Source organism: Equus przewalskii, chromosome 26, assembly GCF_037783145.1.
Source record: "Equus przewalskii isolate Varuska chromosome 26, EquPr2, whole genome shotgun sequence".
Classification (NCBI taxonomy): Eukaryota; Metazoa; Chordata; class Mammalia; order Perissodactyla; family Equidae; genus Equus; species Equus przewalskii.
In genome coordinates, this window is record NC_091856.1 from 13,616,332 (window position 1) to 13,688,420 (window position 72,089).

The following is a 72,089-nucleotide window of genomic DNA, read 5'->3' on the forward strand; positions in this document are numbered from 1 at the left end:
GGTATTGTGATGGTCAATGAGGATGTGCATAAAACGTTTGGTACCATGGTTGGCATATAGTAGGAATTTAATAAATGTTATTTTCCTTCCCTAATTAAAGATTAAATTAACCTCAACACATCTTCTCAGGCTTGAATTAGACAAAAGATCTCTTTCCACACATGATCTTAGTACAAAAAGCACTGGGCAAGGAGTCTGAGAATCTGGGCCCTGGTCCCAGACAATAACCTCTGTGAGAATTTGGTCACCTCACTTCCTCTCTTTGAGTTTGTTTCCCCATCCGTAAAATACGACCTCGACAATTTCACTTATCCATCTGGTTTGGTCATTCTGGGCTCCTGAGAGTCTTCCCTAGTAAAGGGTGTTATTGTTGTAGATATTCTGGTGTTGTCCTGGCCCCAGGAGAATCCCTTAAAAGGAATATCTACTACAAGGAAGAATTAATATCCAAACATCTTTATCCCCTCACAATATTTTTCAGGAGACTATGATGAAAATGTGTAAGTCCTGGGAGCAGGACAGCAGAACCTAGAGAAGCTCAAGTCTGTGATCTACTCAGATTTGTTGTCCATCATTCATCTCTAGACCTGTTTCTGGCACACTCCTTCCACACCTTGGCTGTCTGGTAAATTGCTTTGGTGTTAAACTCCAAATTGCATCATAAGGAACAGAGACGTTGCTTCTTATTCCTCTCACGCTGTGTTTGATATTCCTTCCTCATCCCCACGCTCATGCCTGACCCTTAATAAGCTTTCACTGATGAATATTAAGTAGCATTGGGCAAGTGGTATAATCAAGTTTGCACATTAAAATGATCATTTTTGGGGCAGTGTTGAGTAGTACATGAGTAATAACTGTCTGCCCCGTATTCCACTAAGTCCTTGGGGTAACAGGATGACTAGCCAAAGTCTCTACTCTCAAGGAACTCATGGTCTCCCGGGAGAAAATGTATCCTCAGATAATGCAGGGGAAGGCACAGAAGAAGCGGAAATTTTGTAAATCACGATGCACTCCTTGTCCTCAGCAATGAAACTCATTTTCCAAGAAATTTCTTTCTAGATAATATGGTGTGCTGCAATGGTTTACAAAGTCTTTATTTAGCCTGAAACTATTTTTTTTCAACCAAAAGGATAGGTGAAAGCACTAACAAAATAATGAAGGAGAAGTAAAAGTCGAAGCAGTCTGACAGAAGTAGAATAGGGAGGCAGAAATCTATAAGGCAGTCCTGTTGAGTAGGATCTGGATGAATTTAGTTACAGACTATCACAACCTGCATCTGTGACGAGACTTGACATTTTTCACTCTTCCCATAGCAGCCCATGAACTGTCCACCTCTAAAGGCAAGTCACTTTTGCCACATTTCAGAGGGTCCCTGCCTCTAAGTTCTGGGAATATTTTATGCTGTCCTCTATATACTAACATCGCCACCTGGTTATATGTCCCTTCTTCTGGAAGACCTGTGGTCATTCCACAATTGGTGTAAATATCCTGTCTGGGTGCACTCCTTACTTCCTGAACCTTCCACCACCATAACATCCTGTATATTTTATTGTCATTTCATTTTTTTACCTTTGAGATAGATAAGGGATGAAGCCATGTCTTGAATATGTATTTCTTTATTCATAGTACTTTGTGCATTACCTAAAATGTTAAAGTCACTGAAATATTCTTTCTTATTTATTGAATGCTGACAGAATGAATAATGGATAAATGAAAAAGATAAAGAAAGTATTTAGGGTCATCTAAACGGCTTTAAAATTTCCAGACTAAGTTTGGAATTTAGAGGAAAGGAGCTGAACATTGCATGCCGTGTCTTATTGATTCTTGGCTGAAAGTTTGGGGGTAAATCTTTTCATTGCCATTTTACAGACGAGAAGACTGAGACCAAGCCCACACTGTGGGTCAGTGGAAGAGCTGACATTTCAACTTGCGTCTCTGGGGCTTGAGCCCGTGTTCCTTCTGCTCATGACATCGCATTGCCTCCCTGCTGGTGAGTGAAGGAGTAACAATACCCTGTCCATTTGTGTGTTCTTTAGAGCATCAAGGCACTTTCACAGCCAGACCCTCCTTTGTGCTGGCATGGCAGCTGTCACTTGGGGGACACTCTGAGCCCTCAGCTCTGTGACAGAGCCAGCTGCAGAAGGCACAGCCAAGAGCTTCCAATCAAAGGAAATCCTGAAAAAACAGCTTCAGGGATCTATTGCGGATTCTCCCGGTCACGGTCTTTGGCAATAAATAACACATGAGAAGAGATCCGCTTCTGCCAAGGTGGACTTCAGAGAGGGTGGGGTAGCAGTGTTGGAACCCTCCATTTGGCGTCTGTGTTGTCTGTCCTTCCCGAAGTTAATTCACAGAGAGTGGGATGAAGGGAATGCCTTTCTCCCCTGCAGCTGATCCGTGGGAACTCTGTGCCTGCATTAACAGGCGGGAAGAGCGGCTTGCTAGTCTTTAAAGAGCATTCTCCCAGCTCCAAGCCTTAGAGCTAGGCCTTGAACCACTGCTGTGACATGTGTTCTGAGCTCGTCCCAAACAAGCACAAACACAACAGCCTCCACTGATCAATGCAGCAGGGCTGAAGGCTGGAATCCAAAGCATGAGCCCTGAGAACAGAAAGTCCCGGCGCTCGCTCTGTGCAAGTTGCCATGAGCTCCAGCCTTGTGTCCTGCAGCCAAGGATGGGTGGCCCCTGAGCAGGAAACTCTTTGGCAGCCTCCGCTGCGTGCTTTGCCTGCTGACAAGAGCACACCCTGGCCTCGGTTATTGCCCTTATAAAACAGCTCAAGGAGGATGCAAGCCAAATGTTTTGAATGTGCCTGGAAGAAAAATGTTAACTATGAATCCATGCGGTAGAACAGTACAGTACAACTGCAACAACACGCAGCGCAGCGCAGCTCCGGAGGAGGGGCCACGGAGGAAAATGCAGCTTCTGCCAGGCTTCCAGGGGCTTCTCTTCCTTCTGTAGCAATCCTACAGAGGAGAGAGCTGCCTTGACATCCACTTTGCAAGAGAATCTGAGAAATGGGAGCTCTAGTGGCTGTGATTAGAGAGGCATGGAATTTTCAGAGTTTTCCCCACTAGGAGAGACCATACTATTTAGTTTGCATATAAATAGAGGAAGAAATTGAAGTCCACAGAGGTCATCAGCAAGTCTTGCCTTTCTTATGAAAACTCATTATGCAGGTTTCCAACCCACATTTTGCAGAACAAAACTTCAGTAGTGCCCCCTTATTTGAGGTTTCACTTTTTGCGGTTTTGGTAACCTGCTGTCAACTGTGGTCTGAAAATATGAAATGGAAAATTCCAGAAATAAACAATTCATAAGTTTTCAATTGTGTGCCGTTCTGAGTAACGTAATGAAATCTTGTGCTGTCCTGCTCTGTCCCTCTTGGGGCATGAATCATCCCTGTGTGCAGCATATCCACACTGTATACGCCACCTGCCTGTTAGTTGTTTGTTAGCCAACTCGGTTATCACATCGACTGTCGCAGTATCGCAGTGCTTGTGTTCAAGTAACCCTTATTTTACTTAATAATGGCCCCAAAGTGCAAGAGTAGTCATGGTGACAATTCGGATATGCCGAAGAGAAGCCATAAAGTGCTTCCTTTAAGTGAAAAACTGAAAGTTCCCAACTTAATAAGGAAAGAAAAAAATCGCATGTTGAGGATGCTGAGATCTACAGTAAGAACAAAACTTCTATCCGTGAAACTGCTAAGAAGGAAAAGAAATACTTTTGCTGTTGCACCTCAAATATATACGTACTGGAAAAAACACAGTATATATAGGGTTCAGTACTACCTGCAGTTTCAGGCGTCCACTGGGGGTCTTGGAACGTATCCCCCACAACAAGGGGGACTACTGTAATGCAGACGGGCTGTCTTCCATCTCCGGTGCCTGCTGTCTACCAGGCACTGTCTTAGGTATTTTTTCCATATCTTATTGAATCTCCAATACAGTCTTGGAAAGGAATGTTATGGCCTACATTTTAAAGAGAAAGAAATAAAAACGGTAGATATTTATGCACATTGTCTACCCAGTAGTGCTAGAACAAGCATTCCAAACCTGACAGCCCTTAACTCCAAATCATATGTTCTTTTCATTGCGCTAAAATGCCACTCAGTTTTGTAAAAAGTGTCTGTTATATCTCTGGACTACTAACATGCATTTTTTTTTTCTGATAATTCTAATGAATATATTCAGAAGGGGTGAAAAGAAAAATCTCTGAGTACCTCCTTGAGGAGAAAACCTACTTTGCCTTAATTCATGGTGAATTATCAGAAGAATTACATTCAATATAAACAACGGGACAAGGATACCCATTAGTTAGATTAATACTTATTATTTTTCTGGACATCTAAGCCAATACAATAAAGCAAGAATCAGCAAAATAAAGCAAGAATCCTGGGGGAAAGGATATAAAAAATTATTATGAGGAGGAGGATGATGATTCATTTTGTTGTGGTTAGGAAGATTGGCCCTGAGCTAACATCTATTGCCAATTCTCCTCTTTTTGTTTGAGAAATGTTGTCGCTCATCTAGCATCTGTGCCAATCCTCCTCCTTTCTGTATGTGGGACGTCGCCAAAGCATGGCTTGATGAACAGTGCCAGGTCCACTCCCGGAATCCAAACTCACAAATCTCTGGCCAAAGAAGCGGAGCATGCAAACTCAACCACTACGCCACCAGGCCATACAATTATTTTTTTTTAAATGATTGACTATATGGTGTAAAATTAAAGGAAGAAAAGCTGAAAAAAACTATTGGGACTAATAAGAGAGCTCAGTAAATTAGCCAAATAAGATTAAGAAAAAATCAATAACTTTTCTATCTAGTAGCAACATCCATTTAAAATACATAGTGGAAAAGAATTGATTATACTCATAAAAATATACTCGTAGGTAGCTTTAGTACAATTGTGTGATCTATGGAAATGAAACTTGAGAGTTTTATAGGGACTTAAAACAAAAGTTTACAAAACCAGGAGAGATTTTAAGTGCCCAGATGACATGAATGAACAAGGATGCCAGATCTTCCTAAATTAATATATAAGCATATCAAGATAATTAGGTGGGGGGCCAGCCCCATGGCCGAGTGGTTAAGTTCTCACGTTCTGCTCCATAGGCCTGGGGTTTACCTGTTTGGATCCTGGGCGCAGACCTACACACCACTGATCAAGCCATGCTGAGGTGTTGTCCCACTTAGAAGAACTAGAAGGACTTACAACTAGGATATGCAACTACGTCCTGGGGCTTTGGGGAGAAATAAAAGAAAGAGGAAGATTGGCAATAGATGTTAGCTCAGGAACAATCTTTCTCATCAAAAATAAATAAATAAATAAGTAAGTAAGTAACAGGTGGGGTTTTTATACTAGGAAAATGGTTGAAAGTTATTCAGAAGAGTATGAAAACATGAGTAAAAGAGCTAAGAACAAATTTAAAGAGAAAGGAGAGGGAGTTTGCCCACCCAAACATGTATAATACTATAATCATTAAAACAGGATCATATTGTCATAAGACTAGGTAGTTGTATCAATAGAACATAACAGAAAGTTCTAGAACAATCTTAAAATATTGTAGAACTTAATATATGGTAACTATGGAAGCAGCAAAATTCAATGCAGAAAAGGTATAATGTTCACCAAATGATATTGGGGAGTGTGGCTGAAAGTATGGGGAGAAATACACTTTTACTTGATCCTCATGTCACATATCCACCAATTCAAATTCCATACGTTTTATAGATCTATGTGAAAACCAGGAAAACAATTATTAAAAAGTGAAAATAACACTAAATATTTAAATTATCTTGAAAATGGGTCACAACTTCTAAATATAAAATAAATGAAGTAAATCACAAATAATAACACAAGGATCACAAAATATGAGATATTTTTACACAAAGTATATGCAAAAGTAGAAGAGAAATCAGAAATTGGAAAAGCATTTTCAACAAATATAAACAATGAAGCTTTAATATTCTTTAAAAAATATATAAAAACACATCTAACAAATCCTTTTTCTCTAAAACTTGCTAGTATAATCATTCTAGTAGCCGCACAACAGCCCATTCTCAACAAGTACAAGCATTCGTCTAGTTATTCTGCACCCATCATCTCATCTAAACCTCACACTGTGGAGTTGGGGTTATTATTTATGTGTTACAAAGTGAGAACACTGAGGCAAAGGGTTGTTACATTATTTGCATAAGGTCACACAGCTAAGCCAAAAAAAAAAAAAAATCAAAACCAGACACATCTGTCTAATGCTCTCAATTCTCAACGTGACCTGTATAGAAATGTCCAAAGGCAGTGAACACCTATTTCATAAAGGAAGAAATGCATTTGGCTAATAAACATACAATAAATGTTCATCCTGCTAGTAATCAAAAACTCAGAAGATACCATTTTTAGCTATCAAACTGATCAAAAAGTGAGAAATTGGAAGAACACTGAGTGCTGGTGAGGGTAGACTCCTTATGGCTCGTGGAGTCAAAAATGTACAAGGTCTTGGACCCTGCCCGGTGGCTGAGTGGTTAAAGTTCCGCAGGATCCACTTCAGCAGCCCAGGTTCACAGGTTCGGATCTCGGGCACAAACCTACTCCACTCACCAGCCATGCGGTGGAAGTGTCCTACCTACCCCCCCCCCCCAAAAAAATAGAGGAAGATTGGCACAGATGGTAGCTCAGGGCTAATCTTCCTCAAGCACAAAAAAACCCCAAATTTACAAAGTCTTTCTGGAAGGGAATTTGGCAAGATAAATAAAAAATGTTCTTACCCAATAATTCCACTTCTAGGAATTTACACTGAGGAAACCATCAGAGAAACTCATAAACATGTTTTCATTTCTAAGGAAACTCAATCCAGCGCTGTTTATAATATTTAGAATAAAGAATTGAAAGTAAAATTAGTTAAATTGTGAAATATCCAAAACATATAGTAGTTTGTAGGCTGTATAATGTTTTTTTCTGCCCCCCAGAAAACATCAAGGTCCTAATCTTGTGAATATGTTACCTTACATGGCAAATGGGAATTTGTAGATATGGTTAAGGATCTCCAGATGGAGAGATTGTCCTGGATTATCTGGGTGAGTACAATGTAATCACAAGGGTCATAACAGGGAGGCAAGAGGATCAGACTCAGAGCAGGCAGTGTGGCAATGGAAGCAGAGGGAGAGAAGCGATATGATGATAGAAACAGAGGTTGGAGCGATGTAGGGCCACAAGCCAAGGAACACAGGCAGCTGGAAAAGGCAAGGCAACAGAGTGTCCCCTAAAAGGTTTCAGAAGGAACACAGCCCTGCCAATGCTTTGATTCTAGCCCACTGAGACTGGTTTAGGACTTCTGACCTCAGAACTACAAGATAATAAATTTGTGTTGCTTTAAGTCATAAAGTTTGGGATAATTTGTAACAGCAGCAAATGAAACTAATTTTAGTACTAAAATACCATTAAAAGTCATATTTTCAAAAATAAAGAATGACATAGGATCATTATCAAGATAAATACTATTTGAAAACAAGGTTTATAAAAGCTTGTATAAATGCTAAATCATTAAGTTTCAGCTGTCACTATGATTCGACAGATATGACATTTCAAAGTGAGGTACCAGATCAAGATGCAAATTTCTAAAAGACATGGTTATGAAAAGGTTACATCTACCTCTAGAGAATGAAAAGGGCCAGTTTTGAAAGTTAAGAAAGAGGAATCAGGGAAGAATTTCTTTGAAGAGAACTATTGCTATGGTGTGAGTACCCACCATGTGTGTCCACAAAGTGTTTGTGTGTGCGTGTGTGTGTGTGCGTATGTTGGTGGGGGAGGGGAGTGTCTGAAACTCATCTCAAACCTTCTGAGAAGAGTTTCAACAGGACCACCCAAAACTGGATATATGTTTCTTGAATTTAGGAGTCACACAGTGGGAAATCTCGATGGAGAAAGCTAGCTTGGCCAGCTCTTCTGGTGGTGGGAGTGAAGAAGAGATGGTTGTGTTGGATGGCAAGCACTCCTGCGGGAGCAAAGGATGTGTGTTTCTCATGGAGCAACTATCGAGAGAGTGAGAGAACTAGTATGGGGTTTGAGTCCTACCCAGCAGGACCCCTGGAGGGTAGACAGTCCCCACTAGAGAGAAGCTGAAGGTAGTGCTGCATTACTAGGACCTGATGAAGGAGTAAACACGAGCTAGAGAAGGAGAGCACATCACCAACATCAGCAGAACTGCACATAAAAGTTCTTGGGGAGGTATGGTGTGCGGGCAAGCGTGGCTTGATGAACACATTGACGGTCAATGACAGCACTGACTTTAGCATCTGCTCAGTCCAGGGAGTGGGAAGGCCGCCTTGGACAGTGCCAGTCACTAAGAAGCTTCTAGCTCTTCCCCTGGAGGGGTCTGGAATGGACAAAAGTGGAGGTGGAGAGCAAAAACAGAGTGAAAGCCAGCCACATCCCCTTTGCCTTCTTCAGGTTTTCCTGCGGCAGCCAGCCTGGCCGGGGAAGTGGAAAAGACAATTTTAAATCAAAGTTTGGATTACTATAAGGAACTGGGATTTGCAATTTCTCAGTTGAGGTTGTTGAAAAGGGACCATCGGTTCTCTTATCACTTAGGTGTGATCAGAAGAGTCAGGAGACTGCTCAGTCTTTCCTTTTAGGGCAGAGGAAGGACTGTGCCTTCTAATTAAAGAGACAATGGAGGAGATCAAATAATTTTGTTTTGCGATTGTATCTCAAGAGTTGTTTTGTCCTAGACACCGGTTATATAACGTTTTAAAAAATGTGTCGAAAGAAAAGAAGAAAAAACAAACAACAACAAAAAGGAAATACACCAAAATGTTCGTAGAGTTATTTTGAGTTGGTTAGGTTATGCATAAGTTTTATTTTCTATCATAGCTTCTTTCCAATATTTTTACACCTTTATAATCAGACAAATAATTTTTACAGGCATCTACTTTCTCATGCAAAAGATCCCACTGTTGTTGGCTTCACAGCACATGACTTCGTTAAAGGAGAGTTCCAAAAATGACAAAATCTTGGCCATAAGGGACAGGAGGAGCTTCTTCACTCTGAAACTTCATATCAACATATTTATGGGACCTTTCTGTTCTGTTGTAGAATCCTAAATATTAGACTGATGCTTCCTTATAGAAAGAACTCACACAGAGCGGGCAGGAAACAGTTGAACAATAAAATACTGGCGGTCAAAAAAAGGAGCTGGCAATTTTTAGCTTCAGTTCGTAAAACCAGGGTGGTATTTGTTAATGGGAAAGAGAGAGACAACAACATCCGGATAAGAGAGAGAGAGCCTTCTAAGTAACCCAGAGTGTTTAAGTAACATTTTTTTTATTCAGTGCACTGCAACTACAGCATCTACCCTGGAGCACAGATGTGTGGAGGTGCGAGCAGGAAAAGAAAAAGAATTTGGGAAATCCCTACTTGCAAAAGGATTCTTGGGATAGTAAAGTGGATAATGTATCTCCAATCCAGTACTTATCTCATTGTATTTTGTGCTTCAAAAAGTTCATTCTCTTCTCTTCTCAAGGCCCCTCCTCCTCTCCAGCCCCCTTCATAAACATATGGGCACCTCACTGGGGTGGTTTGGCACCAGATGTCGCCTCATCTCTGCTGTCTTTATTCCATTTCAGACTCTTGGGTGAATTGTCATGCCTGATATGGTTGATTTCAAAGCCAAGTTTAGATGATGTGAATAATTAAAATCATGAAACTTAAACTCTTAAGTGAAACATTTCTGAGTCCTGCACACAGAGGAAACTTGAACGTTGAATTGGAAAGGAGAAGCCAGACCTCAGCCAAACGAAAAAGGCTACAAATCCAGCATTTTAGGTACCACAGAAAATTAAGCACAGCAGGCAGAAAGGCAGCAAAGTTTATCTTGAGTCTGGGCCAAGAGTTAGCCAGGAGGAAAACAAACAGACAACAAAAACTCTCCAGCGAAATGTGTTATTCAACTAAGGTTCTGTGGATGCTGGTTCAACCTTTGAGTGGATCCTGGCTAGGTGATGGTCCGTCTTCCAAGCCACTGAGAGGATGAGCATTTGCAGATACAACTATGCAAGGCCATGCATTGTCTTTAAATACAATAGTAAATTAAAGGTCTTTGGGGAGACCCAGAATAGTTCATGGACGGTTCTGTGGTTACCGTGGTGCCTACCCTCTTTAATTCTGCAAATGCATGTGCTAAAAAATGTAACAAAGATCCCTCTCGATAGGCATGTGGCTCTTGTGGGATCTAAGAGCTCCTTCCATCAGACCAACACATCCACAAGGAAAATACACCCCCGCTCATCTGCACACATACACACATGCACACAGACCCACAAGTTTACTCCAGCCAGGCAGGGGCGCACAGACACACATGCACGCTGTGACATACTGACATTCATATACATATGGCGCACCCTGGCATATTACAGGAAATTCAAAAAGGGAGTATGAAAATTCAATGTTAAAAATAAAAACGAAGAATTTCCTAGTGAGGTAAAAAAAATAGAAAACATGATTTGAGGAGAAATCTGATTGTAGTTTAAAGTGTTTTTCTCCCCTTTAGTTCCACCCATTTTTCAATGGGCATTGCAATATCTAGCATAATAACCTCTGTTGGTCCTGAAAAAATTCAAACACTTATGCTCCAAAACTACATTTGCAGAAATACAACTCAAGAATGTGTATAGGAGTAGATGCAGAGGTATTAGCAAGGTTTCCCATCTATTAAGGTAAATCCACCAAAAAAATTAGAAAATCAAATTAACTTCCTGCACAAAGTTCATTATTACCAGTGGCTAACGAAAAAGGAAAAAAGAGGGAAGATCTTAGCACAGTTACCAATAATCTTGCTTCTTTCAGACAGCCAATGTCTATCGTCCAGGTCACTAGATTACAGAGTCTATACAACAACATTTGGAGTAAATTATTCTTTGTGGACTCACTCATTCAACATCCTGAGTGTCTACTCTTTCTCAGTCACCATTGTAGAAGCTGCAGGGTCTTCCCTCCAGGAGCTCACTATCCATATGGCTCCACACTCTCCATCTCATTCAAAATATTTCTTCTTACAACATTTACCAAGGATGAGAAACAGGGATGGCTATTTCCCCTACTTGGCAAAAGAGGAAATGGAAGTGAATCACTCCGGAAGTAAGAGGATTCAAAGGCATGTTGGAACTGGCCTAAAAACTCTGTTGGAACAAACTGTCCTTGAGCTGGGCTGAGCTCTCTGCACCACGTGCAGTAGAGAAATATTCACTTACCAGCTGGAAAACAGCCTGGAAAGTACATGAGCTGCCTTGTTAGGCTTAACCCTGATGGTTACAGCAAAGCTGCACTTCTCTAGGACTGGCATCATTTTAGAACTGTAACCAACATTTAGTTTTTCCTCCTCTTAATCAACCAATATGAGATGTTCTGTGGTTGGGCTGGCAAAATTGCATATTAAAGCTGGAAGGGGCACTTCTGATTTTAGCCTGGGGCCTCTTATGAGGATCTGGAGCAGCGTCGGTCACTCTGAAACAAATGAATGATGTTAGCTAGAGGATTCTGCCTGGGCCTTGTGTTCAGGGGGCCCCCTGCCCCACATTCTGGAAGAGGAAGCTGATGTGCCCCCACATCCTGTCCTTCTCATGCGCTTGAAATCAAGATGAAATCAAACTCTGCTTACTCACCTCCTAAGCTAGACCTCAGTGAGTACTGTACTCACCAACAGCATCTTCATTTTAGATACTTAGCCACCATGTTGTTTCAACATGGCTGCTAAAGCCACAACTTCACCACAAACTACTAAATCTGTGTGTTCAGCCATAATTTCACACCAGACTTCCAGGCTCGTATCTACAACTTCTTGCTGAATATCTTCAATGGAATGTTCTATAGGCACCACAAACTCAGCATATTAATAAATGGAAGCTATCTACCCCAATATCTCTCCACACCCCCAAAAAAATTGTATTCTGTACAGCAAAATTCAGCCAACATTCCTTTTTAAATGTTAGTCAATAGTCAATTTTCAAGCAGTCAATAATTTTTTGTCTTTGTAGGCCATATGGTCTTTGTCACAACTACTCAACTCTGCCATTATAGTGTGAAAGCAGCCACAGACAAGATGCAAATGAAAGTGTGTGGCTGAATTCCAATAAAACTTTATTTACAAAAGCAAAGAATGGACTGTTTTTGAATAGTCCATGAACCACCTACTCCCAGTCACTCAAACCAAAAACTCTTAAGTTATTCTAGACTCTTCTCTTTCCCTAATCTTTTGTACCTTCCAATCATTCACTAAATCTAACCAGTCTGTACCTCTTAGATCTCAAATCTCTTTTCCTTCACTCTACTACCATTGCCTTTAGATAAATTACAGTAATCTGTGCTATTATTTTACTATATTTACTGATCATGACCAACTGCTATGGGAAAAATGAACCATAATATATGGCCACTCCCCTATGGTCACCATTGCTATTTCTTTTTTAACTCAGCAAATATTTTTCGAGTTCCTACTATGTACCACAAATTATACCAACCACTGAGGGGTTGGTGATGAATGAGAAAGACATAGGCCTTCCCCCCAAAGCTTACAGAGCTTCTGTAAAGTAAATTATTTCAAAGATTGTGAAACATCCCAAGCAATTTCTGAAAGTGGCTTGATTTCGTCTACATACCAAAAGCTCCCCCAAATCAAAAGCTAATTTATAAAGAGAATTTGTCAAACATTTACTGAAGAGAAATAAACTGTATATAGTCTATACTTGAATAGCAACCAGTTGTTTAAAGTAAATAATAAGTATGAAAGCAAAACCATCTTACTTATCAAAAGAGTAAGGTATTCTTTCTCCTGTAACAATTTCTGAAAGATGTATTGAAGGATCTGCAGATATTCTTATCTTGCCTCTCAGCATTTCCGAGTATTCTAAATACCAAACTTGGTTTATATTAATGGAAATTGCTAAATAAATTTAATTCATCATAGAAAAGATCACGATAGCTTATTAAATGTAAAATATATTCCTATTTGGGAGTTATAACTCCAGTAGTATAAATAAAAGGGGGGGAAAGAGTAACATTATACAAACCCCATTTTTCATTAAAAATAGACCAGAGTACCTTCAATACTGGCAATTGGGATGCTTTGAGAAGCAAAATCATATCATATTAGGAAGAAGTTGGGTCTTTTGAGGCTAGACAAGATAAGAACTGGCTGTCACAATCCCTGCATTAAAATAAAAAGCTGAGAGAGAGAGATACATATTTATGTATATAGAGAGAGATTATTTTATATATATGACATAATACATATAAATATATATAAACATATAATGTATAAACATTATATAAACAAAATATAATATATAAAAGATATATATGCTTATATATCTCATATATGTGTATATACATATATATACATACATATGTATAATGACATTTAGGTCAACAACAGACAACATATAAGACAGTGGTCCCATAAGATTAGTATCATATAGCCTAGGTGTGTAGAAAGGTTGTGTAAGTACATTTTATAATGTTTGCACAACCACAAATTACCTAATGACGCATTTCTCAGAACGTATCCTCGTTGTTAAGTGACTCATGACTGTATACATAGTGCTTGTGTGCATACATTTATATACTTTAAAGGATTACATTTATCTTAAAATGTAGCCCCAAGAATGAAAGCTTTGGAAGGGAGATTCAACTAAGGTAGCCCCTTCCAACAGTCAGAGCTGTCCACAAACGGAACAACCTTCCTGGGGTGGGAGGTGTTAGAGGTGCACTGAGAGGCTGTGTGGCCTCCCGGCAGGATTCCATATCAAGGACAGCAGCATTGGCAGGGAGGTGGCCTGCCATCCTCTGAGGCCCTGACCACCTAGATTATCAATAGGTTTTTAAAAAAGTTTTGTGTTTAAGAGCATTAAGTGGCTGTAGAGATCTCCTTCACCCAGAAAGAAATGGCATGCAAACTAGTAATGTGCTAGTGCTCCAGTAGAGGAGGGATTCAGTGAATGTTGTGAAATAGTTGGCCTAAAAAGTATGAGTGCATGCTTAACACTACCAATCGCATTTTCACGGAAGCTAAAGACTAGCTTCTAAAGTTTAACCCGGGTTCCAAGGACGTGTCCCAGCATCTGGTCATTGAGAGAGTAAAGCAGATAATTGTGTTGGCTCTGGTATCACACTGAGTTCAAATCTTGCCTCCAAAATTTACTCGATGTGGCCCTTGAGTAAGTTACTGTCAATGGTGGATTATACTTGTTTAATATATTCACTGGACCTTCCCTGCTGGAGTATCTTACTATCTGCCTCATTACGTCAGGTTTGGCTATGTTATTTGCTTTGGTCAATGAAGCTGAGAGGAAGTAGCACGTGCCCCTTCTCAAGCTTGAAGAGCCCTTGCGAGTTTTAGTTTCACAATGTTCCATCCGCCAGGACACAGTTTCTGATAAGGGCTACTCTTTCAGAGTGGGTCCCAGAGAAAAGAACTGCCGTTAACCTATCATTTACATGCAACATGAGAGGGAAATAAAGCTCTACTGTTGTAAGTCCGTGAGATCTGGGTTTGTTTGTTACTGAAGCTTAACTTGGCATATACTGTTTAATATACCATCTAAGAAACCACTTTCAGTTTAGCTCTCTGTAAAATGAAGATGATGAAAGAATGTATTTTTAAAAACTGTTGGAGTAAGTGAATTAGATCATAAAAAGTACTTGGAACACAGTCTGGTACAGAGTGAGCACTAAATAGATGTTACTTATTGTTGTAACTGAACTACAAAACAATCCTGACATTAATGCCTATAATTTCTCAGTAGCATGTTTTGCAATTATTGTCTGATATACCAGGATCAATCAGCAATAACGAGGAATATCCCAGTAATAAATTAATTTAACAAGACAGCCTTGGACAGCTTTTATAAAAGACATTTCATCACTAAAATAATATGTGAAGGCAATGGGTACCACCACCACCCTGGGAATGAGCAAACCTAGGCATTAGAAGCCCCCACTCACTGGGCTTCAGTTTCCTCCTCTTTAAATAAAGGGGTTGGACTAGGTGATTTCGAATACCCTGGCGATTTGTACGTCCAATGACATTCTAACAGAATACATTTCAACATTACAAACAATACATTCAGAGAAGGAAATAGTAGAAGATGGCCCTGGGGTACATTTGTTTATTCCAGTTCAGCAGTGGGGGAAATTTGAATTCCAGGTGTCCAAGCAAAGTTCTGGAACCCAGAAGGCTCTGTAGCATACCCAGGAGATGCCCTTCCTTTCATGGGCTCCCAAGATTTGCAGGAGATGGCAGGCGAAAAGCCAGGCCTTTGTATTCCAGCTTTGTCAACATTTTGTGGCCAAGTCTTACGGGAACTCAGACTGACATATTTGACAAATATATTCCACTCATTTTTGTTCCCAAGCACTGGCCTGGGGGTAACAATCCAACACCTGCCACAGAGGGACAGATCAAACTAAAAAGGCCTCTGACATCTCCAATTTTTATTGCTACGATTTCACAGTCTCTACGAGTTAACACAATAGCCAAATGGCGAGTTTTTAGCCACACTTCAACCTCAAGAAAGCTTCCTTTAAGAACTTCAATTTAAAATACATAAAATGCCCTATGCTGTTAAGTTTGTAGTGAAAAATGGCTTATGAAAACGCTGCTGGTGGCAGTGTAAATTGATAAAAACTTTTTTGGAAAGCAATTTTATAATATCTACCAAGAACAGCAAAATAGCTCATTTCATTAGACAGAGTGACTCAACTCCAGGAAATTTATTTTAAGGAACTAGTTCCCTAAAAGGGTAGGAGTGGAGGAAACTAAATGCAAAACTAAATTTATGGCAGTGTCTTCCATAATTGTGAAAAATTAGAAACAACTTTAAAATCCCCAAATAAGAAACTGGTTAAATAAATTGTGCCATATCCCTTCAACTGAATTTGATGCAACAAATAAAATTGTAATTTAAAATACTATATATTCACAGGAAATGTCTATGACACAGGGTTAAGGGAAAAAAGATAAACCACGACTTCATGTGAAAAAGGAATAATTAATGCGCTTGATTTACTGAAATGGCAAAATAATTAGTGATTTTTTTCTTTTATTAATTTATGGATTTCTGGCATGGTTATGCTATTGGATATTGAAGAAATAAATCTTCATAGGTTAAAAACATCTGAGAAAAGTCACATCATTTTAATCTTATATTCAGTTTGTTCCTTTTCCATCTTATTCAAAGCTTCTACTTATATATTTTCTCTGGGGGGGAAAGGTTTTAGTACCATATGTGAAGTGTTATAGATCTATGGCATTTTTATGCATTTGGTGTTTTGGAAGAGAATGCATTTTGATTTTCATGAATTTATTTGTGCTTCCAGTTTAATTGCAACACAGTTTGAGCATTTTTTTTAATCCAACGCCAAGGCAAAATGTTCATGATTTACAAAATGTGTAACAAATTTTTCTTTTTCACTTATAAGGCCAGTGCTTGTATAAAAAGAAGCCTGGGAAACATCACATAGGCAGAAGGAACCATCAAATAAAGGCAAATTGTGTTGCGTTATCCTGGGGTAACATTACTTTCCACCTTCCGTGAAGAAGACAACTTTGGCCAAAAGCAATTTCACTGGCCAGGACATCCTCGCAGGGCACTGCTTTTCCAGACAGTCTTGTTCAGCCAGTGCTTGACTTTTGCAATTCAAGACCCTCTTCTTCCCTTTTCTCCCAATCCCCACTTCCTGAAGCAAATCTGCAGTTTCAGTCTGCAGTGGAGATTCCCATTCTCTCCGCCAAGAAACGTGTGAGAGCGATGCTTTTATCTCTGAAGGAATGTGCCTGTGCAGGAAGCCAACGCCCATCAGAGTAACAGTGACTCAGATCTACTCAACTGTGCTAATACTCAGAGGAGGCGTAGCACGGTAGAAGGACTTTCTGGGTTACACAGACAGGGTATTAAGATCTCAGTTCTGCTCATTGCCTGGTTTTACAACCTTCATCAAAAATCGCTTACATTCTCTCAGCCTTAGTTTCTTCTTTGGAAAATGGTAATAATAATTTCAACCAAGTTGCCATGATGATTGAACAAGATAATATATGCAAAGCATCTGACTCAGCAACACTCAATAAATACTATCTTTTATTATTATCTCAGGTATTTTATTTAGCAAGCATAACTAGCGCAATCTGTCTGTTAGTATATGAGCCAACCCACGTCATTAAAAAATGTAAATGGAATCATTGCTCCACTTTGACATTTTTTTTCCCCTAGTGACTTTTATTGACCAGTACCTACCTCTTTATATAATGTACTTATGTTGGAAATTGCAAGGGCAAATAGGGAGAGAAGAAGAAGAAATAATATGAGGGGAGGTATGGGCTAGGCAGTTTATAATTTATCAGTACAAGAAGACACGCAACTTGATTTTTATTTTTTAAAAAATGATCATAAAACTAAATAAATTCCACTTTCTTTGTGACTTAAAAAATGTTTTTGTTTATTTTGTGGCACTTAGTACTTTTAGATGTCCATTTAATTTTGGCATTTGGATGTTAAATCTCCTCAAGAGACATAATTGATGTATTCATTAGTTTTATATGTGAATATATTTAGGCTGCCCATCATTCAACTCTCCTTCTGTTGAGGGGTAGGAGGTGGAGAATATTTCCCATTGCGTGTTTTCTTTTCTTTTTTAAAAATTTTCTTTGTATTTTTAAATTTTTTTTGCTGAGGAAGATTGGCCCTGAGCTAACATCTGTGCCCATCTTCCTCTATTTTGTATGTGAGATGCCACCACAGCATGGTTTGATGAACTGTGCATATGTCCACACCCAGGATCTGAACCTGCAAACCCTGGGCTGCTGAAATGGAGCACATGAACTTAACCACTATGCCACTGGGCTGGCCCCTCTTTTTTTATGGAGGAAGACTCGCCCTCAGCTAACATCCATTGCCAATCTTCCTTTTTTTTTTTTTGCTTCTTTTTTATGTGAGCCACTGCCACAGCATGGCTGCTAACAGATGAGCAGTGTAGGTCTGCACCTGGGAAATGAACCTGTGCCTCTGAAGCAGAGTGCACTGAAATTAACCACTAGGCCACCAGGGCTGACCCTCTTTGCATATTTTCTTGATGGTAAATGAAGGAAAATCTACCATCTCCCCTTGGCAGTCAGGGCACAGGCACATAACCTAGGCTGAGCCAAAGATACATTCCAACTAGGAAATTAGAATTGGAAGCAAGAGATGCCAAAAGGAAGCAAGTTGGAACTGTTTGTGGTTCGTGCAGCAGCTGTGGTGTCCAAGGTCAGTATCCAGTAGTGGCAGTGATGACCTACAGTGCAAAGCAATGTCTAACAGCAGTGGAAGCCACATGCCACAGCTGCAGTAATGCCCTGCAGTGGTGATGTGTAGTCCTGGTCAGGTTGCTATTGCTGCCTGGCTTCCAGATGCTCTTTGAAGCTTGTCTGTTTGCCAAATCTACTTCTTCAAGCTTCTGTGAATTACAAAAATTCTCTTTTATCCCAAGGGAGTGGATACTGTTGCTTGCAACCAAGGAGTCTGGCTGGCACACCGTTTTTCTCTCTGTGAACCATCTCTAACACCTATGTCTTCCTTCTCTGTAGATACTGCCTCACCCAGATTCTTTACATATCATCCTCAGCCTGGTCTCAGATTTCAGTCTCTCTCCTTGAAAACTGTTGGCTTTAAGCACTTCACTTAGGGGGATGCTCAACACGACGATTAATTTTATACTTTGATCTTTAAATGTGTGTGTGCTTTTTCTAGTCCTAGTAGGTTATGTGGCCCTGTGTCTCTTCAGTTGCATTGCTGTGTTTTGTCTCTGCCCATCTGTTTACTGTTCCTAATTTCTTCTTATACACATCATGTTTGGTGTGTACCAGGGCTTAATTGTGTAAACTAAAGCCAAATTCTTTGGGGGTGTTTAATGTACAACTTTGTTATATATTTGTAAACACAGTCCTCAGAAATTTTGGTTTAGCTTTATTTCATTTTTGTGGAATTCAACTATCATGCAAGACACACCAAGTATTTTTACCCTGCCAGAAATGAGCTTAGGGCTCGTCCCAGTCAATAAACATAAAAACCAGTTCAAAATGTCTGATTGACACGAAGGTCCAAGTGGGATCTTTCAAGAATACAACCAGGTTTAATGTAGTGAAAAATGACTCTTAGGGACACTTTCTGAATTTTCTACACTGTTCTCTAAACTGGGACCTACTGTTGCTGTTAGTGCTATCTAGTCAATTCTGACTCCTAGCAACGCTGTGTACAGCACAGCAGAACCCTGCTAGGTCTTTTTGCACCATCTTCTCATCTTCTGGTGCTATATCAGACAACGCTTAGCCGCCATTCACACGGTTTTCATGGTCAATTTTTTCAGAAGTGGATGGCCAGTTCGTTCTTCCTAGTCTGTCTTGGTCTAGAAGCTCCATTGAAACCCGTCCACCATAGGTGACCCTGCTGGTATTTTAATACCAGTGGCATAACTGTCAGCATCACAGAAACATCCAGCCTTCAAAGTGTGACAACTGACAAACAGGTGGTGTGATTCCCTCACCAGAAAATGAACTGGGGCCATTCACTGCCAAATCTTAACCACTAGACCACCAGGGCTGGCTCTGGGACCTACTATCTATTCATAAATATTAAGAAGTAGTTCCTCTACCCTTAATTTACACCTCTGGCCCCATCCCCAGCCCCGGAGAGTAGGAAAGACTTCTCTGAGAAGTCTCAGGTTCTTTTTCTTTTTTGGTGTCTGTGTGTGTTGTGCTTTGCATCCGCTTCCAAGGGGAAGTACACCTGGATCAGAGCCCAGAGGCAGCTCTGGAGACCTAAATCTCCAGTTCTTACTTTGAGGTCTTTCAAGTGTGTGATGGCCATGTTTCCTTGAGGCTAAGCTGGCTGGTGAAGTAATCCCGTTTACAGAGCTAAGGCAGATCATTCCAAGCCTAGATTTGAGGCCAAGGAGAAGGAAGCCTGCTCAAGCCACGGGCTCTGACCCAGCACTACTAGCAAAAGAACAGTTCTTTTGAGCGCCATCTCCCTGACTTCTCTATCAATTGGTTTCAAACACAATGTGTATGCATGTGTATGTACACGTGTCCTGTGAGGTTGGAACAGGACTTTCTGTGTGTTAAACTCCAACCGTGAATAAAACTGTGTAGAAGTCATTACAAACTAAGAAAATATAAATGTAAAGCTTAATTTGCTCTCTCTTTCTCTGTAATACCAAATATTTTATTCTACTCCCCTGAATCATTTGGGCTGCAAAATGACTTCCTTCAAATGACAAGTGTTACATCACTTCTTTGCCTTTATTTAACACACATCTGCACCAGGCACTAAGGTGGACACTAAAGATGGATGCAAGTGACCAGGGACGGGGTTGAGAGGGAGGCATGGGCCGCATTATGAAGGACCTTAAGTAAGAGCTAAGGGATGTTGGCATGACCCAGAAGTTACTAGCTCTTGACAACTCAGCCACCTACTTATCAAAGCAAGTCTGTGACCTGTCACATGGATCCAAGCTGATCCTCAGAGCCCTGGGAATTCACAGATGTCACTTAAGGGCAAAGCAGTATGAGACAGAGGCCAAGCAGAAGGGCTCTGGGTCCCACTGACTCCCATCAGGACACCTCCACTTTCACCTGAATTGTATATTGATGTTGCATACGAATTCTTCTAAAGAAAGGGCAGTTCAGCTAAAACAAGATTAAAACTGAACTTTCACTGTTTAAGGTTAAAACTACCAATTTACCACACCCCATTGGCAACCCTGCTGCAAGTAGCTACCTTTAAAGACCCAACTTATATGTGAAAGTGTGAATTTCAATTTGTATCTCCAGTTGTACAAGAAATATCACACTTCTGTCTTCTCTTTAAATCAAATTAAATATGACTCTAGCTGTCACTCTGCCAGGGGGGCAAGAAGCCAATCTCAGGTATGAAGGGTAGCCCCCTTTTTCCATAAGCCCACATCAAAATCTGGGAGACTTCTTTGGTGTCCCAAAAAGAGAAAGGTTCTCTAATTTCCAGTCCGTCGTGGTCATCATGAATATCTTCAGCCCCTTGAAGTCTGGCTGCTTTCATGCCATAAGTGTGGGACTCTGTCACTTCAGTGCCTAGAATCCTACCTTCTACACACACCAAGTAGCCACCCACTCTCAGGTCTGCTCATTTACCTAGAGAACAGAACAGGGCAGGGCACGAACCTTCTCCATCTCTGAGACACCTACCCACTCTGCTCACATTTTCCACCTCTTCTCTCCATCAAGGACAATTAACACAATACTTTCAGTTAAGGCTTTAGCAAAAGGCTATTTTCTACATTGGGAAATTTCACGAAATGTGAAATGAATTAAAACCTGCTACCTGCTTCAAATAGAGGTTGAAGAAACATAAAGAACATCATCACATGTTGACAATTCAATAATATGAAATGCAGGGTTTTGTTTTCAGATCACTATACAAAATGTTGATTTTGTCTTTCTAGTCGCTGACTCTTCTTCTTGGAAAATAACAATTCTGAATAACCGAAGAAACTGCTTTGCTCAGTGTTTAATCAACCCAGGGACTTGTGACTTTTTCTTTTCCGTTTCAAATAGGGACAAAAGTCATCTGCCCAAGATGTTTCACAGAAGTTTCCTAGAGAGGGCAGAGTGTAGCATGTGAGGCCAGACTTTGCAGTTTGGGAAGCAGTTTCCCTCTGCTTTGATCCAGGGCTCTGACAAGCACTGCATGAGGCCAGGTGACTCTGCAAGTTTCTAGTGTTAGTCCAGCTCCTCACAGTGTCCGTGGGAACTCAGCCAGCTCAGCCACGGATCTCTTCTAGACCGGCGTGAGGGGCTGGAATTCTTGGCTGTGAAAAGGGGTGGACTGGGAATCTGCTAAAGTGTAAACTAAGAACTATTCAAAAGCCCCATTAAAAGCTTAAACCAAAGCACCAACACAAGCCAGGCAGTCAGGAGGAAACCAGGAACAAGAAAGAGCCAAAGTGACACCACCAGGACAGAATGAGCAGCTTCAGAATGCTCCTTGCCTTTCCATTTGGTTCACAAGGGCATGGGTTAGCTGCCAACGCTGCAGTAACAGGATCCTGATAGCAGTTGGGGGTCCAGAAGGCCGACAACTCCCAAGACAGCTACAGCCAGGCTGTAGTCATGGCTCAGGTGTCATGGGTTGTGTCGTCTTGGATGTGGGCCACGATGAACACTCTTGGCCCCATGCCCTACCCCTCACTCAACTAAATGGATGTGGGGCGAGTTTCCTTGCTGGCAGGCCACAGCCACTGATCTCAATTAAAAAGCTAATTCTCTCAAATATCTTAAAACTGTCAGATTAGGTGTCTTTCTTTTTCCATCTCCACATGGACCAGTGGGAAGGAGGCCCATGACCAGACAAATGCTCTGCCCTCCTTAAAGATGTAGGCTACGAGAGCAACAAGACAGAAGAGTAGAGAATGAATCACCAGGGGGTCCCAAGGATTGATAAAAGTGCCAAGATCATCAATAAGTGGTAGCTGCAATATTGTCACTTCACATATGACTCTTCCAGTCATTTTCAAGGAGGGACTCCAAAGGCAGCATTAGTACAAAGAACACATGATTTCCAAAGAAGCATAGGAAGTTCACATTTATTGACTATCTTCTATGTGCCAGGATGTTTATCTTCACGTCGCCTCTTTTGAACCTTAAAACATCCCTGCAAAGTAAGCGTTATCTCCATTTTTACAAGGGAGGAGATGGATGATTTACCTAATGTCATCCTTGGGTAATGGTTGAGCTGTATACTGATACCCAGTCCTTCTGACTCCCAATCAAGTGCTCTTTCCAGTTCACTATTCTCCAGAAGGAGACCATCTCAAGGGTTGTGAACATCATTATCATATCTACATTCAGGTGTGCTGGTTAGAAGAAATCAGCCCTATTGACTCATAGTTACTCTTTATAAAAATGTTCTAATTACAGCCAAGAGCCTGGAAACACAGGGACCAAGCTACTCATCAGCAAATCAAAACAGGAGCTTATTATGTCTCCGCCAAAGAGGGAGAGAAAGTGATTATATGGCTGCCTATTTATGCCTCAACCCCCATTTTGAGAGTTGTCTTTGAAATTGGTGCAGAGTACTTTTAGAAAAACCCCAAATTGCTCCAGCCTTACTCTGAGGTTGGCGACAGGACACAGACAGGCAGCAAGCAGGTTTGGGTGCTCAGCCTTCCACCTGGCTGTGGCCCACTAAGAGAATGGTGACTCATGATGTCAATGCTTTATGTCAACCTCTAGAACCAGAGGAACACGTGAGTTCAGTACAGAAGAGACCGTATGACCATGAGAGAGAGTTCTTCTCCAGAGACCTGCATAGAACTCGCTGACTTACATAAAATTATAGGCAGCAGAGAAGCCCAGAGAAGGGTGTCAGCATTTTCCCAAGGGGCTCAGAGGACTCACATTTTCATGTCATATCCAACCAAATCTGTGGTGGGAACTTGAAGAGCCTAGGGGAAGTGATTCATTTTACTCATTCATTCATTTTTCCTATACTTCCAGAGCACTTGTGTGTGCTAGCTTCTGGAAATACCGAGATTGCAAAGAACAGTTACACGAGCAATATGTAGTCCCTGCCCTGAGTGCCTGGCATGTAGTAGGTACTTAATAAATATTTACTAAATGAAAGAATGCTCTTGAAAGACACATTTAAAAGAGAACATAAGTACATGCTATTTTACAGCTATCATAGGATTATATTCAAAATACTACAGAGTTTCAGAGAAAGCTACTGAAAGAAAAGATCATTTGGTCTGGATTTTGAAGGACGAATAGGAGTCTGACATGCATGTAAGAGGGGAAAAGAAATCCAGATAGAGAGAATGATATGTACACAGACATGGAGGTGGAAAAGAGCATGGTGTGCTCGGGTACCCACCAACAACCCCGTGATGCAGGACTGTGCATGCATGGGTGGATGAGGTGTGCAGGAGTGAAGAAATCAGCAGGGGCATACCCGGCTATGCCAAACAACCTGGACTTACCCTGCAGACAGAGGGGCAGGGAGGCATCCTGACCAACATCATGTTCAGGAATGCAGCTTCAGAGCAAACAGAGATGACTCAGCACAATCTATTAGCGTTCCCAGAAGGCATGCTCAGCCCTCTCCTTGTGCTAGTGGGTGGGCACAGTGTCTCTGGGCAGGAAAGACCACCCGCCTGGTGTCACCACACACACATCTGACTTCCATGGGGATTTTTCTAAGCCCCAAAGCTTATTCAGAAATCTGGAAGGCAAAATTCTCCCAAGCTTTTACTTACACTTTTGTTCTTTTTTTTCCCATTTGGTTCACATTCTTTTGTTATTACAGTCACAGAATTACTTCTCTCTGCCACTTGTTTAGTTCTCCAACAGCGAAACGGTTCCCTTGAGCATCTCTTTCTGTGATTGGCTGATAATTCTACCCACACTTCAAAGCACAGTCAAATGTGCGTTTTGTTCAACAAAGATTTAATGGCTGCTTACCTGACACCTTTTGACCCAAGCCCTGCAGCAGAGATGGGCCATTTTCATCTGACCCTCATGTTGGACTCTCCCACCAGCCACTCTATACCCACCCTCACTCCAGATTTGTGCATGGATTAATCTCCTCCCCAAACCTCCTGGACACCACCCACACCCCATATTCGCCTTGCCATGCTGTGCATTGACTCAAACCTTGATTAAAGGTAGCAAAACATGAGTGGTAAGAAACAGAAAGAATACAATAGAATAATAAGTGCAAAGAGTAGCAATCATTTTTTCTGTGCTAACTCTGAGCCAGCCACTGCTCTAAGGATTTTCATATTTATTAACTCATAATGGGATAGACAGCAACATAAAGGCTCCAGTCAGAGGGGCTGAGCAGGAGAGGATACAAGAAAGAGGAAGTTTGCTGCCAAGAGAAATATCAGCTCTCCCCACTTCCTCTCACCATCACACAGCCTACTCAAGGGTCTGCCCAGTACCAGTCTCCCCTTGTCTTCCACCCACCAAGGATTTTGTTTCCAGTGCCTCTATTCACATTCTCACTCCTCTTCCTTAACAGAATCCGAACCCTTCAAGAAGGTTTATTCTGTTGGAAGGGCATCAAATACTCCTAACTACTGTGTAAGAAGACTTAAATAGACCCCATCTCCTTAAAATAAAAGGCAAGAGGAAGCCACTGAAGGTGTTTGAACAGGGAATGACATAATCCAGCTGGTGTTTTAGGATTTGTGGCAGAGGGTTTTGGTTTTCTCTGAACTTCTGGCTTCATGTGCTGGCAGAACATTCTAATGGAGAGCTTGAAATGATAACAAAATAAATACAGCCTGCTCAGGAGGAGAGCACTGTTTGTAGAGTCATAGAGTTGGCATCATACCTGTTCTCCAGTGAGAGTTTGACTCCAAACGCCTTGAACCAAACGAGTCTGCTTCTTCCCCTCCCCACCCAAACTTTCACCAGGCTTGTAGTCAACCAGAGGGAATTAGCAATTTGCCAGCTCACTGAGTGCTTGACATGGAATTGTAACAACTTCTCTTGTGTCCTCTCCAACCCACCTTGAACTCTCTCGTCTTCATATCCTGCAGCCATGCTACCGGTTTATGTGTCCCCAGTTGTACTGACCCAACCAATGGCCTCCTTCAACCCCAGGATCATTGACCATCCCTTCCTTTGCTCCCATTCTGACTGCCCCTCCTCTCCTAGCCACTCCCTCCTCCTTCTTTCAGGCATTTACTCAACGAATGATTATTTAGCACCACTATGTTCTGAGCACTCTGCTAAAGGGTGGGGATACAACTGTGAAAGTGGCCTCCAGAGCTTCTGCCTTCATGGAGTTCAAGAAGAAGAGAAAAGTAAACAGACGTGTGGACGGGGCTGCGATGGGGAAGAATTAAGAAGAATGGAAGCAGAAAGCTATTCTAGCACGTCATCGACTTCCAGGAGCAAAAGGAACACAGAAATCACAAAGTTTAGATAAAAGATCAGCAGGTGCCATGAGTGTGGGGAGGAATTTCATAGCCATTTGACTCAAAGAGAGGCGAAGCTATAACTTTAGTTTAATGAAATTTAATTAAAACCGTGGCAAATTTAATATCTTCATGTACACTTGGCCAATCCAAGGTAAAATCTTGGTCAACTCAAAGTGTTTTCCTCCTTTCTTTTTTTTCTCCCTCTCCCAGCATCATCTAAGTTGGGGTAAAAGTGGAGAAGTGTTGGGGAATTGCCCAGCACTGATGTGGAGCCATGTCTGAACCACAGCCATGTCTCTGTTCCTCCCCTGCCTCTCCCATGGCACACCTGCTGCCATGTTGCTGGGTCCACTCCTACCACACCTGAGTACCTCCTCCTGAGTATTCTCTTCACTCTGTTTCTTAGAGCCCCAGATTCTATGTTCCTGGATTTTCTACCTCCAAAGGATGTAAAAAGCAGTTAACAATCAACCTCTCTTCCTAATGAGGACCCTTTTTACTTTATATGCAGAGCAATTTTCTGCCCTTTGGCTTAAGATCTCCCATCCATTCTAGGTCCAAGGTTTTATATTTAAATTACCAATAAAATCTAGCCTCATCAAAATGATTTTATAACAAAATATTATTCCTCCAAAGATGAACTCTGCTAAAATATATAAATAGGTATAGTTCTTTAAAAATGAACTTTTTTTCTTCTGTTCTGCTACACGTAAAAAGGTTAAGTCCAAAAGTCTATTCTCTTCCCCATGAAACGTGCAGCCCTCCAAGCACAAAGCCCACTTTTCTACAGAAGGATTTTATTTTTGGTTGGTTGTTCAGTTGCTCCAGGTTCCATGCTGATAAAAAAAAAAATTGCATGAATTATGGGACTAAATTTGCCTAAAGATGCTTAACAACAGTTATGAAAGCCCTTCATCCCCCATAGACTATTTTGCACCTTTCCAGTGGTACGTGTTCTACCAGTTGTGCTATTATCATAATAAATTCAAAATATAAATCAAAGACTTGGGGGCTATATGCCTTTCTGGGTTACCCATGGGTACCCTTAAGCACAGAAAATGAAAAGTTAGCTCTCTCCTCACTAATTTAAGAGAGCATGTCTTCAGGGATTCATTTCCTTAAAAAGCTAAAGGTCAGTCAACAACATAAATAGAAGAGAACTCAAGATGCATCTATGGTTAGTCCTATGGTTAATTTAAAAACAGAAGGGACTGTTCCTTTCCATATATATCCTCTCACAACCACACTCAGGCTTCTGAATATACCCGTTGATTGAATTTCAAGAGAGGTGCTCTACCTCCAATCCCACCAGCTCAACAGGTGTTCCAGATGAACAAATTACACTAGGCATGGGTAAATCAAGGTGGAGAGCTTCTTGTAAGAACAACTCTGGCATGGAAAGAATTCTAAAGCCAAGGTCAAAGTACGGATGTTGCACCAGACAGGCATTTGGGCCAGATTGTCAAGGTTTTCACCAAGAAACCAAAAGCTCTTTGAGCAACAAGACAGCGACAGAGCAGCAAAGCATGCAGTGAAATCATGGATATGTGCAAGGTGTGAATTGCTGATGACGATGGGGCCAGGGTAAAGACACCTTGCTGATCTCCAGGAGCACTGGTCTAACGCTGGTACTTGTGAACGCATCCTGCTCGGGTGTCTACCCTCTAGGAGCCAGGTTGATACATGGCCTCTCCTGGAGGCATACTGAAAGGCCAATCCAACTCTCCATGAAGAAGTAGGGAAAGACTCCTACACGTGGTGAGCATGAAGTCAGTTGCATTCCTGGAGCCATGTGGTCCCCATCACTCCTCGTCCCTTTTTTCCAGGCCTGTGCTGAACTATAAATTTTTTAAAGAAAGATTCCAGATAAACAGAGGCTCCTTGTTATTGGTCTAAGTTCAGAGCCTCTTTAAAGAATGATGAACAAATTATTTCCTTGTTTAGCACACAAAACTCAGTGGCTGTGCTCACATTTCAGGACTGTAAACTCTGAGGTGTGCCGGCAGTCAAACTAGGCTTTGATGTACGCCCTCTAAACAGTAAAAGTTTATTCCACCCACCCAAAGGGAACCTTGGTATTCTGGATGGTAAGCAGAACAGCCCTAGACTCTACGTCCCTTGAGCCATGGGCCCCAAAACGTTTGGTTGTGCCTAAAACTCATTTGCCCTTTCCGCTCAGGGGGAGGGAATGGAGAGGCGAAGGGGACTGTGTAATAGTTTCACATTCATAATCCCACTGTTTATTTCAAAACAGGAATTGTAGCATTATAATGATAATTATCAACCCATTTTATGTATGATTCTTCCAAGATCACATAGCTGGCATTCTGGATATAGAATTTACCCCAGATCCCCAAACCAAAGATCTATCATGCATTATGTCCAAAAAAGTCTTGCCAAAAGGAAAGGGTGGAGGATGGGAAATGTGATTTATTTGCCAAAGTCTTAGAATACCAGGATTTCACAGATTTTCAAAGATGGTGCCACATCTTTGATAGACTATTTGGTTCTTTTGAAGTAAAGCCAAGATAATGGGATACACTGCATTTGCTTTGTTAGGACCCCTTGTTTGGCTCTTCCAAAGTCCAGCTTTTTTAAATAAAATGGCATATTAGCAGCATTTTCAGTTTGCAGAGTCTGAATGGTCCCAATGTGGCAGCAGCGCAGAGCATGCTGGGAAGAGGCAGAGAGCTCCAGGGCACGTCCAGTGGCCCTGCATCACCTCTCTCCTGACCAAGACCTGCTGCTGCTGAGGCTAAAGATGAGTCAGTCTCCCTGCAAACCAAACAGTAATTAAGAGAGGATGCATTTTTAGACTGCTGTGGTCTGGTACTCTGCTGGCAGCTTTTGAAAGCTGTCAGACCTTGGCCAAGGGAAAAGGGAAGGGAGTACCATTCATTGCTTGAGTGACTATGACAGACTGGGCACTGTGCTAAGTGATCTACATCCTTAATGGCATTCCATCTCAACAGCATCCCTGTAAGATAGGACTTTCTAGTCTCATTTTTAAGAACGATGATAATAAGGTTAAGAGAGAAGAACTGACTTGCTCAAGATCACCAAGCTGGGACACACAGCTTCTAGAATTTAACCCCAGATCTGCCTGACTCCAAGTCTATTTTTATTTTAATATACCAATACTTGGCAGCCAAATTTTAATGCCCTTGGAATCTGCCACGTGCTCTAGGTTCTAGTTTCTCAAGAAAAGAGATGGAAACAATGGAGGCTCAGGCATTCCATATTAACAATGCCCAACTCACATTTGTCCTTCAAAATTCAACATGTCTCTTTTTTGGAATCATGCTCCTCCTGTGGTATGTGATTTGTGAACAGTGTTGTCTGTGCCCTCTTACTGATCCACGGTGAGATAAGTACAGAAATTGAAAGTACTGTACTTTACAGCTATAAACGTTTATAGCTATTTGACAGAGTAATTTTTTTTTTAATTTTTTTTTTAAAGATTTTATTTTTTCCTTTTTCTCCCCAAAGCCCCCCGGTACATAGTTGTGTATTCTTCGTTGTGGGTTCTTCTAGTTGTGGCATGTGGGACACCGCCTCAGCGTGGTCCGATGAGCAGTGCCATGTCCGCACCCAGGATTCGAACCAACGAAACACTGGGCCGCCTGCAGCGGAGCGCGCGAACTTAACCACTCGGCCACGGGGCCAGCCCCTTGACAGAGTAATTTTTTGCAGTGAATCAAATAAGGTATTTGGGCTTGTATTATACACATATATATATATATATCTTTTTCTCATTTTATTTTTCTAGTAACTCATTTTCAATGTGGTTTACAAAATTATCAGTATGGAATGGAATGGAAACTAAAGAAATAAAACTAGTTCTTCACCTCAAGTTTGAGAAGCACTTATCAAAGTTTGAGAGATCTTTGAAAGCAGGGACCATCTCTTGTGTCCATTAAATGAATATTTTGATGAAGGTCTGGATAACAGCAGAATCTCCCACTTAAGGTCCTGCTTCTTGCCGAAAACCATTTCAAGTATTTCTGATCTGAAGGGAGGCAAACCAAAGAGGCAATTAAAAACATGAACAGTAGAGTAAGAGGGCACTGGATTTGAATCCTGTGTCTGCAAATTAGCAGCTATGTGATCTTGAGCTAAGTTAGTTTGCTGTGACTTAGTCTCCTTCTCTATGAAAAAGAGACATACGTTAGGGAAATGCATAGCAAAACCAAACTGAGATACCAGATCACACCCATTAGGATAAAAAATGGAAAATAATAAACGTTGGTCAAGGTGTGGAGAAATTGGGACCCCTGTGCACTGCTGGTAGAAATGTAAAATGGTGCAGCAGCTGTGGAAAACCGTTGGGCGGTTCCTTAAAAAGGTAAACACAGAATTACCATACGATCCAGCAATTCCACTCCTAGGTTATACCCCAAACAATTGAAAACAGGGCCTCAGACAGATACTTGTACTCATGTTCATACTCTTGTTCATAGCAGCGTTATTCACAATATTCTAAAAGGGCAAAAAAACCTTAATGTCTATTGATGAATGGATAAACAAAATGTGGTATATATGTACAATGGAATATTATTCACCCTTATTAAAAGATAAACCACAGCATATTAAAAATTTTAAGAGTTTAGTTGAGGAAAAGTTCATTCGGATTGGACAGAGCCAAACCAGAAGTGGTTAGGAGCCCACCACTGACAGCGGGCAGGGAAAAGACGTTTATAGAGAAAGTGTGGGAGCAAAGCAAGGTAATTATTTGATAGGCTATAGCTTAAGTGGTTGCCTTATTTGAGAAAGCCTCACTGGCTATTCGTGATTTGCTGTCCTTAGTTTTTTGATTTCGTAAACTTGAGGCAATTACAGACTTGAGTTTTGGTTTGCTGACATAGGCTGCCTAGGCATTAGAGTCCCCTCAGTCTAAGGACCTCCTTCTTGAATTAATTTAACCCCCTTAAAAAGGGAAAAAATTCTAATACATGCTACAACATAGATGAACTTCAAAAATGTTATGCTAAGTGAAATAAGCCAGACACAAGAGGACAAATACTGTATGAGTCCACGCACTTGAGGCATCCAGAATAGGCAGATTCATAGAGATGGAAAGTAGATGGTGGTTACCAGGGGCTGGAAGAGAGGGGAATGGAGAGTTATTGGTTAATGTGTACTGAGCTTCAGATTGGGATGAAGAAAAAGCTCTGGAAATTGATAATGGTGATGGTTGAACAACATTGTGAACATACTTAATGCCACTAAACTGTATACTTGAAAATAGTTAGAATGGTAAATTTTGTGTTAAGTACGCTTTGCAACAACAAAAAGAGAGAAATAGATGGTATTTTCCCTCCTATCCTGCTTATTCCTAACTGCTGTCAGTGTATGAGTCGTATTGAGCAGAGACTAGAAGGAAATGTGCCAAAGCAATTTTCTATATTTTCCAAATGTTCTCTAGTAAGTCAGTATTCCTTTCATGATTGGGAAATAAAAAATACGTAAAAACAAATTTTGTTTGAGAAGTAGGATTTAAAAACCAATGCTCTGCCCATCAGAACTTCGAGGACATGTCTTTACTGTAGGATCAGGCTCTTTTGTCTAGAGGCATCACCACAAGCAGCTACAGCCAGCCACGTTTCGTGTGTGTGTTCAATGTCTTGGGCTATTTTTAAGATGTTTAGATGATTGGTGAAACCCCAACAGCACTTGTCTGGAAGATGTTGGCTCTCCATTTCTAAGGTAAATTTAAGGCACGTGTATTATCATTTCCCTTCAGTTATCTGCCTTTGGAGTGGGCGTGCCACTGAGTTTTAAGTTCAAGTTTCCGCTAATGCTGCCTTGGTCTCCCTAAATTACTTACTGCAGTTAGGGGCAGAATTGCAGGCAGCATTTGGAGGGCGCAACGAGATGTACTCACTCAGCAAATTCTAATAGAGCAGCTCCTAGGGCCCGGGCACCAGGGGTGCAGGGAGCACTCGGTGGGGTTTCTGCTAATGTGGAGCTCACAGTCGACAGGGGGAGACAGATGAGTAAACAAATGAATAAATGGAACGTGACAGCTTAATTACGAAGCTAGCCATGTCTAGTGGGACCACAGTCAGGAATTGTACAATTCAGGAAACTTTCCTATGGCCCCTCCATCTGAAGTGGAAATGCCCAGTGACCCTCCCTAATCTTTCTCTTCCACCCATATCTGTCCCTCTGTCACCTCACTTGTATAATTTCCTTTGTCATCAAGAGCTCACACCATCTTGTTTACTTGTGACTTACACGGTAATGAAAACTCCAGGAATGGGGATGCCATGTGTCTCTCCGTCACCACTGTACGTCCAGCATCTAGAACAGCGCCCAGCTCTGGGCAGTGGCACCTGCAGAATTTCCATGTGGGGGCTGTTTAGGGACAGCAGCCTGTGTGGAATGAGAGTTGGACTAAAGTTCCATTTTCATGCAAGCCCTATGTTACTTGTTCCAGCGATCACAAGTTCATTTGGCACAACTTTGGTGGGGACACTGCCAGAGATTTGGGAAAAGCAGTTCCAGACATCTCCCCCCTAGCTGCCCCCTTGTGACACCACTGCCCCATAACCTCTTAGAACTCCAAAGGACCCATGGTTGTTTATTCTAAACTTCTAATATAATTTAAAATGAAGCAATGCCAGAAAGAGATGACAAAAATTATGCTGTGTTTTCAATGTTTGTATGTACCAAATGAATGTTTTAAAAAATAGAATGCCACATTATTCTTTTAGTCACAGAATAATTCAAGTATTTTTTAGAAACTGAATTATAGTACACCTTGGACAATATGTTCCTGTAATGGGACACAAATTTAAAATTGCATGATAAATGACTTCTCTTAATCCCGTAGGTAACCTCATTTGGAAAAAATGCCTCAAACCTCAATCTATTCATATGAAGCCCATGCTAAGCAGTCCTCAGCTTCCACCCCCATGTCACTATGCTTTGTATTGGCCCTTCCTGGCACATGGTAACTGCTCGCCAAATGGCTTATAAATAAATGCTAAGGGAATACACATATGAAGGCATGAATGAATGAAGTCAAGAAAGAAGGGTGTCTGGATTGAGTTTACAAAGATGAGCAGCATCCCCAGAAGCTGGGTGGTAGGAAGATAAGCAGCTTTCTAGGTTGAGGGGATAGGTGTACAAAAGTATGGCATTGACAAATAGAACCACTTGTTCTGGGAATTGCAAACAAGACAGAGCCACAAATAATGCAGGGGCTGTAGTGCAATCTCCAGTGTGAGAGCTGGCAAGGGGCCAGATCCACCGGGCTCTGGGAAGAGCTTGGAGCTGATGGGGAGGCACTGAAGGCCTTTAAGCAAGACAGAGAACATGATGTGACTTGACTTTTAAAAAGATCACTTTGATCCCAGTGTAGAGCAGGGGCCAGCCAACTATGGCCTGTGGGACGAATCTCACCCTCCACCTGTCTTTGTAAATAAAGTTTTGTTGGATCACAGCCACATTCATTCTTTTGCATATTGTCTGTGCTGCTTTCGCACTGCAAAGGCAGGGTTGAGTAGTCGTGATGGAGACCATTGGGCCCACAAAGCCAGAAATGTTCACCATCTGGCCCTTGACAGAAAAAAATTGCTGACCCCTTTTCTGGAGGAAGAGGGAGGAGAAAGTGAGTTCAGAGGCAAGGAGAGCAGTTAGGAGCCTGCCAGGAGCCAGTAGACTGAGGATGGAGAGGAGGGGCAGATACAGGGGGATGTCAAGGGAATAGAATTGTCAGGACTCAGTGTTTGGTGGGGGATGGAGGGAGGGTGCTCAGATGACTCTCTGCTTCTCTCTTGGGTGACCAGGTAGAGGTTGCATCATTCACTGAGAAAGGAAAACGGATCTGGGGACAGGGAAGAAAGATACTGACTACAGTCTTCAACATGTTGAGTTTGAGGCTCCTCTGGGATATCTAGGTAGAGATGTCCTCCAGGCAATAGGAAGACCAAGCCTGGAGCAGCCTGGAGACACAAATCTAGGAGTCTTCAGCATCGTATAGGAGGTGGTTAAAGCAGTCTGGGAGAGTTTACAAAGAGAAGAGCTGTGGACTGAGGATGGAGATCTGGGAGCCGTCCTAGAGCTCAGTTAGGGGCAGACAGACGCATGAGGAGCCCAGAGCCCTGGGGAAGGCTACCTCCTACTCAGGAGCCCAGGGTCCTGCCTCCTCCACCTTCTCCCACCAAGACAGAGTGGGGCTCGAGGCTGGGGGGAAATTTCCCCTGCCTCCCAGCTCTATGGACACCATCATTTGTCCGTAGAATGGCCCCATCCTGGTGAAGCCTGAAGGAGTCAAATCCTTTTCTATTTATCACTCCAAGCACTGCTCTCAGGCCATGTCAAAGTGATGCCAAATGCCAGCATGAAAAATAGACTGCCCTGTGAGATGCTTGGAAACTGGCAGTGATGGACCAGATTTCTCTCTTTTCATCCAGGCAAAGTTTTATTGGTGGGCATTTGTTCTATCAATGTCCAGTTAAAGAGTTGTCTATATATTTTCTTCCAGAGACATTTCAGTCAGGCCCCTGTCCCCAAGATCATGACCTTAGCTCTGGACTTAGAAGGATCATATATACATATAGATATATGTATGAACATATGATATATATCATATGTAAATGTATACTATACATATCAAATATATAGGATACACACACATACACACACAAACTTTTTTTTTGGTCCACTGACAGACTAATGCCCAAAAGGAGAAGGAGCTTGCAAGAAAGTTAACAAGTTTATGGCAAAGCTAAAAATATCCCACGTCTTCTGACTCTAACCCGGGTATTCTGTCTCACCTGGTTCCTCCTCAGTGTCCCACAGGCCTTCACCATCTCGATGTGGGTTTGAAGGCTGTTCCTCTCCCCTTCCCACTTCTTCCACTCGAGCCCTCTCTCACCTAGGATGGTGTCCCATAGACACATGCAGTCAAAGTGTAAGGTTTCAAGGAGTGGAAAGCATATTCTCCACACCTCTGACCTTCCTTGGGCACTCTGGTCTCCTGCCCAGCCCTGACTCCTCCCTCCAGAGGGGCAGTGAGTCCTCTGGTTGGTGGCAACAGCACTTGCTCCATGGCTCTCTATGGGCATCTTCATCAAAAATCCTGAGCCTGGGGATTCACTCAACTTCTCCCCTGCCACTCCAAACCAGAGCAAGTAGTGACTATGGTTTAGCAGGTCTGTTCTGCAGACTCCAACTTCCTTACGGTCTAACTATTCCACGGTCAGGCGCGTGTGGCTCTCACACTAAATCATGCATCCAAACAAGGTTTTATCATATTGAAAGTCATCTTTTGATATCCACTATGCTGACTTTTGCATCTGCCTCTCAATTTGTTCCAACTGTAGGTAGAAATTAGGGAGGTTATCAACTTTTCAGAACAGTCAAGCAGGAATTTTCAAAATAAAAACTCCAGTGTGTCTGCATAAGGTATGGAGGAGGGGAAGGTTGCTCTGATGTTTTGTCTTCACGGTAATTTACGTGAGACTCACATGCTATACTCCTCTGAGAAAGAGGAAGCCCAAAGCTGAGAATATTATATTTCGCTTGGCAACGAGGCCAGTCACAATCTGGCCCCAGCCTGCCTATCCAGCCTCATTCACCATAGCTGTCTGCTCTGCAGCCAAATTCATTTTTCCCTCAAACATAATCCAGATCTTCCAGCCACTAGCCCTTTGCTCATACAGCTCTTCCCACATCTCTACTTTCAGCTCTAGTTTGAGCCTCTGTGCGGCAGGGCTGAAGGAGACATGAAAAAGAATGAGCTACCTTAAGGCATGAGCCCTCTGGCCTATAGTACTTTCCTAGGGCTGCCAGAACAAAGTACAACAAACTGGGTGGCTTCAAACAACAGAAATTTATTCTCTCCCAGTTCTGCAGGCCAGAAGTTTGAAATCAAGGCGTCAGGAGGGCCTGCCTTCTCTACAAGGTAGACTCCTTTCTTGTTTCTTCCTCGCTTCCGGTGGGGGCCAGCAATCCTTGGTGTTCTTTGGCTTGCAGCTGCATCATTCCAATCTCTGCCTCTGTTGTCACACGGCATTCTTCCTTACATATCTATGTGTCTCTGTGCCTTCATATGGCATTGTCCTCTCTGTAAGGACTCCAGTCGTATTGGATTAAGGGCCCACCCTAATGACCTCATCTTAAATTGATCACAGCTGCAAAGACCCTGTTTCCAAATAAGGTCACATTCACAGGTGCCTGGGGTTAAGACTTCAGCATATCTTTTTGGCAGACACAACTCAACCCACCACAGGACCTATTCATTTTTGAAGGCTCAGTCTAATATCCTTGGTGACTGTGCCCTATGGGGCCCTTCCTTCCTCCACTCTATCAGGAATCAGTCTCCTTCTTTTGGTACTTGTCTTATACTGCCTCATAGATGTGGTAATTTGGAGAAAATGAACAAGAGAAATGAATTGTGCACGGAGATGAGAATGTTAACTTGGGCCCAAGATCCTACTTTATGTATGCATAGTCTCTCACAACTATAGAGTTTCTGCATTCATTCTTTGGCCCTACCTGAAATCTACATAGTGATCTGGCGCAAGGAAGCTTCTCACAGAATGCAAGATTGAATGGAGGCACTGGCACAAACTAACCACAGCTGGCCAGGAAAGCCCTGGCTAACGGACGTCCCATGGGTCCCTCTGAGGTGTGTGCCTCAGCCTGCCTGCCAGGCAAGCAGCATCCTCCCACTGATTTTTCTGGATATTGCCGAATCCCGAAAGTGGTCTCTTCCAGAGCAAGAGCAGTATGTGGTTTGGCTGAGTCAGGGCCACTTCCTTCCCCCACCCCGGTATTCGCAGCTCCCTGTAGCAGCACAACCAGCAGGCCCAGGCTGCTTCTCCACCTACATTCCTAAGCCACCCCACTTGGCCAAAATGAATACCTGCAATCTTGCCACCAGCACTTGAGGGATACTGGCTGCCCCTTGAGAGGCCAGCAACTGCTGACCTGGGCTGAATTCTAGATACCTACAAACCTCCGAGTTGCAGCCATTATTTAGCCCAGGCCACAGGGCAGGAGGACTTTGTAATATAGAAATCATTAGAACGAGATCCCCCTGCATTCCCAATCCCAGCTCTGTCTTTAGGCAAAGCTCTGACCTTGGACAAACTGATGTAATTCTATGCGATGGATGGGTCTCATGTCGAAAAGGGTTTAATGATAATTTCCTTGAAGCATTATTGCGAGGCAGCTTAGTGGTTACGAATATGGGTTCCGGAGTTAGGAGTCCAAATTCAAACACAGACCGTCAACTTGGAGCAAATCACTTACCCCATCAAGCTGTAGTCTCCTTGCTGAACTGTTATTAGTCAAGACAACTGTATTAGTTTCCTATGCTGCTCGAACAAATTATCACCAACTTGGTGGCTTCACAAGACAAATTTATATGCTTACAGTTCCAGAGGCCAGAAGTCTGAAGTCAGTTGCACTGGGCCACAAGCAAGGTGTCAGCAGGGCTGTGCTCCCTCCAGAGGCTCCAGGAAAGAAGCCCTGTTCTGCTCCTTTTCAGCTTTGAGAGCTGCATTCCTTGGACTGTGGCTACTCTGTCCAACTTCAAAGCCAGTAGCACAGCATCTTCAAGTCTCCCTCTGCTTCCATCATCACGTCACCTTCAGCCTTCTGTGTCAGATCTCCCCTTGTCACCCGCTTATAAGGACACTTCTGACTGCATTTAGGGCCCACCGAGACAATCCAGGGAAATCTCCCCATCTCATCCTTAGCTTAATCACATCTGCAAAGTCTCTTTTGACACATAAGGTAATTGACAGATCCCAGGGAATAGGACCTAGATATCTTTGGGAGCCGTTATTCAGTCTACCACGACCACATTAAAAATGTGGGTCAACCAGTGTAGCATAGCACCAGATCCCTCAGAACAGTCCCCTGCTTTCCTGCCTCATGGGAGAGGCAGAGGCATCCAGAAGCAGCAGCAATTTACTACCTGGATTTGAATTATTTCAATATTTTAACACCCAGCTACATCAGCTACTATGAGCCCTGCTATTAGTAAATAGCTCAGAGACCAATCATCATGATTAGATTCCACAATCCATGTTAAGTACTCAGTACAATGCCTGACATACAGTAAATGCCGAATAAATGTTAGTTATTAATGTTGTTATTCATAGTGACATGGTACCTGCCAGGGGCCTGAACTCTGTTCTGAGTGGACCAATTCCACCAAAAGACCAGAGCTCTCCCACCTGCAGGCTGCCTCTCTGCTGTTGCTTCAAGCAGCACAGATAGCCCAGCATACCTAGGCGCTGACCCTCTTGGATGCCAGTTCTCCCCATCTTTCTCAATTTCCTCCACCCTTCTCCCTGGACTGGCTCTCACTCTCAGCTCCCCCAGATTCAGGACTTCATTTATCTTCTGCAGTTGGCACTCCAATCAGAAAGTTCAGTCAACATACCCATTCATCAGCCCTAGTTTGCCCAAAGAATAAATTATGCTTCCCACTTCCTCATCTACATATTATGTGCTGTGGCCAAGAATGTACTGGATGCTTCCAACTGCCTGGGAAGTGGCCAGATATCCTGAGCCTGGAGTTTGTGCACTGGAGCCAGGCCCTGACAGTTGCAAGAAATCTCCTGCTCAAAGATCCATTACTCTGAACCGATTGGCTGAGCCTGGATGAGGGCCCCAGGCCCTACCCATCCCTGTGAGCTGACTGTGAGCCTGCTCAGGGGCTCTAAGGCAACTACCTTCTCATGAAGCCCAGTATATGTGGCCCTACTGGAATCCTTCCACAAGAAGGAAGTTTCCAGGCATCCCTCGGTGCTAATGGCCAGTTAATCTTTAAGTTTAGCTCTCCAATTACCCCTTCATTTTTTTTTACATCTAATACTTAGAGTGCCAATCCTGGGTCAGAACCCTTGCCAGGCTCTGGAAATCCAAACTCAGTGATAATAGCTACTGCTTATTAAGTGATTGTTATGTGCTAGGAACTTACATCAACCCTCCAATTGTAATAAGATGCAGGAACTGAGGCTTATGTAGGTTAAGTAACTTGTAAATGGTGTTGCCAGGTCTTCAACTCAGAATGTCAAAATCTTGTTGTTTTGGTTTTTCCCTACAATATATCATACTGCCTGTGAATAGAAAACAATTCTTGCACTTAGAAGTTTGTACTTAGTGGGAGCATGTGCCATAATTAACTAACCGTCCCCTTTTATCATCTGAGCAAGGTGGTAGGAGCATGGAAAATACAGGACTACTCTCCTATGCCAGTAATCTCCTCAGAGACCACCCAATTTAACCTCCCACTGTGCAGATGGGGACACTGAGTCACTGAGAGGGATAAAGACTCCACCAAGGCCTCACAGTGAGTATATAGAAGAGTTAGGACCAGAGCAGCCTCCTATAGCCCAGCCCAAACAACCTCTCCCCACACACAGCTCCTTCCCAATACCTGGGTCCCCAGGAAATGGAAGAGTTGGGATTAGGGTTGCCAGATTTAGCAAAAACCAAAACATGGTGCCCAGTTCAGCTTGAATTTCAGATAAACAAGCAAATTTTTGTATATGTATATCCCAAGCAATACTTGGGAGATATTTATACCACAAAAAAAATTATTCACTGTGTATATGAAACTCAAATTTAACTGCATCTCCTGTATTTTATTTGGCAACTCTGGTTGGGATGGATCCCAGGACAGCCATGGCTTTGGGAAGGGGCAGCTTGAAGGAGAGTGGCATCCATCCCTCAGTTGTTTTCCAGCTGATTATTTGAAATTCAGAGAAATGGCCTACAGATTGAGTGGGAGGAAGTCGAGGGAAAGGTCTGGATGATACACAATCAGAATCTGCAGCATCCAACCAGCTGGGAGGTCCATGTTCACACAAGCCCTCTAGGAAGGGAGGGGTAAAGGGACATGGAGGGACTGCAACAGGAAGAGGACTCCCAGAGAAAGGGACAGCTCTCAGAAGAAGCAGAGCTCTTCCAAGAAGTGGTGGTCACCAGGAGGATTAGGTAGTGGTGGCAGGGGCAAAGCAGGCAGAAAGGACAGTTCAAAAATGCCTCCTGAATTTTTGATATCCCATGTTAGCCTTCTCAGCATCTGGTAGCTTGCTACAATGGAAAAAAAAATTCAAGATTTGGCTTAAGAATTTCTAGTCACATCAGCACCACTTCCCAGCTCTGTGACCTGGAGACATTTATAGAGCATTTCTTGAGTTTTTTCCTTTATAAAATGACATTCACAGAGCTGTTGTTCAAATCAGACAAGGAAGAGGATACAACTTGATAGAGTGCTGGCATAAACACCAGCTCCTACTGCGGTAAACGCTAAGTGTCTATTGAATGAAAGATGTTTTCATACTTCCTCGCTCTTCCCCTTAAAAATACTTCAGGATCTTAAAGCAAATCCCATTTGTGAATGAGTTCTCCACTGCTTTATCACTCCTTGTTCTTCCGGTTTGACAAGAGACTAATTGAATGACTTGAGGCTGTGAAGGGGCCAGACCCCCGTGGTCCCTGGTTCCATCGTCATTTGGCGGAGCTGCTTTGGCTCTCAGCAGCACACTGGGCATTATTAAATAATTTCCTGTAGCAGTGAGTTGTAGGAAACCGTCCCCTAGTGCGTAAAAGTTTTGAGGATGAGGTCAAGTAAGGATTATCGGTGTTAAAAAGTAATTATGTGGAGAGACAGGGGTGGGAGTTGAGACAATGGGGAGCCAAGAGAGAAGGAAGAGGGAAGGAGGGAAGAGGGGGGAAGGGAGGAGAGAAGGGAGAAGAGCTAGGTTGTGCCAGGATCTGGTTACCCCCCGCTCGAGAGTCAGCACCTTTGGCAACTAAGAACAATTTTTTGAGCTCCCTGAACCACTTTCCTGATCTACAAAAAAATCAGACTCTATTTACAGATGGGTTGAGCTGATAATTACTGGAAAATATTAGCAATTTTTCCAGTATTTATTAATACCTTATGATACACATGGTATATTCTGATCCATCATCTTACTTGAATCTCAGATGACTCTGAAGTTAGCAAGATAGTGATTATTAGCCATGTTTCACACTGAGATTGAAGGAGATCAAGGATTTTCCCTTTATCAGGAGGTTAGTAAATGGCACAGCTAACTGCTATTGGACGAATCACTGTTCTCCGTGTCCCTGGGACCCACAGAGCGCCTGCTGTGGGCAAGGCCTTGTGGTAGATGCTGAGAGTGAGCTCGCTCAAGCCAATCTGGTCCCTGCCTTCCAGGAGCCTACCGACCACTGGGGAACACAGACATTTAGTAAATAACCATCCAGATAAACATGTAATTACACACTATGATAAATGACACGATGAAATGAAACAACTAAGTCTCTTAGAGAATAAGACAGACGGGAAATAACTAAGATGGGCAAGGATTTAGAAGTCCTAACTGCTGAAGGAAAGTGTAGGCGAAACAAAGTGTGAGTCTGATTTAGCCAGACCCAGAATGAGGCATTCCAGGCACAGGGAAGGACATATTTGAAAGCATAAAACTGCCAGGACTCTATCGAGGTCAGACTGTATTTTTTCACATGGGAGAGAAATGTGAGATTAGGTGGAGAGTTAAAAAAGGGTAGCTCAGTGGTCCTCAACCCTGGCTTCACCTAAAAATCACTGGGGGGAGGTTTGAAAAAGTACCGGTGCCCAGGTCCCATAGGCAGAGATCTTTTTTTGTTGTTTCTTCCTTTGAGGAAGATTAGCCCTGAGCTAACTGCTGCCAATCCGCCTCTTTTTGCTGAGGAAGACTGGCCCTGAGCTAACATCCGTGCCCACCTTCCTCCACTTTATACGTGGGACGCCTACCACAGCATGGTTTGCCAAGCGATACCATGTCTGCACCCGGGATCCAAACCAGAGAACCCCAGGCCGCCAAAGTGGAACGTGCGAACTCAACTGCTGTGCCACCGGGCTGGCCCCCCGCAGAGATCTTAATAGTTGCTCTGAAGTGGGCTCTGGATATAAGAATGTTGAAAAAGCTCCCAGGTGATTCTAATGTACAACCGAGGAAGAATACCACTGGGCTAGACCTTTTAGAACAGGATAAGTTGTTTCAATTTTCTACTAATGGGAAGGCAATTTTTTAACTGAATGTTTTTAAGCAAGAAGTGAGACAATATCAGATCTGCATTTTTAGGTGATCACTCAGGATGCTGTATGGAGATCAAAAGTGGGGAGGCAAGTGAGCAGACTTTCAATAGCCCAGAAGAGAAAATGGAGGCTAAGCTGGGGTATTAGCAATGGAGATGGAGAAAGTGCAAGGAATCAAGATATATTTGGGAGGTTGAATCAATGGGTAATGTATTTGTGTAGGGCTCCTGGAGACTTGATTTCCAAGATTCCGGAACTTCTGAGATAATCATCTGGGTAGATGGTGGTACCATTTAGGTGGAAATAAATGAAGGAGAAGCAAGTCCAGAGTGGTTTTGCGTCTGTTAGGTGTTGTTTTGTTTGGTTTTGTTTTTTTGGTGAGGAAGATTGGCCCTGAGCTCACATTCATTGCCAATCTTCCTCTTTTTGCTTGAGGAAGATTGTTCCTGAGCTAACATCTGTGCCAGTCTCCCTCTATTTTGTATGTGGGACGCCACCACAGCATGAATTGATGAGTGCTGTATAGGTGCGCACCGGGATCTGAACCTGTGAACCCCCGGCCACCAAAGTGGAGTGCACGAACCCCACCACTACACAACCATGCCGGACCCTCATCTGTTAGATTTGAGATGCCTGGGGACATTGCAAGTGGAGCTGTCAAAGAGGCAGTCTGAAGTACAATTCTGGAGCTCCAAAGAGGTCTGGGCTGGAGATGTAAATTTTAGAGTTGTCAGTGGGTGGATGATCTTTAAGATCAATGTGTGCGAATGAGATTGGTTAGAGAGCACGAGGAGAACCAGGAACTGAGTCCTGAGGATCTCCGATATTTAAGGGGTAGGAAGATCTAGAGATGCTGACCAGGGGGACTAAGAAAGGAAGGAGGGGAAAAAACCCTATGAGAATGTGGTGCAGCTGGAGAAAAAGACGTGTTTGAGGAAGTGGGCAGTGATCAGAGGCGGCATCAAACACTGCTGGGATGGCAAGTCAGACAGAAGGCTGACATGTTCCACTGGGGATGGCAGCATGGAGGCTTTCAATGACTTGTAAAGGAGCAGCTTTGGTGGAGTAATGGGGACAGAAACTAGTGTGTAGTAGTCTATAGAGTGAATGGGTACCCCAGGACTCAGCAATTCCATTAATAGTGTTAAAAAAAATTAACTGAGTCATATTAAAAATTTCAAGAATTTTTTTGAGCAAACATTGATTTGAATCAAGCAGGACCAAACCTGAAGTGGTTCAGAGTGCTCCACGACAGAAGCCAGGGGAAAGACTTTTATAGAGAAGATGCGGAAGCAAAGCAAAGAATCGTTTGATTGGCTATAGCTTAAGGGATGCCTTATTTGGAAAAGCCTAATTGGCTGTTTGTGATTGCATGTCCTTAGGTTTTGATTTCTTAAACTTGAGGCATTTCAGGCTTAGGTTTGGGTTTGCCTTTGTAGGCTACTAAGGCATTAAAGCCACCTCAGTCTAATGGCCTCGTTCACTAATTTAACAATTGTCTGTGGGAGACACTTGCATGTGAAAACAAGGAGTTACATGAAAGCATGTTTATTGAAGCAGTGTTCATATTCGCAGAAAAACCAAAATCAACTTAAAAGTCCCTCTAGAGCAGAATGGAAAATTAATCCGGGACAAGGGAGCAGCTGTAGAGCGCGGGGGTGAAGGGCGAAGGCCCTGGAGCCAGGCTGCCTGCTTCCAAACCCACATTTTCCATGTCCTTGCAGGGTGACCATGGGCAAGTGACTGAACCTTTCTATAAAAGGGGACTAATAATAGATTCAGAGGAGTGTTTTGAGGATTAAAGGGAGTTAAAATATAAAGTAAGTTCAAATAAACATCTCAAATTAATACACCCCATTTTATAACTCAAAGGGTATCAAGATAACTTTTATGACTCCACTTTACAGAGAAGCAGAAGACAGCCTGGTAAGGGGAAAGTAGCTCGTGTATCTTATTAGAGGCTGTGAGTCTGCTCCCCAGGTGCTTCCAGAACGAGGCTCTTTCACCACGCCGCTCTGCCCCCAGACAGCAAATTTGAGTCTCATGATTCTTATCCAATGCCTTGCTAAAGTCAAATACTTAGGAGGCAATACAAATATCATTTTGAAAAAATATCTTCAAACTCATGAACTAGCATCAAACAACACTAACAAATGTAAAATGACACTCACGGGTCATGGCTCTCATCTATGAAATACGAGTTAAAATCAGAAAAAACTATTTTTGCCTGGAAATGTGATGTTGTTATCCTTGGTAGTTGTTTAAGGTTGAGAGCGTTCCCTTTGATGAGCCACTTACTTGCTTTTTTGTTAAAATATAAAGTAATCTAGGTTTAGCCTAAATTTAAGGCAGCCTTATCTCCTCCTTCATCATCCTCCTTTCACGTTCCCATTGTTTATCCTACTTCCTGATTACCCCCTCCTGACCCCAGAGCCTCAGTTTGTCTGTTTGGGGGCCCAGCAGCCTCCTACTCTTTCTTCCTGCCTCTAGACACTGGCCTTCAAGCTACCCTTCAATGCTCCCTCATAACAATCCACACTGATAACAAATAAACCTTTGTAAAAGGCCAATCTGCTCATTCCTCTTACAGCTTACTCCCTTCAGGGGCTCCTTATGGTCCTCTGAATGAGGTCCTTAGCACAGCAGACAAGATCCTCTGTGACTTGTTGGGCTCTGCTGTTATGACCCTCCTCACCTCCATCTCAGTTCCTCACTAGGTTTTCTCACCTCCCCACCCTTTCCCAGGTTGCTCTCTCTGCCTTTCCCCTGTCTTCATCTGCATAGCCTGGGCTCACCCTTTAAGATTCTAATCATGCCTCCCACCCCTGAGGAAGCCTTTCCTCGGACCCTTGACTATACCCTTCATCCACTCCTCCATGGGTTGGCTGCCCTCTGGGCTCCCACAGCAGCACCCTGAGTTTGCATCTATCTTTAGCATTTATCATACCCAGTTATTGGTGGTTTCTTCATATGGCTCTCTCTCTCTCTCCACTAACCTAGGAATTCCTCTAGGGCAGAGATCATTTCTCATTCCTCTCAGTGTCCTCAGTGAGTCTGGGAAATGTTATGCACGGACACAATAGCCTAGATGCACAACTGAATTTTATTCCAGGACCTTGGAATTTGCTTCATAACTGGGAAAAGGCACAGAAGAAGTCATGGCTTCCCGATTTTCCAAGATTTCTAATTGTACCCAGTCAGGCATGGCACATATACTTGCTAGATGTTTTTGAGGTGCTTAGAAACTTGTTTTGTCTGTGACTGCACTTTTTAAAAAAGTCTGTGTTTATGTTTTCCAAGTGAGGTAAATAGTTAGAAAGACTTCACATTTTATAATTCCATAGATATTATGCTGCTGACTAGTTAAACAAATAATTGTGTGCCTCATAAAGATGACTTAATTTCACAAGTGAGTTGTACTGCAGTAAATATTTACTTCTAAATGCAATTTTGTTGAAAAACCTCTCAGAACACTTTCATTAAGCTCGTATGATGCACAGGCTGTGTAAAATTAAATTATTAAATCATTAAATTATTAAATCACTGTTCAGAGGGAAGATATTTTTTAAATAAAGAGAAACACATGCTTTCAATGCATCACACACTTTTTTAGGGCTACTTACGTGCCTTGTCTTGAGGTGACCACATTACCCTTGATATCTGCATTAGCCTTTACTTCTCTCCCTCTCTCTCCCCCTCCCTCTCTCTCTCTCCCCCTCTCTCTCTCTCCCTCCCGCTCTCTCTCTCTCTCCCTCTCTCTCTCTCTCTCTCTTTCTCGTGCGCGCGCGTGCGCACACACACACACACACACACACACACACACACACACACACGCTCCATAGGCAAGTCCAAAACAGAGCCACGATCTCTTACCTTCTCTCCATCTCACCACTCCAGCTCTGGTCAATTACCTCTTACATGGATCCTTGCAGTAGACTTAAACATCTCCTAATTCCATTCTTGTCATCTCTCAATCCATTTTCTGCACAGCAGCCAAGTGAACTTTGTAAAATCTAAACTGTGTGATAACACTCACTTGTGTAATACCTTCTGATGACTTCTCAAGTTCCTCACAATAAAATCCAAACTTCTTACCATCAGCAAGAAAGCCCCACGTGACCCAGTTCCTGTCCCTCATCCCACTCCTGACACATCACTACCCCTTAAGCTCTCTATGCTCCAACTGCTCTGGGCACTTCTCTCTGCCTAGATCACGAGACAGTTCTCACCCCAAGAATTCTGCAATCACTGTTGCTTTTCCCTAGAATGCTCTTTCCCCCACTCTTTGCATGGCTGACACTTCTCATTCAGGACTCAGACAGAATGGCTTCCTCTGAGAGAGCTTCCCTTCCTTCCACTCACACTATCACATAACTGTTTTATTTTATTCGCAACACCTACCTCTCACCGTCTGAATTTAGCTTGCTTGTTTGTCTATTTTTTATTGTTTGACACCCCACCCCAAACCCTTTGAATAAATATCTCCCTGAGAAGAAGAGTCTGGCTTGGCTTCTTCACAGAGTATCCCCAGGGCTTAGAGCGGTCCCAGTCCATTGCAGATGTTCCAGAAAATGTGTTGAATGAATAAATTAGGACATGATCCTTGCCTGAAAGATCATTCACTGGTAAAATGAAATTGGACACAAGGCAATCTGGGACAAGTGCTGTCACGGGGGGGAAGAAGTCCTAGAGCCTCCCCTTCCTCAGTGTTGCCCCCAACCCTTGGTTACAACGAGAGCATCTTAAAGAGTCCTGCCTCCAGTCCTGCCTCCCTCCAGTTCATTTTCCACGATGCGGTTAATGCTGTGTCCTATACTCATGGCCTTTAAGGATAAAGTATTATTAACTCATTAGCACCCATACAAGGTATTCTAAGTTCTAGCACCAGCCAAGCTCAGTAATTGCACTTCTTGCCCTGTCCCTCGACACATCCTTCAATCCTCTGAAGCCAAAATACTTGCAGATGCCAATCACCCTAGCTTTGCCTTTCCTCCATGTTATTAACATCCTGTTCTCTCTGCCTTCAGTTCCCTTCTCCATTTCTTAGCCTGGCTATCCCCTACACCTTGTTCAAGGTCCAGCCCAGATGATTTCACTTCCGGAAAATCTTTACTGTTTTCCCCTCCACCTTCTACCCCAGACTGAGTTGGTGCCTCCTTTTTGTTCCCATAATTCCCTGTGCTCAGCTCCATCCTAGCACTCATCCCACCTGTTTTTGCCTTTTTATGTGTCTGCTTTCACTACCAGACCAGGAACTGCAGGAGGCGGCCTGATTTATCTGATTTATCACATGATTCTCAGTATCTAACATAATACACAATAAATATTTACAGAATAAGTAACTGAATTAATGAATATATAGAACAAAATTCTCAGGGGCCAGAAAGGAGGGTGGCCTGAGAAGAGAGGAAGCCAAATCAGGGAGGCAGAAAAAAGCAATGCAGGTCAGTGGTCACTTATGAGCAATTCCAAAGTCAAAAACTCCAAAAACCAAGTCTTTTCTTAACTGATTAGATGACAAAACTTCACTTAACCCACTTAGTAGCTTTATTTATTCCACTTAGCATAGGTATTCATATGCTTCGCTGCAAAACGTTAGTGCATTTGAATGCAGGGTGCTGCGCTAGATTTCTTGGAGACATTTTGTAATATAGAGTGTATAAGCTCTATTCTTTTCTTAAATCCAAGAAGGTTCTAGGCTCAAAATACATCTGGCCCCAAGGGTTTTGGATAAAGGATTATGGCCCAGTATTTGAACCGTCCTAAACAATGGATAAGATCCCAGTAGGATGGAAGGAACAGAATGTGTAAGGGAAAACCAGCAAGTGGATTAGGAATGGTGATTTGTCTGGAGTCATGTGAGGGAAAAATGTCTAAATTTACAGGAAATAATACTGGAGAGAGGGTTGGGTGTGATGGAGTCCTTGAATTCCAGGCTAAGGAGACTGAACTTTGTTCTATAGGTGACAGGAAGCCAGCAAGGGATTTTTAACAGACAAATGAGGTCAAGAAAAGCATCTCTAATGTTCTGGAAACAACCTGTATCATCTTAGTTATAAGACATTTAACTTCTCTGAGCCTCAGTTGTTTCACCTGAAAAATGGGGATGATTTAAAATAGAAATCAAATAAAGACTGCATGTGAAAATGCTTTCTAAATTGTAAAGTTCTTTTAAGACATAAAGTGCAATTATTATTGAAAACTGAAGGGCAGAGGGGGCAGGGGTTAGGAGTTTAGTGTTACACGTGCTGAGTTTGTGGGATATCTAAAAAGCAAGATCCAATAACCAGGGGAAGCCACAGGAATTGGTGTCTAAAGCCCCTGCAGAAGTAGTCATAAAGATGCTTCTCTTAGAAATCTAAAGGGAGTGAAGTGTCCCCTGTTTCATTTACTTGAACTGTGACATTGTGTTTCCAAATTCTATTTTCTTTTGAGAAAGGGGTAAGGAAGTAATAACTTGTAAATAGAAAATCTTTGAGAGGATGTGTTATTAAGAAGCTGGAATGCTGAAATTGGCAATCCCTTCATGCAGAGGGCTTTGTTGCCGTCATTTGCATTTTATTGAAAAAAGATATTATGGGAAGTCACTGAATAAGAGACACTGTTGGAATTTGTGTCTGCAATTTTGTTTTCCTAAATGAAAAGACTTGAGAGTTTGTTCTGCTTCTGAACTTTCTTTTCTTCCAAATTCTTTTTTTTCCTTCCAAACTACATCTTTGAGAACACGTTGAAATTTAATAGATTATAATAACTAGAAAGACCATTACGTTACAAACCTCAGTCATTTTATAGATTGAGACTGAAGCCCAGAGATGTGAAGTAACCCGCCCATCATCTCATCCTTAGTCAGTATAAGAACATGGTCTGAAGTCCAGCCAAAGAATTTTCCATTTACAACAGTGACAAATCTATTGTGTGGCTGGAGACGATTGCACAAGCCTGGACAGAGAGAAGCAGATTGTGTCAATCATCTGTCTCCCCAAACAATGAGTGGGTATGTGTTTCTACCTTTTCTCCTGTGTCTTCCAGCCTCACCTGGCCCTCACATGATCACGCTTCCAGCTGATTCCTTCCAGCCTAACTGTATCCTCCTTTTAAACAGTATCCACCTTTTAAAGAGTATCTCCCTGTCCAAGTGCCCACCTCTTTCAGATCCAGGACAGCTACTTGACAGCAACAGCTTTGCCCCTTAGGGAATGACAGAGAAAAGTGTAGGGCATTTTTCTGTCATCAAAAGAAGATGTGTCCTTGCAGTGACTCGTTCTGCCTGGCAATGCTTTGAGGCAGGGTTGGACGCTCAGAGTTCCACATGCACAGTGATGCGTTGCTCACCCAGCACCAGTGAGGGTGGACACAGAGGGATTTGGGTTGTCCCAGAGGAAGAATGGATGTGTCTAATCCAGCTGTGAGATATCTATCCCAGTGGGGAGAAATTGAGCTGATCCCAGCCAGGGCCGCATGTGAGAGCTAACAGGATGCAGTCTGGCAGGCAAGTCCCAAGACTCATGATCAAACACCACTCCAAGGAAGGAGAGAGAACATCCTATTCAAATATTGTGGGATGGGAAAAGCTACTGAACTTACCCCTGAGGTGGTCACCAAGCCATTTAGAACTCATTTAGCCAGATTATTCTGGAGAAACACAGTGAAGTCTGGCTGGGGTGGCCAAAGGAAGGCAGAGGAATGGTCAACTGAAGGATGGCTCAGAAACTGAACTTCTGCCTTTTGTTTGCTCTATGACTGTTTCTCCCTAATGGGCCCTGACACTGTTCTTAATGCAACAGACCATCATGGAAAACAATGAACAGAAACCCATCTATGTGTCTCTTTTCTCTCACCCAACCTCCTTTTCAAGCAACAATAGAGTAAAGACTACCACAGGTGGCTGGGGCAGTTTGAGTATACTCTCTAAGTTACCCAAAAATCAGTGCTGAAACCAAGCTATTATTAGCACCGTGCTTTCAACAGCTGGGCCAGTTAGAGCTAGCCCTCTTTGCTACCATGTTTGTTTCCACATATTATACACATGGTACCTGTCCACACATACTTTCTATACATGTATATATACATATTTTCAGGGTTTATAATAAATCATCCATTCATTCCATCAATATGCATTTATTGAGACACACTGGGTATTGAGAATACAACAATGAGCAAGTCATAGAGGAATATTGACTAAGCTGTATTTCCATTATGAAGGATCTTGGAGGTTTTTTAATTGCTGTTTGCTTGTTGTGTTTCATTTTTAATCACCTTGAAGGAATTATTGAGCTCCTAGCTACCTACTGTTCTTTTTTTCTTCCCTAGGAGGGTTTCTTGGGGCATTTCACAGCTAAGTGCCTCGATTTGCCCAGGGATGATTTAGTTTCACTTTTTCCAAACTGCTTTGTTGGGCTATAATGAATCTTCCTTCCTTTAGGGAAATATCATTCTCTTGTCAAGCTTTCCCTGCCCTTGCCCTTTTCAGTATTAATCATTAATAATTTTTTCCTCAATGCCCCATAAACACCCCTAACACTGCATTTCTCTCACTTGATTGAGACGTGTTTGTCTCCATGTCAGTTGTGAAATTTAATTTCGCTCTGAGCTCCAGCACAAAGCCAGGGCCTGGCACATAGTGGATGCTCAGTAAATGTGGTCCTGAATAAATTTAACCAGATACAAATGCATTTGCCCTACTGAAGTCATTGTCTAATTCAAAAGAGCACACCGAATAGTCTGGAAGACAGACATATCATGCCAGCTCGTTAACCACCCCAAATTGTCGAGATATGCCCTGCCTTGGTAAAAGCACCTCATGGAGATGTATGACCTAGCAGCTGTTGATGTTTTGAGACCCACTCTTAGTCACCATGGGAAGGACTCAAAATGAGCCTCAGATCTGAGCGAATGGGAGGATGTTAATGAGACTGGCTTGGATGAATTAGACAGGCCTGGTTTGCTTCATCTTCAGCTTCATCCAGTTTCCATGCATCTTAGAAAAATAAGAACAAATATTTAGGCAATGGTGCAATCCACATAAAACAAAAATGTTTTGTGATATATGTGGGGGTCAGTGAAGGAGCATATAGACTGCATACCAGATGCCCGCCTGGGGAATCGTTTCAGGGAGAAGCTAGATGTCTTGGAAGACTCGGCAAGAAGGCAGCTGAGTGCAGTCCATCAATGCATCATGATTCTGTTTCTCAGTTTATATAACACAGTGGAAATGAACCCCTCGATTCCCTCACAGAGGGGAGCAAGGCTGACAGGCATCACTTGAGATCAAGGATCCTTGAAAGCTAGGATCACTTGGGCACTGCTTATTATTCCTGCCACTACTTACTGCTTCTAATAAAATCCCACAGCCAAGCAGTTTGTTTACTGTCTCATAAAAGGAGGTCTCACCAGAGGAGAGCAGTACATGGCAATATAACATTTCATTGTCTTTAACATGGTAAATGTTAGGGACCTGAAATGCATCAGAGAAGCAAGACCTTAATTAGACACATGTTTCTCCATCAACTCATTGTTTATTCAATGTGGCTCATTCAAATACAGCAGAAAAAAACTAAAATGCAAGCAAACAAAAGAGACCTTCACTCTTCTCCTCACTCGTTGGCTATACCTTACAGAAGCCATGAGAGCAGATGAGGGGCCAGAAGTGTATTTTCTTGATTGCAAGCAAAATACACTGAAATGTTTTCACTGGTGGATTTGAGTAGTAGTCATGTGGCAATTTATTTTTTCTCCTATTTGCTATTTTATTTACAGATTTTTTTCATTTTTTTTATTGAGTTATTGATAGGTTACAATCTTGTGAAATTTCAGTTGTACATTAATGTTTGTCAGTCATGTTGTAGGTGCACCACTTCACACTTTGTGCCCACCCCCCACCCCACCTTTCCCCTGGTATCCACTAAACTGTTCTTAGTCCATAATTTTAAATTCCTCATATGAGTGGAGTCATACACAGATTATCCTTCTCTCACTGGCTTATTTCACTCAACATAATTCTCTCAAGGTCCATCCATGTTATTGCAAATGGAATGATTTTGTTCTGTTTTGCAGCTGAGTAGTATTCCATTGTATATATGTACCACATCTTCTTTATCCATTCGTCTGTTGCTGGACACTTAGGTTGCTTCCACATCTTGGCTATTGTAAACAGTGCTGCAATAAACATTGGGGTGCATAGGACTTTTGGGATTGCTGACTTCAAGCTCTTTGGATAAATACCCAGTAGTGGGATGGCTGGATCGTATGGTAGTTCTATTTTTAATTTTCTGAGGAATCGCCATACTGTTTTCCATAGTGGCTGCACCAGTTTGCATTCCCACCAGCAGTGTATGAGGGTTCCTTTTTCTCCGCAACCTCTCCAACATTTGTTGCTATTAGTTTTAGATATTTTTGTCATTCTAACGGGTGTAAGGTGATATCTTAGTGTAGTTTTGATTTGCATTTCCCTGATGATCAGCGATGATGAGCATCTTTTCATGTGCCTGTTGGCCATCAGTATATTATTTACAGATTTTTTAATGTGAAATATATGTATATAAATAAAGAGGTTTAAACCTGTAGACATAAAGTGTATAGAACGTTGTTGAATACTCATTTGCCACTACCCATGTCAAGAGATAGTCACTCGTGTCTTAGAAGGTGTGCTTCCTGCTCATAATACCCATCCCTTCCCATTCCCAAAGATCTCTACCCTCCTGACTCTTACGGTAGTGACTTTGTTTATCTTCATCGGTTAACCATTTTTCTACACCTCCTGAAACACTATACTCTGTCTGTTTTAAAATTTTATATAAATGGACTCAAGTTGTGTGTGTGCTTTTGAGTACAACTTTTTTTTACCTAACATTATGCTTTTAAGATTCATCCATGGTATTGCATGTATCTATAACTGACTTGTTTTTATTGCTATATAATACCTCCTCATAAAAATACCCTATGACATGTTGATCCATTCTACTGGTTGATGAACATTTTCATTGTTCCTAATTTTTGGCTGTTTGGACCAATGCTAACATAAACATCTGTGTTGGAATTTCCTAATATATATGTGTACACAATTCTTTATGGTATATACAGTCATGTACCACATAATTAAATTTCAGTTAATGGCAGACCACATATATGACAATGGTCCCATGAGATAGTACCATATAGCCTAGATTTGTCGAAGGCTATGCCGTCTAGATTTGTGTAAGTGCACTCTGTGATGTTTGCATAATGACGAAATTGACTAACGATGCATTTCTCAGAATGTATCCCGGTTGTTAAGCAATGCAGGACTTGTACTTAGAACAGAAATTGCTGGACAAATGGTTATGCATATCTTCAACTTTTATAGGTATAAAAAATGATTTAACATAATAAATATTATAATATCTTTAATAATAAAAAGTATTTTACATTAATGAGGGGGAATATGCTAAAAAGTTTTAATGGACAGATCATCCAAGCTTCATTTGGGGATTTATCACCAAGAGAAAAGAAGTCACAAAGTCATTGTGTCTATTTTACCATGAAGCCAGTGGATTTCCTCTACTCTAGGAGTTCAGGAATGGAAATGAGGGGTCACGAAATAGGAAGTGTATCTATGTTAGTTAACTGAGAACATGTATTTTCCAGATTTAGGATGTTTTTATGTAATTTATAGAAGATAACATTGGCCTTGTAGTACTCATTCTATATTGAAGTTCTAGAAGAATAAACGAAAGCATTGAAAAACATGACAGGTGAGAAATATTTGGGAAAAATGAGATGAGAACACGTGTTCTGGAGAAAAGGTAAATCAGAAAAACATGATCCCAGCACTACAGTCTCAGAAGGGCCTCAGCAGGGAAAGGTGAACAGATCTACAGAGCAAGACTTTAAAAGAAATATACGCATTTATTTAACAAGCATTTTATGGTGCTAATTATGTGCCAGGCAGGGTGCTAAGTGGGGTCTCATGGAGGCAGATGTCAGATGAATTTTCCCACACCCTCAATAGACTGCCTCATCAGGTGGAGAGCCTTCATCTCTGGAGGTGCACGGGCTCAGAGAATGCTTTTTGAGCTGTACAGAGTAATTCACACACAGGGCACAAGATTTGTTCTGCCTTTACTAACTTTGTGGCCATAGGCAAGTTATTTAACATTTCTGGGCCTCAGTTTTGTTATCTATAAAAGGGAAAGTATGGTACTTTCCTCATAAGGTTCTTGTGAGAACTCTGTGTGTGTGTATGTGTGTGTGCGCATGCACACACACACATATATATGTATATATAATACTTAGCATGATGCTTGACTCAAAATACGTACTCAATATATTAGCTGTTTTGTTTGTACTGTTGTTATACCAGATGACCTCAAAGGTGACTTCAGATGCTAAGATTCTGTATTTCCACTGTAGTCATGAGCAGAGCACAGATTTCTTTGACAGAGATTGTGATCTACATTCTGGATGCTCCATTTACGAGCTGCATGAGCTTAGGCAAGTTACAACACTTTCTGAGCCTCAGTTCCTTATCTGCAAAAGAAGAGTAGTCATAGGTCTGCCAAATCATGCCTTGAATGATCAATGGGGTGATGTACAAAGTGCAGCATGAGCCTTGGGATCCAACTGGCCTGGGTGCTCTTCTTGCTCCTAGACAAGCTACTTAATTCCTCTGAAATTCCAATGGCTTTTGGTAAAATCGGATAATGATATGTCACTATTTAAAATAGGTAAAGCCCCTAGGATGGGGTATGACCTGGTGTCAGTCCTCAAAGCCTTTCTTTTCTTTCTTGGTTTTATTCACTTTTCTGTGAAATGAAGAAAGTAATGACAGCCTCTTCTAACTCACAGAACTCTTGTGAGGATCAAATGAGATAATGGAAGTGAAATAACTTTTTAAACTATAAAATGGCATGGCAGTAAAAATTTAAATTAGCAAGAACCTAAATTAGAAGGTCAGGATTTATGTTGCCTAGCTTTATTTAACAAAAATGAGCATTAAAAAAACAAAACAAAACAAAACAAATGCTCTTTAACATTCAAGATCCTTCTAAACAGTGTATTTATTTATTTATTCAACAATTATTCACTGAGCACATGCTACATCCGAGTATTTTCTTAGAATTCTTTTTTTTAATTATTCTGATCTAGTTCAAAAGATGATCATATAGCAATAATTGGAGAAACATGGATACAAAAATAAATAATGGAAGAAAATGGGATTAAGTAAAAATAAGAGCAGAAAAATCAAATGACACCAGCAGTATGATTAATCCATGAGAACTAAGCCATTGTAATTCTACACTCTGGTTAAGATAGGCTATATGTCATAGGAGACAATGCAAAGAGAAAAGCAATTGGTTATTGAGTGTTTTTCCAAGTGTCATCCATTGACCGTGCATCAGAATAAGCAGGGGTCCTTATTTCCTTTTTCCGTCACCTAATCACCTGAGTTCTCACATCTGCTGTTTGTGTCTGTGAACACTTTAGCAAAGCCCTAATGTCGATGTAAAGCTGTCCTGCTACTTGAAATTAGGGATAGAGAATGGTACCCACAGACACTCTCAGCAAAACTCTTTTGGAAAATAATTTGGCAAAAGTGGCAAAAATGTTAATAACCAATATTCAAAATTCTTAAATTTTTTCCTAAGAAAGTGATTCGATTAAAACAAAAACAAAGGCCAAAGAATAAAGATGGTCATTGTAATTCTATGACTGGTTAAATAAAAAGCAAGCTAGTTATGCAAAAATGTGGCAATAACTAGTTACAATATAGAACATCTTTTCCGTTGTTTACTCTGGAGACATAAAAAATGATAATCATGACTTTGCCAAATTGGCTCAGTTTCCTCAATGAAACTTGCAGGGTGGAATTCAAAATGATCACATTGATGCAAAATATATAAACTGATGACTAGAAAATAAAAATCAAAATATTATGATGTTTTATTATGATTTTGTTTCCCATTTTTAAAATTGTATTTCATTTTGGTTTGGTTTAGCTGTGCGTGTGTGAGCTTTTTCACTCAAAATGGAGCAAATTTTTTATCTTCATCACCATCTATTATTAGAAAATTAAGAATCAAGCTTTAATTACTTCCAATTTTCCCTTTCTGGACAAAGTTAAGGTGGGAGTAAGCAATGAGAGTTATTGGTAAACCTTATAACATCACTGAGAGAATTAAGAAGGACACTGAAAATATAAATTCTGTTCAAGGAAAGCCACAACCCTCAACATCTCTTGGATTTTTTTTAAAGCATGCTTTTCTTGGCAACTGTGTTTATCAGCATATGTGAAAATATTATCCAGGGTGCATTCCATATCTTCAGAAATGTGACATGATAACATCCCCTAAAGAAAAGGATTTGGTGGTGAACATCCATCAATTTTCACTCGTGAGACTCCCTGAGGCAAGAACTTCTGTGTCACGTCAACAATTTTTTCCCTCTACCAGCAAAATTGGAAGATAGGAGGAGAGATAGCAGGCTCAACATCTTGTCATCATTGCCTTCCTCACCCTTATTCCACCAACCTCCTGCTCCTCATGCAGGCCAAAATGACGGGGAGAAAATGTGGCTGTTATTGCCTTTTTTTAAAGAAAATAATGTCAAAGATAAACAACGTTTACAGATTTAACCCAAATGTTAGTCATAAAATGATCTTCCAATGCTTGGATGTGTAATAACGCATCTAGCGCCAAGTTAATACTGTCAACAGAAACCCCATCCAACTTTCTAGACTGTCTTCATCTGAACTGGGGTTAGCTCTCAGGATACTACAAGGGATAATCCCATTAAACAAGTCAAAGGGCACATTTGCCTAGGTTTTATGCTGCTAGATCCTGATGTGTTTTTCTCTCATCACAAGAGAGAGCATAGAGTTCTTTGGGAGATGGCGTGCGTGGAGTGGGGACCCTGTTTAGGCTTCCTTTCCTGAAAGAATAAAACATTTGTATTGGACTGTTCTTTTCAAGACCAATGTTCTCCTGTCTGAAAAGCATGTGAAACTCTCTTTCTTTAACCACTAAAATATTGGACTGACTTAATAGTCATGTCCCGCTCAATGAGAGTGCAAGGAAAAGACACACATTGGGAACTGTGGCATGAGCCATAGTCATGAGACCCCTGGGTCTCAATACTTCTGTACTGGAGGTGGGCATGGGGTTTATTGAAACTGGAAGGTTTGCTCAGTTTTCCTGCGGCAGCAGCCTAAGCTGAAGTGACTACCCTTTCCCTTACTAACCTAGCACTTACAACTTTCTCTCCCCCAAAGAAGACTTAATTGGCTCAATTTGCTGCCCCTCAGTATGAAATATTTCCATTGGTCAAAGTTTCAACCGAGACATCTCAGAAATAGCTGGCCTCCTTTCAGCTCATCTTTCTAATTGACTGTGTCCAGGAAGAGGGTTGGTTTTTCTCAAAGCACATTGGGATGGTCATAGTAGTTTATGTAGAAAATATTCAGTTCAACACTATTTTGTACTGGGGGTCAGTACATGTGGAATTTTTGGCTCACAGACTCTCCCTAAATCCTCTTTAATATATGAAGATGTGTCTATAGGTCAAAAAGGATGCTTGAAGGATGGGTTATATTGCAGGCTCTTCCAAGCACACGCATGAGGGCTTCCTATGTCCTTTGTTGCACTGTTTATAATCCAAGAAGGGAACAAGGCTTGCTTCCCACTGGAATAGTGCCGGACAACTCAAAAGCTCCTTAAAGTAATTATAAAAATCATGCTGACAGCTTTTTGTTTTTTCAAAGTCCAGTGGAATAAAACAATTTAGCTGTGACAGGGCTAATATTTAAATGGGTTCCTCTACTTATTGCTGGGATTAAACTTATGGATAAAGAGAAGAATTTGAAAAGCTCTAAAGTCCTTCCTGATCCCCCAAAAATGTTTCTCAGTGGTAGGTGGAAATATACACTACTTTGTCTTTATTTCCTTACAGCATTTAATATCCTGTTAAAATGCAAATATTACCCAAAGATACCCGAATAAGATGTGACTCGAGAAAAGGATGTAACTTCTCCCCTCCTACATCCCTATTGAAATTACCACAAGATCATTTTTTAAAATTTAGAAAAAGCCTGCATGTGTGCATTTTAGCGAACAATCCCTTTATTATAGGGAACTCTGTTAGGTGGGACCAAAAACTGAAAGGAAGTCAGTGAGAACTAACTTGTCAGTCCCACATCTGAGAAAGCGAGTAAGCGGAGGAGATCCATGCAGGGCCTTGAAATTTCCAAATGGAGAAAAACAAGAAGACACAGGATACAGAGGAAGCTCTGCATTCTATGTATACTATCATTTTATGGTAATTACTATGGTTTTGATGCAGCAGCTTTGCCAGAAAGTTAGCGAACGAACAGACATTTCCTCCATTCACCAGGCCCTGGTACTTGGCTACAGGCATACGTTGTACCTGGACAAGAAACAAGGTTAAATGGGAAATCCTATGCAGAAAGGTGACCCTTGGAACCATGGTTTAAACAAACACAGAGAACAGCAAAGATGAGATGGCTCATAGCTTCAAACTCTCTTCCTTCTCCCCTCTGGCTGCTTTATCAATGGACTGGAAATAAATACTCCCTTCAACTTGCCCTCCAGCCTATGATGTGGGGAACAAGGTGAACAGAGAAGGGAAGCAATGATTATCCATTCAGCCGTCCTCTAGGACGAATGAGGACCAAAGGTCATCCATTCACCTATATGCAAGGATGAATAAATAGACATTGAGAACATTCCCAATTAAATAAAAACCGTAGCGACAACAATGGACAATAACGCACTGCAGAGTCAAAAAAAAAAAGCATATATACATCTGAAAAAATATTTTTATATAAAAAAGAAACCATTTCTACCATTTCTATTTTTCGCTCTCAATAAAATTTTGGGAAAATTTGGACTATGAAGCAAAAGATAAAAGATAAGTTAATAATAAAACAGTCAAATATACTGTTCCAAATTTGGAAATATGAGTCTCCCACGGGGATCTTCCCCCACTTAGCTGCTCTCTCAGATATGGGTTTATCGTCAGGCATAAACAAATGGGAGCTGGACAAAATAAGAAAATAATAGAAGGAAGTTAAAATGCAATAGCAGACTTAAAATTTGCTATAGAGGCAGTAATGGACAGATCGACATTGCGTAAATTCCAGGCTGTGATGTGGAAGGCAGAGAAAAAAACTCTCCAAAAATGCAGAAGAAAGCAAGGAACTGGGAGAAAAATGAGGGAAAAAAAGATGGCACATACATAGGATAGAGAGCAGTGATACTTAATTAGCATTTGTGAATAAAAATATTGGATCAAATAATAGAGAATCAATATATAAAACTATAACAAAAAAACTGAAGATAAGGAGCATGCTTAATTTGGAAGCACCAAAGACACTTCTAGTAAAGTAATAAACAAGACAAAGATACACCTTTCACTGCTTTTATTTTTTTATTTTATACATTTATTTGGCCCCTTTTTCATTTCACTTATTTGTTTGTTCCCTTTTATCCCTCCACCCAAGATCCCTTCCTCCCTTTCCACATAGGTATCCTTCCAATGTTTTGGCTTCTTTATGAGCTTCAAGGAGTAATTCATACACAGAAAAATTCATGAATTTTAAACGTACAAGTAAATGAGTTTTGACAAATGTAGTCATAAACCACTAACAAAATCAGAATAACGTACATTTCAATTCCCCCGCAAATTTCCTCCTTTCACTGTCCGAAAAACTCTCTCCCCCTACTCTGCACCTGGAAGCTACCATTCTGCATTCTCTCACTGCAGTTTTATCTTTTCTAGAATTTCGTATAAGTGGGCTCATACACTATGTCGCATTTTATGTCTGTCTTCCTTCACTTCATATAATGCTTTTTAGGTTAATACAAGTTGTTGTACATATTTCTGGATTATACAGAGCATATTTATGGTAGCTCTTTTAACATTCTTACCCATCATCTCTGTCGTTTCTCTGTCTGCTTCTACTGATTGATTTTTCTCTGAGTTACGGGTTGTATTTTCCTACTTATTTGCATGACTGGTAATTTTTAATTGGAGGACTGACATTTTGAATTTTATAATTTCAGGTACTGGATTTTGTTGTATTTGCCTCAATATTGCTGGGCATTGTTCTGGGATGCAGTTAAGTTACTGCTGATCAGTTTGATCCCGTCAAGACTAGCTTTTAAACTTTGTCCGGATAAGTCGAGAGTAGCTTTAAGTCTAGGGCTCATTTGGCCCCAATACTAAGACAATATCCTTCCGAGGACTTTACTCAGTGCCTTATACATTAGGAGTTCCTCCTCTTGTAGCAGGTGAGAACAGGAACTATTTCCAGCCCTATGTGGTCTTGGATCGCTCCATCTCTTCCACTCTGGTGACTCTTCCCAGCCCCAGACAGTTTCTCACATACATGAACACATGAATACTTGGCTGAAGACTCAGAGGAAACCCTTCATAGATCTCCGGAGTTCTCTCTGCACGCAGCATTTTCCTCGTGGAATTTCTGTCCTGCAAATTCTAGTTTTCTTGGCCTCCCTAAATTCTGAACTCTGTCTCTTGAACTCAAAGAGACCAGTGGGCTCTGATTGGGATCTCCCTCCCTAAGCTGTAGCCTCAATACCCTCCTGGCAATATTCTGGGACTCACCTCCTTTGTTATCCTTCTTTCAGGAATCACTGTTCAAGGCTGCCTGCTGGCCGATGTCTAAAAATCATTCTTTCATGTATTTGAAAATAATTTGTTTGATTTTCTAGGTATTTAAGGCACAAAGGTAAATCAACTCCCTATTATTCTATCATGGGCAGAAGTACACATTTCCAATGCATTTAATGTATATATTTTGATCCTATTAGTTCTTGTAAAATGTTAATTGTCCTTTAATGTCATAATTTCAGTTTATGTAAATGTTTCATATTTTTAACTCAGAACTATGTCTTAAGATCTTTACTCTGCTATAAGAACACCTAAATCATTGCTTCTGAGTGTTGCATAGCACTCCATAATGTGCATTCATCATCACTTACCTATTTTCTCCCCCAGTGATACAGTCCCTGGTTGCCTCCAACTTGATGCCACTACAACTAATGAAGCAACAACCATCCTCCTACATGTGTTACTGTTTTGGGATATGTATTAAGAGGATGAATTCCTGAGTCAAAATACATCATTTGACTGAGTAGTGCCAGATTGCTGTCTAGTCAGGCTGCCAATCTACATTCCCATCATCAGTGCACAAGATACCCTGAATCCCAATGTTTCTGCCACACTTGGTATGATCCAGTTTCTAATTTTTGACAGTATCTTATTGAGCTTAGGCTGTCATAACAAAATGCCATAGACTGGATGGCTTAAAGAACAGAAATTTGTTTTCTTGCAGTCCTGGAGACTACACATCTAAGATCAAGGTGTCAGCATGATCGTTTTCTTGTGAGAGCTCTCTTCTTGGCTTGTAGACAGCCACTTGCTTGCTTTGCTCTCCCACGGTAGGGGAGAGAGTGAGAGTGAGCAAGCAAGCTCTCTGGTGTCTCTTCTTATAAGGGCAGTAATCGCATCATGAAGGCCCCACCCTCATGACTTCATCCTAACCTGATTGTCTCCCATAGGCTTCACCTCCAAATACCATCACATCGGGGGGGAGGGCTTCAGCATGTGAATTTGGGGGAATACCGTTCAGGCCACAGCAGTCAGTTTCATAGAATGAAGTAATATCTCAGTTGTTACTTACCTGCAGTTCAATCTTATTGCAAAAGACCTAGCCAATGAAAGAAATATGACAAGCTAAAGATTTGTGACCTTTAAATCTTGAATAGGAAAGAAAATTCTTTCTTTTTTTCAGTGAGGAAGATTGTCCCTGAGCTAACATCTGTGCCCATCTTCCTCTATTTTATACGTGGGGTGCTGTCACAGCATGGCTTGATGAATGGTGTGTAGGTCTGAGCCCAGGATCTGAACCTACAAACCCCAGGCTGCTGACGTGGAGCACACAAACGTAACCACTACACCACCAGGCCAGCCTCAAAAGTCATTCTTATTGTATACCCAAAACCCTTCCCTCAAATCAACTGACAACTTTTAGAAAGAACAAAAAGATCTGAGTTTAAACTAAAGAAACTAATAACTTTCTTGAATATAACCATATACATACACACATCTACAGCACATGTATATATGCATATTATATCAATATTAGGTATATTCATATAGAATATGCATGTATACATATTACATATGCATATGTGTAATGCATAATGAGAAATAATCCAATTAACATTACAAGAAATAAGATACCTAGAAATCATCATGACAATAGTTGTGCAGCACTTAAACAATAACACTTTAGTGAGAATAATAAAACAACGCTGGGTTAAATGGAGAGATCTCTTGCTTTTGGATAGGAAAACTCAGTACTGAAAAGATGTCAATCCTTCCCAAATTAATAGAAGAATCTAATAACTTCCAATTGCAATATTTTACTATAACTTGACACATTTATTCTAAAATTTATCGAGCCAAAAATATATTAAAAGTTAAAAAATAGCAAAAAGGAACTTTCATTGACCCTAAACATACCTGGAAAAAAAAAGAGCAATTAAAAGAAGCTAGTATTAATACCTACTAGATGACTATTTGACTGAAAAGAATAATAGGCTAGAAACTGACCAGAAAGCATATAATTATTTAGTATAGAATACAAGTGAGGAAAAGATGTAGTATTCAACAAATTGAGCTTTAATAATTGATTTACAATTTAGGGAAAAATTAGTCTTATCCAACACCATATGGCAAATAAATTCCAGATGGATTACATATTTAAACATTTAAAAAATGAAAATAATGAAGTACCAGAAAAAAAATGTAGGCAAATAGTCATACAACTAGGGAAGAGAGGCAGCAATTAGGCCTTTTAAAGCATAACACCAAAAGCACAAATTATTCTGGAAAGGACTAATATATTTAACTACAGAAACTTGGCAAACATATGAACAAAAAACACCGTATCTCAATGAGTCTGATATGTCCCCTCTAGCAGGATAAACTTTCTACTTGCTCTTTCTCTTACCTTCTAGAGAGCCACTAGTATGCAAGATAAAGTCCAAACTCCTCAAAATTGCATTCAAGTCATTTTATTTAGCAAACACCTCCGGCCTCTTTTACTGCTTTGCCATGGCATTCACCCTGGGGTATGGCATGCAGTTTATTCATTGGGTCCACTGAGCCATCCTCCGCTCTCAATCTCTGATCCTTCCCTGGTAAACCCCTGCTTCTCCTTTAGCACTTAGTTCAAAAATCTCTCTCTTTGTTAAGTCTCACCAAATCCTCGCACCCATCCCCTTCCACAGGCCTGCTCTCTGGGTTCCCTCTTCTATTAGAGTTCTCATAAATTGCTTACATGCCAGTTTCTTTACTAGGATAGGACCGTGCCTAGTCCCTAAAATGCCAGCATGCCTTGTTTTATGTTGGTGTTGTTCCTGAGTGTTCACTGTACCTTATAGATAGTTATTAGACAGATGAAGAACTTGAGGCCTAGAGATGTGGAGATTTGCTTGAGATAACACAGAAACCCAGATCACCAGTTTAGCGTGTACAACCCAGGACATTTTCTAAGAGCGCAAATCTCATCTCGTTTGTCCTAGAAGAGAGTTGGATGTTGGCTAGCAAGAACTGAAATGGAGCAGTGGAACTGGGAGGAAAATGTCTGAGCACCACCCTGAATAGGTCATCCCAGGTTTTGTTGGAGATATGGGGCAGTGAAGCATCCAGTCATGGATTATACAGCTTTTCTGGGCAAGAGAATTAAGCCTTATTGCCTAAAGGCATCCATTGTATGTAGTGAATGAACTTCTCCCACTGCACCTAGAATGCACTAGGATGCATCCTTGACAGAATTGAGATATCATTTCAGTTGAAAATCATTTTCTATATTCTGCAGTTCAGATGGGAAACCCCAGTCATGAAAGACTGCCTAGGGGCCAGCCCGGTGGCGCAGCAGTTAAGTGCACACGTTCCGCTTCAGTGGCCCGGGGTTCACCAGTTCGGATCCCAGGTGCAGACATGGCACTGCTCAGCAAGCCATGCTGTGGCAGGTGACCCACATATAAAGTAGAGGAAGATGGGCACGAATGTTAGCTCAGGGCCCGTCTTCCTCAGCAAAAAGAGAAAGATTGGCAGCAGATTAGCTCAGGGCTAATCTTTCTCAAAAAAAAAAAGAAAGAAAGAAAGAAAAGAAAGGCTGCCTAGAAGGAAGAGTTAATAACAGGGAACAGAGATAATGCAGTCAAAAAAGCCAGAAGCCTGTAACCAGAAGACCCTGCTTTGAGGCCCGGTTTCAGCATTCTGTGACATCAACTTCTCTGAGCCTTAGTTTCCTCATCTGCTATTTAGGATAATTATACTCCCGACCTTACAAAGTGTGTTCCAAATGAGATGACATTTCCAAAAGTGGTTTGTAATCCATCCCACATGGTACAGATGTGAGCACTTTCTGCAAACTAGAAGGAATCTCAGTGATTAAGCCAACAGCTGACTCTCAGGCAAATGTTTTCATCATCAGGAAAATTTCACACATCTTTTTTGGCTTCTCCTCTCCAACCTTACAAGTCTGACACTTGTTCACATCTACACACATATTTCTGCATAAAACCAAGTATGGAGAGCAAACCATGAGAGATTTACCTTCTTCCTTGTTCAGGGAAGCAGCAAAAATGGGGGCTGAAAGTTCATTTGCTTATCTTGGGAGGTGTAGCCTGTTTAGGAGCAGAGACTTTGTCAGGAGGGAAAGGGAGGGGTTGCACATCGCAAAGGGGAACCACAAAAGGCAAGGCCATCAGATAGAGTTAAGAGATTGTATCCTACACAAGGGTACTCAGCCAAGAGCATGAGGGCACACCGAAATCCAGTCCCTGTTCATCTTGCCAAGCCATACGCCTTGACTTAGGGCCATATCCATCCAGATGAAGGGGGAAGAGGCTTTTTCCTTTGCACAGAGGTGCCACCTGCTAACCAAGCCTTATCATTGAGGTGCAGTATGGTCCACTCAGTGGCTGGGGGTGGGGTGTGGAGGAGAAGAGAGCCACCTTTTTTTTTTCAATTTTGCAAAAATGAGACATAGGCCTGACAAAAGGCACAAATCAGCATAAAAGAGAGAGAAAGCTAGACATAGACAGAAGGACACAGAAACTCCCAAGAGCTGATTGCGCATATCTCTTCCGAACTCCATGTTCAGTGACCAGGTTGGTAGCTAGAAATCAGCATGGTGGAAGTTTTTACACGACGGAAATAGGCAAATGCTACAAATCAGGGAATCCCCTCCCGCCCTTTGGAGAGTCCTTTGTTAAATATATACTGAATCAAAAGCAAGCTTTAAGAGGAATATGAGGTCTAAATTTAATAGGCATCTTTGGTGTGATCCTTGACACCCATGCAACCTTGTGGTTTAGTTTATTACCCAATTCTATAGAGTAAGTAGTTGAGAGTTTTAAAGAAGTTAAACTATTTGCTCAAGGTCCCCCCCAGCAAGAAAGAGGCAGAACTTGGACTCAAACCCAGCTTTGTCGAGCTGACTCCAAAGCCCGTGGTCTTTCCACCACACTGTTCAGTTTTGCTAAAATCTGAAGTCCATGATTCTGAGATGGCTCAACAACAGCATTGCTTATCACATTAATTCTTCTTAGCATTTTTATTTCCCCCAGTGACATTCAGGCATTTTAAAGGCCACTGAAGCACTTCCAGCACATTCATCAGACTTGCTCCCATGGCTCCAAAGTCAGCCTCCCCATTAAGTTCCTTCTTCAAAGAAACCATCCCAGAGTCAAGTAAGTCGGAGTCCAGTAACTGCTCTGCATTATCTGACATTGGGAAGATATGTTACTATACTCAAGTGACTGCAAAGTTTAGAACAGCTCTGGAAGAGTATTGTATCAATTATATTATCCCTCTGGGAGCCTATTAACATTAAAATGTCTTATGAGACTAGCTAAAGACTCGAACAAAGAAAACCTCTCCTATGAAGGCTCCTTATATTTTATAGCTGTGAAGGAAAAACAAAATCCACCTTGCCTCTCCCTTTTCACATGACACTAGGATAGATGACACTTCTTGGAATATTGTAAGCAAATTATCTTAGAAAATGAGGCCCCATCTCAGAATGGATTACCTCAGACCAAAAGTAATGCTGTGTAGGAGGTGATGTGGACACAGCATGGATTAGAGTCACACACCTGGGTTCAAATTCTGGCTTTCCTACTTACAATAACAATTGTAGCTATAATTTACTGAGCAACTATTATGGGCCAGGGGCTTTATATATTCTATTTTGTTTAATTCCCACATCAGCAGTGCAATGTGGATATTATTCTTACTTTAAACACAGGGAAACCAAGACTAAAAGAGGCTAAGGAAACTTGGCGAACTCAGACAGGTGTGGTAGGGAGCCTCTGAAATGACTCCCAAGGACTCTTGCTTCCTGGTATTCCCATCCTTGTGTAATCTCCTCCCCTTATGTGTGGGCTGGACCTAGCAACCTGTTACTAATGCACAGACTAGAGCAAATGAGATAGGCTGTCACTTGCAAGATTAGATTATAAAAGACTGGCCTCCATCTTGTGCTCTCTCTTCCACTTGCTCACTTTGATGGGCCAGCTGCCATGATGTGAGCTGTCCTATAGAGAGAACCATGTGGCAAGGAACCGAAGTCAGCCACTGGCCAACAGCCGTATCCTCAGGCCAACACCCCAAAAGGAACTAAATCCTGCTAACAACTACTGAGTGAGCTTGGAAATGGATCTCATCTCAGTTGAATCTTGAGATGACTTTGGCTCCGGCCAACATCTTACCTATAGTCTTATGAGAGATCCTGAACCAGAAGACCCAGCTAAACCCCGCCTGGATTACTGACTCCCAGAAACTATGAGCTAATAGATGTGTGTTATTTTAAGTTGCCACGTTTTGGGGTAATTTGTTATGTAGCAATAGATAACTAGTACAGGTGGTAAGAAACAGAGATGAGGTTTAAAGGTAGCTTCCCAACTTCACAGCACAAGTTCCTTCCTCAGCGCTAACCGACTCCTTAAAAGCCGCAAGACCTTAGGCAAAGTACTAAAACTCTCTGAAACTCATTATCTACGTGAATAAAATAGGGATGATGAGCGGCTTAAACGAGATAATGTACATAATGTCTTTGGCTTATCTGTCAGTTGAAATATGAAAGAGGTGAAAACAATGAAAGGTTATCAGAGAAGAATGTCTTACTAATGCCAGGCCATATATGATGGCGGGGAGCCTGAAAAGTAAAGTAGCTACAGCATAGGCTTTACAGGCCAGCATCCTGGGAAGCACAAATTTGGGGCGCACAGTATTTATGTGACGTGGGTCCAGTCACTTCACATCTCTGATCCTGTTTCTCATGGGTGCAGTAATAATAATGCACACTTCACAGGAGTAGTCTAAGGACTGAATGAGATCGTGTTTGTACAATAACCGGGACAGGACCTGGCATATAATCGACACTCAATAGTTTCTAGCCATTTTTACATTATTTTTCTAGTTAGTATTATTTTTACTAGTAATGACGGCATTCCAAGGACCTCTCCACAGCTGAGTGAAGAAGAATTTCTGGATCAAGGCCTTTTCTGTAACCCTCATCACATTTTGCAGTTCCTCTCCACTCCTTGAAAGCATCAGGTAAATCTAAACACCCATACTTTGGTTCTCCATCTCAATCTCTATTTCCTTCTCTAGTTATCAGATCTTATAGTAGGGCTTCTCTACCAATACTTATGCCCTAAAAGAACAATTCAAACAGAGAAAGTCTCCATCTAAGTTATGTCCCTGATTTCCTATTCAAGGATTCTTCTGAGGGATTAATCATCAGACATCTGGTCTACTGTTAATACCTACGGCCCTTATCCTCTCTCTATGGAAAATATGCACAGTACATAGTAGGCACTCACAATAGTCAACTTCATATCTGAGAAAGTAACAGCAGAATCCATATCTATCTTGTTTATTTTCATGCCCTTGATAAATAAAAGAAAAGCCATAGAATATATTGGAGTACATGAGGAAGCCATTTGGTTTAAAACTTATTTGGCCTGACCTTGTTTTTCCAAAAGTGCTGATGTGGCCTATTGAGCATGCATTGTACATCTGCTTTAAACATTTACCATGTCCCAAAGACAAGAATGCTGCCCATAAAGATAGGGATGTAATTCCCCCCCACATCGGCATTTCTTTAAGGATAAGCATCTCTTCCTGAAAACTAAGGATTAATTACGGACCTGCTATGTTCACCTTCTGACCACTGACCTGCTGACTACTGGCCTGCTCTGCCAGCTAAGCATCTTGTGATAGTAGTAAAAGAGATGTTCTTATCATATGTGATGTATGCTCTTTGTTCTAAGACAGTATGTAACAACTCTGTACTCCCTATTTCTTTGGTGCCCTTCCTTCCGTGGAGAAGGAAGGCCCTGGGCTATAGTCCTCAGACTTGGTTCTTAATAAGCTCACCCCAATTTTGATTTGTAGCTTGATTATGGATTATTTGTGTCGACACTCTCAATGTCTATCAGAGGGCCTGGCTTAGGGTAGATACTTAATCAGCATTTTCTGAACTAACAAAGAAACTGAACAAACATGGTGGCTTTTCCCCTCACTAAACAATCAGTTTGATTTTCTAAAAATCATTGTATTCACCAAAAATTTCGGTGTATAGAATTTGTCAATGTTTTGGAAACATGCAGCAATTTCACTTCTGTTTTTTGCCTATTGTCTTCTCTTACATCCTGGCAAATCTGATTGAAAAACACAAGAATTTCCCTCCTCTATACAGACTCAGTGTCCCCTTAGCTTCCTATGAAAATTAAATAAAGAAGACAAAAAAGTGGATGGCAATTATGGATATTTTGCTGAGGTAAGCATGGAGGTTTACTTAGACACTGAGGCCACATAGGACAGTGTTAGCCAAGACTCATTTCTGCAGCCATAAATGACTGTCTCACTGAAGGCATGCTTGTGACTAGTCAGTTTGTTTATAAACCTAAAAGATAACCTGGACATACTTAAAGATATAGTGCATGTCATTAATCTGACACCAAATTAGCCCTATGAATTTATGTAAATCTCTGTAACTCTCTAGCCTCAAGGAAGGTGATGAGAAAAACATTGATGCTGAATTTTACATACTACCCATTGATTTCCCTTAGACCAAACAAACAAATATGTAGACCAAACAATTTGCACAGATGACCTAGGAATGGTTATTTTATAAAGGTCACAAGTTCACTTATTCCTCCTTTTTTTATGCATTTGTTCAGTGGGATTGGGGTGCTCAGGAGTTAAAGAAAGAAGAGAAAAGATTTATCCAGTTAGAAAAGTCAGCAAGATGTGAACCACAGTTTAGAATTAGAAACAGCAAACATCATAAAAGGAAAAAGACCACTAGACTTAGAATTTAAAGTGTGTGTGTATATGCGTGTGCACATATGTGTTCGAATCCTCGGCCTCCTGTAACTGGCTGAGTAAACTTAAACAAATCACATCACCTCTTAGAGCCTCAGTTTCGTTATCCGTAAAGTGGACAAAATTATGCTGACCTCACTCTGGCCCTGTTGTGAGTTCGGAGGTAACAGTGCACATCAAAGTGCCCAGCATAGCTGCAGGCAGATGGCAGGCACTCATTAAAGGTTTGTTAAGTCTCAATATGAATGGGAACGGTTAGCCATAGATGAAGTCTAATTAGAAAATAATTACAAAACCAAACCTTTGAATGGTTAATGGTAGAAAAAAAATATTTTTTCCTCCCTACTCCATTTTCCACTTCATATTGTGTATACTGTCACAATTAAGGGCCAGAAGTTCATGAAAGTTACTGCCATAGCAGCATAGAGCTAGACTTATAAAAATAATAATAACAGTTAATGCATTCGAAATGTTCATGTCATTTAAATTAAACTCCAATTCTGTGGATTTTGCTCAGGAAAATATATTAAAAATGCCCACTCCTTCAAGAGCAACTTTAACTTTTCAGAATACTTTTATGTTTTCCATTGTTGGACTACCCAGCCTCAGCACACTCAGACGAATGATGGGTTTACAATAACTTTCACAGTCCTCGTGACTACTGTTTTTCATCCCCAAAGAGAAGCTGATCCATATTTCATAGACGATAGGGCAGCCACAGGCTACGGCAGTGACCGAGGGCCCCTGGGCCCCGCCTCGTTCAGAGTTCAAGTCTCTTCTGTGATTTTCTCTTGCTCTGGCAGCCTGGTAAACACTGTTGTGCCACGTGAGTCTGTCTAAGAACTCTGTTATTCTCTTTATACTCTTTCCTTGATGCAATGGTTTTAAGAACCTCTTATGTGCTTATGAATTCCAAATCACCATTCCCGTTCTGTCAACTCTCTAGCACTTCCTGTGCAAGGATATGACACCCATCCATGTCCCATTGGGTGCTAAACCAAGGTAGCTTATTCTCTTCTTCACTAAACCTAGTTCCTTATCTCCAAGAATGGTGCCATCATCCACCCTGCAAACATGAGCCAAAACTTAGGAATATACCTAAACTCGTCTTTCATCGTCCCCACCTCCCAAACACAAGGCCTGCTGATCTGATCTTCTAAATCTTCATGAATCAGCCCCATCCTCTCCTGGTCTACTATCACTGTCTTGCTTCAGGCTCACAGCATCTTTTACCTGACCTATATTTTCCTAAAGTTCTTCTTTCCTCTAGGCTTACCTTGCTCCCATCCATTCTCCACATGGCAGTCATGGTGATATTCTTAAAAGGCAAGTCTGACTGCATCACCCAGCTGCCTACAATCACTCTACATTACTCCAAGGTCAGAGGCAATGTAACTTGGTATCTTACACCTCATGTGTATGCCTACTAGATTCTCCAGCTTTAGCATCTACTGCTCTCCTCATTATGATAACGCTCCAGCAATACTAAGCTCCTTTCGATAGCTTACTCTACAGTTCTTGCTATTTCACAATCATATGCCATTTTGCCTCATGGTCCTTTACATAGAATATCTTTTCCTCTTCTGGCACTTCTTTCACACTCAACTTCAGGTTTGCTTCCTTCAGGTATCCTTCATTGAACCCCCGGGATCCTGCAACATCATATGAGCACCTCCATTCTGGAACTAGTTAGTAAGAACTAACTTTTCTTCCACACCAGTCTGAGCTCCTTTTTAGAGCAGAGAACGAAGCAGCATGTGATCTTTAGAATATGGGCTCTGAATGCAGGACCATGGGGTTGGAATCCTGTCTCTACTAGTTATTAGCCAGTTAACAAACTACCTAGACTCTTTGAGCCCCAGTTTTTAATCTTTTAAGAGGTAATAATAACACTGAACTCAATGAATAGCTATGAAAATTAAATGAGCTGAGACCTAAAGGTTGAGAACAAGTTGGCAATGCAAAGACTCAGAGAATGCATATTTCAGAGAGAGAGAATAGCAAATATGAGCGCTCAGATGATGAAACACGGGACACTGAATAATTTACAGTCAATAGTCCCATCCCTCCTCTAATATTCACCCAGCCTAGGATTATAGTTTCTAAGAGAAAACAGTGAAAGCCCCAGAATTAACACATGGTGCTTTGCAGAATCTTATCAGCTGGGATCTGCTTCATTTCTCCTGCCCCATTGGATTCTTTCCAGACTCTACTATCACACGCCTTGGTACAACTTTAAAGCCCTCAAAAGTAGCGGCAGGGTTACAGTGGCAGGGCCCCAAGGGAGAACATAGGGCAGCACTCTGGTAAGAGAAGCTCAATGAGGGTATTATCCAAAATGGCGTGTCTCTGGATGAACACTGCGAAGCACACACGTTCAGGGAATGTGGACTTCTTGTCAAACCTGACAGCAGGTTTATTTCAGCATGAGATGCATTTGCCAAATGAACAGAGACTCAAAGATCGCCCTGGTTTTAAAAATGATTGTTGCTTTATAGCAGGGAAATAAAATGATTTATGAGTTTGTCAGGGAACGGATGTTGCTTTTTGAAAAAAATCCTCCCTGTTCCAAAGTGTCATGAATTGCAAATGAACCAACGGGTGATGTGTATGTGTA

General features: G+C 41.5%; 2 long non-coding RNA genes across 2 annotated transcripts; both read right to left on the bottom strand.

Annotated features, from left to right (window-relative positions):
• Positions 1–1,602: 1,602 nt before the first annotated feature.
• On the bottom strand, positions 1,603–11,065 carry LOC139079584 (uncharacterized). The gene is made up of 3 exons (XR_011533312.1): positions 10,929–11,065; positions 3,795–3,974; positions 1,603–3,276 (listed from the first exon to the last, which is right to left on the bottom strand). It is a non-coding gene; the product is annotated as an uncharacterized lncRNA (long non-coding RNA).
• Positions 11,066–29,134: 18,069 nt separating this feature from the next.
• On the bottom strand, positions 29,135–46,121 carry LOC139079585 (uncharacterized). Its single transcript, XR_011533313.1, has 3 exons — positions 45,923–46,121; positions 32,227–32,364; positions 29,135–29,998 (listed from the first exon to the last, which is right to left on the bottom strand). It is a non-coding gene; the product is annotated as an uncharacterized lncRNA (long non-coding RNA).
• Positions 46,122–72,089: the final 25,968 nt, after the last annotated feature.